The sequence below is a fragment of the Prosopis cineraria genome, unplaced genomic scaffold (assembly GCF_029017545.1).
Source record: "Prosopis cineraria cultivar Desert tree isolate PC_DT_omini unplaced genomic scaffold, ASM2901754v1 PC4, whole genome shotgun sequence".
Classification (NCBI taxonomy): Eukaryota; Viridiplantae; Streptophyta; class Magnoliopsida; order Fabales; family Fabaceae; genus Prosopis; species Prosopis cineraria.
The window spans coordinates 9,849,285-9,921,373 of NW_026555335.1; the positions used below are offsets into that span (position 1 = coordinate 9,849,285).

The 72,089-nt window shown below is 32.7% G+C and overlaps 8 protein-coding genes across 9 annotated transcripts in view; 5 read left to right on the forward strand and 3 right to left on the reverse strand.

Annotated features, from left to right (window-relative positions):
• The first annotated feature begins 4,483 nt into the window (after positions 1–4,483).
• On the forward strand, positions 4,484–7,899 carry LOC129309356 (eukaryotic initiation factor 4A-15-like). Its single transcript, XM_054950920.1, has 5 exons — positions 4,484–4,699; positions 5,148–5,217; positions 5,396–5,502; positions 6,003–6,433; positions 6,925–7,899. The coding sequence occupies exons 2-5, from the start codon at positions 5,150–5,152 to the stop codon at positions 7,558–7,560; spliced, it is 1,242 nt and encodes a 413-aa protein (XP_054806895.1). The 5' UTR covers positions 4,484–4,699; positions 5,148–5,149; the 3' UTR covers positions 7,561–7,899.
• Positions 7,900–9,508: 1,609 nt separating this feature from the next.
• LOC129309418 (diacylglycerol O-acyltransferase 1A-like) lies at positions 9,509–18,487 on the forward strand. Of its 2 annotated transcripts, none has more exons than XM_054950994.1 (16): positions 9,509–10,221; positions 10,310–10,390; positions 10,519–10,592; positions 10,713–10,788; positions 10,902–10,953; positions 11,810–11,910; positions 12,066–12,164; positions 13,199–13,300; positions 13,419–13,555; positions 13,947–14,028; positions 14,138–14,158; positions 14,882–14,944; positions 16,629–16,676; positions 17,463–17,525; positions 17,785–17,838; positions 18,049–18,487. In XM_054950994.1, the coding sequence occupies exons 1-16, from the start codon at positions 9,850–9,852 to the stop codon at positions 18,151–18,153; spliced, it is 1,530 nt and encodes a 509-aa protein (XP_054806969.1). In that variant the 5' UTR covers positions 9,509–9,849; the 3' UTR covers positions 18,154–18,487. The 2 variants fall into 2 exon arrangements, with proteins under 2 accessions (XP_054806969.1, XP_054806968.1); XM_054950993.1 differs by lacking the exon at positions 10,902–10,953 and adding an exon at positions 10,954–11,021 and having other exon boundaries at positions 11,787–11,910.
• Positions 18,488–19,167: 680 nt separating this feature from the next.
• On the reverse strand, positions 19,168–24,958 carry LOC129307882 (THO complex subunit 6). The gene is given in 15 exon segments (XM_054948821.1): positions 19,168–19,402; positions 19,546–19,662; positions 20,352–20,462; positions 20,984–21,096; positions 21,234–21,273; positions 21,825–21,905; positions 22,030–22,052; positions 22,055–22,082; positions 22,180–22,240; positions 23,372–23,376; positions 23,378–23,418; positions 24,001–24,077; positions 24,351–24,446; positions 24,538–24,569; positions 24,672–24,958. Coding segments are annotated over 15 exon segments (1,110 nt in total). The 5' UTR covers positions 24,867–24,958; the 3' UTR covers positions 19,168–19,312.
• A 15,034-nt stretch (positions 24,959–39,992) lies between these two features.
• On the reverse strand, positions 39,993–40,965 carry LOC129307987 (auxin-binding protein ABP19a-like). The gene has a single exon (XM_054948941.1). It carries the CDS (start codon positions 40,909–40,911, stop codon positions 40,282–40,284), a length of 630 nt encoding a protein of 209 aa, XP_054804916.1. The 5' UTR covers positions 40,912–40,965; the 3' UTR covers positions 39,993–40,281.
• A 1,172-nt stretch (positions 40,966–42,137) lies between these two features.
• Positions 42,138–43,203, reverse strand: LOC129307988 (auxin-binding protein ABP19a-like). Its single transcript, XM_054948942.1, has 2 exons — positions 42,656–43,203; positions 42,138–42,521 (listed from the first exon to the last, which is right to left on the reverse strand). Exons 1-2 carry the CDS (start codon positions 43,107–43,109, stop codon positions 42,451–42,453), a joined length of 525 nt encoding a protein of 174 aa, XP_054804917.1. The 5' UTR covers positions 43,110–43,203; the 3' UTR covers positions 42,138–42,450.
• Positions 43,204–51,112: 7,909 nt separating this feature from the next.
• On the forward strand, positions 51,113–51,849 carry LOC129308828 (auxin-binding protein ABP19b-like). The gene is made up of 2 exons (XM_054950217.1): positions 51,113–51,575; positions 51,677–51,849. The coding sequence occupies exons 1-2, from the start codon at positions 51,113–51,115 to the stop codon at positions 51,847–51,849; spliced, it is 636 nt and encodes a 211-aa protein (XP_054806192.1).
• Positions 51,850–55,189: 3,340 nt separating this feature from the next.
• On the forward strand, positions 55,190–55,813 carry LOC129308829 (probable glucan endo-1,3-beta-glucosidase BG4). The gene has a single exon (XM_054950219.1). The coding sequence runs from the start codon at positions 55,190–55,192 to the stop codon at positions 55,811–55,813; it is 624 nt and encodes a 207-aa protein (XP_054806194.1).
• Positions 55,814–58,936: 3,123 nt separating this feature from the next.
• The window catches only part of LOC129308830 (probable glucan endo-1,3-beta-glucosidase BG4), a 20,333-nt gene continuing 7,180 nt past the window's right edge, over positions 58,937–72,089 (forward strand). Inside the window, exons 1-2 of the mRNA XM_054950220.1 lie at positions 58,937–59,062; positions 59,434–59,543. Coding sequence (XP_054806195.1) covers positions 58,937–59,062; positions 59,434–59,543 — 236 coding nt within the window. The remainder of the gene's footprint in view (positions 59,063–59,433; positions 59,544–72,089) is intronic.

The following is a 72,089-nucleotide window of genomic DNA, read 5'->3' on the forward strand; positions in this document are numbered from 1 at the left end:
ATCATCAACAAATTTATACTCTAGAACATTTATTATACTACTAACAACCTCATAAACCATATTTATTCAACATAAATTCATTCCTCTTCCAGATCCTAAATTTTCTACCACCACAAAATCAGAAACCAAAGAGAAAAGATGACTAAGAAAATTTTTTTAGAACACTTATTTAGTCTTGAAAAGCTTAAAATCACACCCTAAATTAAAAATTCTTACCTTAAAAACTCAGATCTCCCGTACCGACAAAACTAGACGTTCTCTCTGCCTTAATTCGCGCACAGGGAAGAATGAAGAAACGAAGAAGTGAAGAAAGAAGGAAGGAGGTAGGTTTTTATAAAAAATTCAGTGGGTCCCATATTTTTTTTATTTCTTCTTTCCTCTCTCTTCTTCTCCTTTTTTTTAATATTTTATACGCATGATTGTTGTGCGGCGGCTGAAAGCAAATTTTGTTCTTCTTCTTCTTCCCCCTTTTTTTTTAATACCTTTTCCTTTTTTATTATAATAATAATTTAATAATATTTTTTAAAATTTTTTAATTAATTTTTTTAATTTTAATTTATAATTATATCCTAAGTTAGATTTAATAATCATCTCCTACTAATTTGCTTACCTCTAAATATTTTTCAAAATTTCTATTAACCCAAATTAACTATTAAAATTTAAATTGGAATGTTACACTTTTGAAGAAAGTTTAACATCTCAAAATATAAAGCATTTTGATAAGAATGAGGTTTTGTTAATGATTTTTTTAATATTACCTTTCTTATTATATCTTTATCTTTAATATTCTATCATAAATGGAGTATTAATTGGATAGTATTTTTAAAATTTTATATTTTTATCCTAAAATAATAAGGTTATAGAGTGTATTAATGAGTTTTGTTAGCATTTGTTTTGACCTCTATTATTAACTCCCATATTACTGACTAACATTACTAAACCTAGGATCAATAACCTTGATGAATTATTAAGACCAATCATTACACAAAACAAATAAGAATTAGAAATCCCAATTTTTTTTTTAAGAATCAATAAGAATATTCTCCAAATATCATGGTCATTATACTCTATGTGGAAACATGGAAAAATTCAACCCTACCTGAGCAAAGGGGATTGAACAAACCTTGAGGTAAGACTACACGTGTTTGTCACGGCTAAGGGTTCATTTGCATAATTAAATTGCATTTGACTTACTTGCCATTGTTAATAGGACCATTTGTCGCAACCAAGACACCTAAAATATCCTTACTGTGGCCAATGCCCTACTTCATCGCAACGACCACTAACGCTTCATACCTACCTCAATTAGGATTGTGTTATTAGTGTAATCATAACAAAAATCAATTATTCAACCTCACAAATCCATACCTAAACACTCAGACCCTAATTGAAGAAATTCAAGTTTCCACACCTATACAAGGAAGTAAGCAAGTTATTGACATTGTTCCTATCTTAATCCAATAGCACATGGGAATTTATGGATACTATTTCCTTGAAGAGAAATTAAGCCACATACATGAAAAATATGAAGAATATTCCTTGTGTCAGCAAGTATGCATGTTATCTTACATGGACTGGAGGCATTATATGAATACCTTTGTCCCTTGCTAAGGCGGCACATTCCCTTTTTCCTGCTCATGGATACTTGAAAGGTTCATATAAAACATAATGTGAGATATGAGAATCCCAATAACCAAATGACTTGGTCGTAACCTAAACATATAGCATATGGGTGCGAGTGCAATTTGTGCCACCATTTTGAATCACGTAGATAGTGTGTATCATCCATAATAATAGATTACATATATAAATATATGTTTATATGTGCGCTTCGAACATACCATCGCAAGGAGAAAATTTTAAGGTACATCAATCACTCTATAGATAAATAAATTATCAACTAACAAAGTTGTCCATGTCCGTGTGCATATGAAATGCTTATGTTCATACAAACACCTTATATCCATTTTCATGTTCTCTGATTGAACTCATGAGCTATTAAACCATATAAGCCTATTTTATGTGACTCAAACTAGTCTCACTTTTCAATTGTGAGAGGTTACCCTGCTAAAGGCTTCCACATTTATTTCTGAACAATTTGGTTTCTCTTACTTAAATTTTAGGGTGTCACAAGTTACTGGATTCACACTATCTAATTCAAAATTAGTGATACTAAGTATCATGCCCAACCCATGCCACACTTGTAGGTGGTAAGCAATACTAAGCACATTATTAATTATATTTGCCAATAATGTGCACAAACTTATTGGAGGCTATATCATATGAATTTTCTTTATGACTAGCCTTTAGCTATTTGGGGCGAACTCTCACCTATCACATGCATGCCCATATAACATTATGCAAATTACCTATGCATCATGTTATATAGGATACCACAACTTAAGAACCATGACTACTAATATTAAGCCTCATAATCATGTTTTAATTTTACTCATGGTAATAACTTATGCAGATTATACATGCTTAGCATATAATAGTTATCCCATCACTTCATGGCCAATCCAGGTCTAACCTATTAGCACAAGTTTTTTAGCATTATACCACATTTACATGTAAACATGCTTTAATCACAAATGCTATTCCAATACCATAATCTATAGCACATAATCATAACAAATTCATGCTACACACTTAATCACATTAATAAAATATCTAAAAGATAATATTTTTGGCCACAATTATATGCAATCATAAATTCTTAGTTACTAGAAATTATACACTCACGTCTCAGTTCATATAGAAATGTTTAATCACATTGACGATGTATGAAGTTCAAAAAATTTTCAATACATGAAGTACTGAACCTCTCAGCACAATTACTATGAATAACATCTTATCTTTTGAATTAACCAAATACAGTTCTTACCCTCACTTTCCTTAGCTTAGGCACACTAATTGTGTCTAGCATTTTTGAACACGCTAATGTCATCCTTAAACATATCACGTACCTCTTTCGCTTCAAAAACCTCGTAAAATAACATTAAGCCAAACATAGAGTTCTTGTCTCTAGGTTTTAACCTTGTATTCCACTTTGAGGGTTTCTCTATGTTATCATTCTAACTCCAAAACGAGATTATGGTTCAATTAAACATATAACAATGTTTTTCTAATAAATTTACTATGATAGAATACTACATTTAGTTACTATTATGCTGAAGCCTTTATCCTTCTGGAGAGTGAAAAGCTTGCCCTTGTAGAAGTTTTTCATCCATTTGATAAGCTATAGTTTATATCTAGACATAGTGGTTGGTGAGTCATCATTAATGACTAGTCGTCATTAACAAATCTTTAATCATGATTAAAGCTTAACCATTCATTATGCATAACTGAGCATATTTATCACTAAAACTAATATAATTTGATTCCTAATAAGCTAAATAATCACTGTTATTTACCCTTATAAGCCAAAGCTTAATTATTTAATATGATGGTTAACTCCTAACCCCTTTTTAATGACATTAAATGTTGCCAACCTCTACAATATATGTATAAGAACATTTAGTAATTTCTCAACAACCCATTTAACTTATCTTGGTGACCAAAGCTCCTCTACAAATGTGGTCACCAATTTCTAAAGGTTACAAATAAGAAAAGTAAGCAATAAGGCTTATCCATAGTTGTAGAGCTTCAAATCACCTCTATTGTTCACCAATATGAAACCTTAATAGAGGTTTTCTCTCATCCTAACTCTTAATTTCTCCCTTGAAATGAACTTGGATTGCATTATGTGAGTTTTGAACACTTTGACGCGCTTGCTGCTGTGAGAAGCATAATTCATCGTGGCGAGCAGCTCAAAATAGGTAACTTCACTAATTTCAAGGTTTTACACCCAATTTTTAACAGTCTTTTGAAACTTAATTCAAATCTTCTTAGGGGCTCAACATGCCTAAATGGCCTTTTAAGCCTAATAATTAACCCCTAATTTGTCCAATTAATTAATTAAACCCTCTACATAATTTATTTAAATTCTTAATTAAATTTTAGGATGACACATATGTTATTTTGTCTAAAATTGCCTTATAAATTGAGACGGGAAAGTAATCTTTCACAATTTTAATCCATATAATTTAGTTCCCCAAGAAAATCCATACAATTTATTTATTGCATTTTTTTTTGGTCTCCCACAAATATTCTTCTATTGAAAGCAATTATGTTTGAGAAAATTATTAAGTATTAAATGTGTACATTTTTTTCAGTTCAAACATTCGTTCATCCTGTTGCCTGGTTGAATACAAATTTGTCACTTGGGCCCAGCACGTCATACATCCACTGGCCGACTTTATTTGAGATGGGCCTTAATAAGGGTTATGGGCCCGTTTGGGCTTAAGTCGAGCTCCTGATGACTTGATATCCGGGTTCGTTCAATTTCGAGCTTACCGCAGAAACTGTAACTCGGGGCAAATTCAAATACACCGAAAAGAGCCTCTCACGAAGGGTATACAATGAATAAACCGTATAATACTTTGTGTACTTATGGGTTAACTTGCTTAACTGTTGTACTCTTGCTTTAGCAAATCGCTCTTCGTTCACCTTCCTCGACTCCGCGGCGTAGATCCGAGGAGTTTGAGAAACCCTAATTGCTTTCCTGAATCAATTCCGCTCTTCTATTAGCCACATAATACCACCGTCGTCCCCTCTTGGCTTTTCCGTTGATACAAAATCCCTCGTCATCCAAAAGGTCTTTATTATAATTCCGTCCTCAATAGTTGGATTGCTCCGTCATGGCGCAATTTGTTTAAATTTTTTCAAATTTTCCTTCCATCTTTATCTTATCTCTTTTAAGTTATTCTTGAGGTTTTAGCGGTTGGATCTGTTTTTTGATGCCCTATCATGTCGGGTACACTTCTCATAATTCCAAGTTATTGTTTGGATTATGGATGACTGAGTTCAAAAAATGATGTTTGTTCGTTGAGAAACGTGGCTATGTTTGTGAAATATTTTATTTTCAAATGTACCACGGTCAAATCCCCCCACCCTCAAAAACAATTCCTTTTCTTTTAGATGATTTTGTTGTTTTTGTTCCAACATTATTCTTATGTGAATTGGTTTCTTTTTTATCTACTCCCAGTTTACTTATTTCAATTACTGAATAAATTTCGGGTTTAACTGTTCTTTATTTCCTACAGTCATGGCTGGAGTAGCACCCGATAGCTCACAATTTGATGCTCGTCAATATGACTCCAAAATGAATGAGCTGTAAGAACTTTAACTTGTTCAAAATTTCAAATTAATAGGTTTCAGTAATGGCCTTCTTATTGGAATTATTGCTCTTGTTTCGTTGTTTCCCAATTGTCGTTTTCTTAGCACAATAATATTTTAGGCTTTTAGCTAGATGCTGAGTTTATTGCTTGGTTTGATGACTCAATGATTACAGGCTTACAACTGATGGGCAGGACTTCTTTACATCTTATGATGAAGTTTATGATAGTTTTGATGCTATGGGCTTGCAAGAGAATCTTCTCAGAGGCATTTATGCATATGGTAGGTTTTATCCCTTTGCACTTAATGTTAATTTTGTCCAAAAATAGCTTTTCTTGTAGTTCAGTTCCATGAACTTGATTATATAATGCTGTAAATGTCCATTGGATTTTCCCTTTGTAATTTACTGTGTAATTATGAAACTCTTTATTCGTGTCTTTTATGATGGGTTATTGCTTTTTCAAATATACGGAGGATATCACTATAACTATGGACATGGTGCTAATACGATTCTTTATTATCAATAAATCAATCAATCAACTAGTGTGGGTCCTGTGCATTTTGTATGTAATCTAAGAAATGAGCCACAAGGTTCATGATTTATGAATAGTAGAGCTTGTTAAATTTTTACATCCTACATAGAAGCATCATGAATGATGTGTATGTATTGCCACCTTTTTTTTGTTGTTGTAATTTTGGTTTTATAGTTGTGTGCGTGCATGTTTGTCACTGCTGCATAGTCAACTGCTTACATTATTAAATTAGTGTGGTTTTTACGATAGGATTTGAGAAGCCGTCAGCTATTCAGCAAAGGGGAATAGTTCCCTTCTGCAAGGGACTTGATGTTATTCAACAGGCTCAGTCTGGAACTGGAAAGACAGCAACATTCTGCTCTGGGATCTTGCAGCAGCTTGACTACAGTTTGATGGAATGCCAGGCCTTGGTATTAGCACCAACTCGAGAGCTTGCTCAGCAGATTGAGAAGGTTATGCGGGCGCTTGGAGATTATCTTGGTGTAAAGGTGCATGCCTGTGTGGGAGGAACTAGTGTTCGTGAAGACCAACGAATTCTATCTAGTGGTGTTCATGTTGTTGTTGGTACCCCTGGTCGTGTATTTGACATGCTGCGCAGGCAGTCACTTCGGCCAGATAACATCAGGATGTTTGTCTTGGATGAGGCAGATGAAATGCTTTCTCGAGGTTTCAAAGATCAGGTACTTCTATAATCAAAATTTCTTTCTCATTTTCAGACCCAAGTGATTCTTTTGTCATTTGTGATTTGTGCATACTTTTAAATATGACGTGTCTGCATGTTTTTGTATTTGCATATGCAAATTCATATGGGTTCATTCTTAGAAACCTTGTAAACGTGCTTCTGACTCAATCAAAAGTAACTCCTTGAGTTACTTTATAGGGCTTTAAGCAGGTTTGGGTGTTTACTTAAATTAGTTTTGTTTACTTTAGACTAATTCCTGTTTAAGATTTCTATGTGCTATGCCGATGAATTGTTCCTCAGTGTATATTTTATTCTCTTTATTTAAAATTTCTTTTGCTATATGAATGGCTTTTGTTTTTACATTATCTTGAAGATTATACATGCTCAATTGCTAGTCATAGTTGCCTCAGGGCAACTGCAGGAATTTTTGTGGGGTAGAAGTCCAATCTATTCGTATGACTGCATTAACCTTGTTGTTGTTGTGATCAGATATATGATATATTCCAGCTACTTCCGTCCCAGATTCAGGTGGGAGTGTTTTCTGCTACAATGCCTCCTGAGGCTCTTGAGATCACTAGGAAGTTTATGAACAAACCTGTTAGAATTCTTGTGAAACGTGATGAGCTAACCTTGGAGGGCATAAAACAGTTTCATGTTAATGTTGAGAGAGAGGAATGGAAGCTAGACACACTCTGTGATCTTTATGAAACATTGGCCATCACTCAGAGTGTCATTTTTGTGAACACCAGAAGGAAGGTTGATTGGCTCACCGACCAGATGCGAAGCCGGGACCACACGGTTTCAGCAACCCATGGAGACATGGACCAGAATACTAGAGATATCATTATGCGAGAATTCCGTTCTGGATCATCTCGTGTTTTAATAACAACTGATCTTTTGGCTCGTGGTATTGATGTCCAGCAAGTGTCATTGGTTATTAATTATGATCTTCCTACTCAGCCTGAGAACTATCTCCATCGTATTGGCCGGAGCGGAAGGTTCGGTAGGAAAGGTGTTGCAATCAATTTTGTGACAAGGGACGATGAAAGAATGCTGTTTGATATCCAGAGATTTTATAATGTGGTAATTGAGGAGCTGCCATCTAATGTTGCTGAACTTCTATGATGAGATTTTGCTGTCCATCATTAGTAGAGGAAAGATGCTATCGGAAAATTATCAGAGAAAAGTTGGATTCTCTTTGGTAAGTATCATGTAATCCTGTTTCCCCCCCCTTTTTCCAATTTTGTTAGATCTCCAGTTTTAAAGATTAAACCTTGTTTAATAGGCCTAGTAATTGATTTAACTTATATGTTGTCTAAGTGATAAGACATTGCTTGCACTGTGGAATCCCGTGGTTGCCGCAATTTGGCGTATGGCTATTGCGTCACATTTCTTGTAGCCAGTTTTTCTATTATTAATTTCTCGGATTCTAAAAATTTAGATGAATTTTGTTTCTATTATTAATTTTGATTTTAACTAGCATGCGATGCACGGGACATGGAAGTAATTAAACCTCCCAAAGCCCACTCTTTCTCAATTGCATATGAAAGCTAAGTGGAAAATATATTGTATCAGAATCTTTCTAGGTTTGTAAGATGTCAGAAAATTCACACAATTCATAAAGAACAAAGAAATTGATTTAATTTAGATGACATAAAGATCACTATAAATACAAAATTTGGCAAAGAAATGGTGACGGTCATAAAAAATCGCAAGCAATGAATTGCAATTTATCAGAACTCAGAAATTCCTCCCCTCAATCACACATAATAGCAGGTAGCACGCTCTACTTGCTTTTGTAAACTCCAGGGAGGCAGATTGCTGCATTTTTAACTTCTAAAAATTCAATGATTCAATCAATATCATCTGTTGCATGGTAGATTCGACTCTAGCTACCTTAATCATATCCAATCAAGAATGCTCACATGAAGTCCTCCAGCTTCTCCAGTGATTGATTGTTTATTGAATGTCATTTCTCCAATGATTGAGGGACGAGAGTCAACTTGGCAAGAAAATTATTTACAGATAAGAATTAATAATAAGTTTTATTCTAAAAAATAAGTTTATATTTTTTATTTTAACAATAATTCATTTTATATTGGTTCTTATTTGCAATTAGGTTTTTTTTCTAGTCTTGGATGTGATTTTTCCAATGATTTATTTCTCCAATTCTTGCATCTCCTTACTTTTACATACAGGCCTCTCCTTTTCCATTCTTTACAATTCCTCACCAATACTTATTTTGGAGTGTCATTTCTCAGTAGAACGTGCCCAGTTACTTTGGTTCTTATTTTGGAGCGCCTCAACTGTATAGTTCAATCTGATGATACAAAATCTTTCCCTTCTTCATGTAACACGAAATCCTAAAAGTTTAGTCCTGTAAATGATATAGGGTGTTATTCAGCTAATGTCATCGAAAAAAGTTAAGTATGGATTTGAAGAATTGTTACTACGGATGTTCTTTAATGGAATATGTTAATTATGATTATTTTCTGTAATTAATATTTTCGTAAAAAATAACTAAAATAAAAATGTGACACGGCCTTGTACGAGATGACGTCCGCGTGTGATGGAAACTGCCTTGCCATTCGGGCTTGGTATTGCATGGAGTATCTATATGAGAATCATAATAATAATAATTACTTCAATAAAATTCCGTTTGTTTTTTCCCCCCATAAAAGACAAAAGGTGATTTCAAACGAATGATAGAGGGAGAGCACGTTACGTGCATGTCTCGGAAAAAATTGCAAAACATGAATTTAATTAATAAGTTTGGTAAAAGAACCGGTAATATAACTGAAAATATTGTATAAAATTCACTTTCTTTTCGAGCCAATTAATGTCTATCAATTATAAAAATGTGAGTGCCATTCTAAAATGTAATTTAGTGAGTGATTTAAAAAATAAAAAAAACAAGGCTGGGGAGGGAGTCGGACAGAGTTGAAGTCGTGTCCTTTCAGCTTATACGTTAAGAAATGGCAGGCAGGGTTACATGTCAAGCAGAGGCGGTGCCTCCTCAGATCTCTCTGGTCAGGACAAGGAATCTTCCAACGGTCTCATTCTGCATGCACATACATTCCCCACTTTCCTTTCCTTCATTCATTCGTTTCCTTCTAATCAAACCCAAAACAATCTTCCAAAGGCGCTAGCTTCACCTGATCACTGTTCTATTCTATCACAATTTACATCACCACTCTTCTTATTCATATTTGTTCACTCTTTCATTCTCATCTTCTCAATTACGTCAAAGTACAATTCCCCTCTTCAATATTCTCTCTCCTGACATTCTTCAGATTCCTCTTCTCTGCATCCACTTTCAATTCTCATTATCAAGCTAATCATTAGGATTCTCATCGGAAATTTTATTTTATCTTATTTTGGTGTGATCGTGTGAGGGTCTGGTTTCTCTACTCCATGGCGGTTTCTCAGGTGCCTGAAAGTGTTGGCACCTCGGCTACAACTACTACTACTGCCTCCGTTCACAGCGATTTGGATCTCAACCTTGCCTCTCTTCGTCGAAGGCCCCTGTCAGAGTCTTCTGTTAGGCCTGAGGCTTCTGAAGCCGAGAGTTCTGCTCAAGATGTTCTCGGAGATTCTGACTCCAATTATTCCAAGTCCGGCACCGACGGTGGGAACCAGGAGTTGGAAGGTCCCAATGTGATTGATCAGAAGATTCCAGACCAGTTCCCGGATGTTTCCGAACTTAAATTTGCTTATCGTCCTTCAGTTCCAGCTCATCGCAGAATCAAGGAAAGCCCTCTCAGCTCCGACAAAATTTTCAGACAGGTTGTGGCAGTGAAATTCTTTCTAGTTTAACGTATTGGCTTTTTTTACTGGCTCAGCAGAACTTTACTTGATAATCTACGAATTGCAGAGTCACGCGGGCCTTTTCAACCTCTGTATTGTTGTGCTTGTTGCGGTAAACAGTCGGCTTATCATTGAGAATTTAATGAAGGTTTGCTTCTTCCATTTATTCAGTCTATTCATCATGAGCGATTTAAATTTCCCGTTCTGCTTAAGTCTGTTTGACAGCTCACTTTTGTCTCTCTTATTCATTCATTCATTTATTTATTGATGTTTCAGTACGGTTGGTTGATTAAGTATGGCTTTTGGTTTAGTTCAAAATCTTTGAGAGACTGGCCACTCTTCATGTGTTGGTAATGCCTTCAATTAATTCCTTGATGAATAAACTCTGTATTTTTGGACTTACGAGAATCCTTGCTTGGTTGGATTTGTCATCTGGTGTTATGTACCTTTACCAGCGCTTCCTTTTGCAGCCTTTCCCTTGCAGTATTTCCTCTTGCAGCCTTTGTAGTGGACAAATTGGCGCAAAAGAAGCATGTACCTGAACCAGTAAGTGATTTTTTCAAGATTTTTTTTTTTAAAGTATTACAAGAGATTTCGTTGTCCTCTGTCTTTCTTGTCTGTTTGGACTGATAAATGCTTTATGGTTTAATACTTTTCGGGAATGCAACTTTCCAACTTACTTGTTTGGGAACATTGACCGAAATATCTCAGGTTGTTGTTCTACTACATGTAACCATTACGTCAGCTGCAGTGTTATATCCGGTTTTAGTAATCCTAAGGTTGGTATAATTCTTCCCTGGAGACTAAAATTCATTTGGAGTTTCATATTATATCCTCTCTGTATGTTACTGGTAACACCGTTTATGTCCATCAAGGAAGATTTTGCTTCTAGGGTAGCACGAGTTTTAGTTGTTGTAAGGATTGCAAGTAAAGAACTCTGCCATAATCTAGTATAATCCTTGCAGTAATTAAGGAGGGGTTTTTAAAGCCCTTTGGCAAACCATAGTTTGATGTTTGGTTCATCTGGTGTTGCAGGTTAATTCAATGAGGAAAAAATTCAAACATCCCTGATGAGTGTCATGCAATACAAGCAAACTGGTCATTAATGACTAAACATTAAATCATGGCCATCTTCATTTGCATTTAATATATGTCAATGTAGTATGTCAGGGTAACGTTTGCAGGCCATTAACCAGCCATGAAATCATGCTAAGTCGTATGCGTCCATGAACTGAAGTTGTCTATTTTTGGTATTGCAGTTAGGAGTTTCTTTAGGTTTTGTCTAGTCTGAGTCCTTTTCATGGATGATGTGGATCGTGCGTTTACCCCTTTCAGCCTGTTGCATTTAGATTTTTACTCCTAGAAAAATTGAATCCTGCTTTATAGAAGAGATACCGTCTCCTCTGACCACCTCAACTAACAACGTTGGTGGAAGTGAATTTGTCTAATTGGTGAATAAAATAACTACTGTGATGGGAATGCCTGGCCATTTCCTAGATAGGGAGTGTGAAGATGTCTTAATGATCTGTGGTCTTTCTTTGCAGGTGTGATTCTGCTTTTTTATCAGGTGTTACATTGATGCTTTTGGCTTGCATTGTGTGGTTAAAACTGGTGTCTTATGCTCACACCAACTATGATATAAGAGCACTTGCCAGATCAATTGAAAAGGTTACCTACTTCCTCGTCCATTCTTTCTTACAACGGGCTAATAATACTATGAGATAATTTCTTCTGAGAATGATAAATTACTGTTTTTTGAACTTCCCCCCCACCCCAACCCCTTTCAATCATTGTACTCAATATTCTTCTTCTGTGTTATATAGGAAGAAGCACTACCTAATACTTTGAATATAGAGTGCCAAAGCAATGTGAGCTTGAAGAGCTTGACATACTTCATGATTGCTCCTACATTATGTTACCAGGTGGTGGCAGCACTTCTAAGCAATTTATCTATGTTTTTTTTTAATTCAAAATGTTCTACATCCTAAAGCATTTTTGCATGCTAATGGATAAAAGAGTATTTTATATTTATTTAAAGCTACCAAATTTTTGTTTGGGATGTTTCGTTAGAGTTGATGTCAGAAGTGATACACCAACGATCTATAATCTTGCCTAGGAAATTAGTTGATCTTATGGTCTATGCAAGACTAATCTTTGAGTGGACTGCAAGGCCATGTGGTTCTGGTCCCAAGGAATCTTTCTAGGGTTCAAACCTCGATTATTTTAGTTTGCTGCACAAGTACTTACCTAGCTGGAATTTACTGAAAGCCTCCTTCTTGTCTTCAATGAATGCTCACTTTGGGAAGTACTCTTATTGCTTCTCCTATATTTTATTTCCATGACCAATTTTTAACCATTTAACCTTCTTCTTCTTTTGACATGCCTTCAAAAAGCTGAATAGCTGGTATTGGCATTCATTGTGCTCGGAAATTGATAACAGGACTTTAAAATTTACACTCGAGCATCAGTTTTGCACCCTCCATTCATAGAAAACTCTGCTCACTTCCTTATTGAATTTGATTTCTTTCAAGCACATATGCTGTTGGTTACATTTCCCTCAATTATTACTTTGTTTTTGGTGCCCTTTAGAAACTATGGATTTTTTTTTTTGGCACCATTATTTTGTTTTTCGGTCATATATGAGAGCTGCAGTTTGTATGATGTTTATCATTCATCAACAGAAAACGAATCAAACTGTAGTATTTTTTTCTTCTAGCATTGAATTGCAGTCTTCATTACAGTAGCCAGTAGGTTATTGCAATTTATTTTGAGACTCGTCTTAGTTCTAAAGAGTAACATGTGCAAATCTACTTGACTTGCTTGTGCCTATCTAACTGCTGTTATAATTGGTTCGAATTTATCTAAATAATGTTTTCCTGAGCACAATTATGACATCTCTATCACTCACTTGTTTAATGCATTCTCTTTTTTGTCAACTTGATGCTTTCTGTTATAGCCAAGCTATCCCCGCACACCATATATTCGAAAAGGATGGGTGTTTCGTCAACTTATGAAGCTGATAATATTTACTGGAGTTATGGGATTTATAATAGAACAAGTAAGCATCAGTTATTCATGTGTTAAATGTTCTTGTCTACCTCTGATAATTTCCTCAAATTTTCCTTTTTGTATTTTTTGATATATTCTAATGTCTATATGATCATCTGTTTTTGCAGTATATTAATCCTATTGTCCAAAACTCAGAACATCCTTTGAAGGGAAACCTCCTTTATGCCCTTGAAAGAGTTCTAAAGCTTTCTGTTCCAAATTTATATGTGTGGCTCTGCATGTTCTACTGCTTTTTTCACCTCTGGTGTGCACTACGTCCTTCATCTATCTTTCAGCTTAGCGTGTCTATTTACAGACAAATAATTTCCACCTAACGATATACCTTCATGAGTAACTGCAGTGTTGATGGGGATTTCCAGTTGATTCTGATACATGTACTTGTGGTGATTATTGCAATCTAAGAGATATGCTTCTTAAGATGTATAATGAATTCTGTGGATTCTTTTGTTTCTCTACCCATGGCTCCGTTAACTAAATATTTGAAAATACGGAGTGACCAGGGAGCAAAGTATGGATGAGATTGTTCGTGGGGAATAGTTCATTTAAAGCTATTAAATCTGAAAGATCAGCTTTGATATTTTAGATATGATTTATTTTTGGGACGGTCTATGCTAAGAGGCACTACTTCAATGTAGGCTAAATATACTTGCTGAGCTTCTTCGGTTTGGTGACCGTGAGTTTTATAAAGATTGGTGGAATGCAAAAACTGTTGAAGAGGTAGTTGTTTGTCCTGGCATATTTCTGGGTTGTTTGTTTACCAGATTTTCATGAATTGAATTTCTGACCTTTTTTGTCCGTGGTGCATTTATGCTGCTGATGTCATCAGTACTGGAGAATGTGGAACATGGTATGTCTACTTGTTCAGACTTTATTTTGGTGACGGAATCGGATGAGTTGATTTTTTATTTTCACTTGGGTCATTTGCTTTGGTTCTCATTTTTTTTGTTCGGTTCCATTTCTATTTGTTTACTTACGTTGAACTTTGAAGTTTTCATGCAGCATAATTTGTTGGTTGATATTAGGTTTGATCTCGTTGAAACTCCTCAAATTTTTGAAAATCATTGTTTGAATTTTGTCTACTTTCATGGCAGTTCCTAGTGTAAACATAGTGGTCTTTAGGAGACAGAGCTTAATTGAGTCCTTAAATGTATTGATATATCCATTAGTCATTAAAAGTGTTTTGTTGTTTTGTAAGTTGGCAAAACTGTGAAAATTCTACTTCGCAATTAAACTTTTAAATATTTCCTATTTGTGTAAGACCCCAATGAAGAGAGAACTTACTACAGTATAAACTATATATGGACTGATTCTATGGCATACGGCAACTATAATGAAAGTGTTCCAGTTTGAATTTCATATAGCCTCCAAAAAAGTAAACTAGAATAGTGTGTGATGCTTGCCTATGAGGTATTTTGGAGCACCCAAATAACTGTCGGCAATATCTATGGTTGGCTTGAGTTTTACTACATCCTTAACAAATAGTTCTAGAACTTTGAGTAACATATGTGCGGTTTACAAGTATTCTTTTAATCTATCACTATATAACTGACTTTATTCTTTCCCATTACAGCCTGTGCACAAATGGATGGTCCGCCACTTATATTTTCCATGCTTAAGGAATGGTATACCCAAGGTACTTTGAGCAATAAAGAATCTGTCTCACTAACTGGAGTGTGAACGACTGGTGGTCAAGCACATTGCTTGTCTTATCATCTGACTGTGTTCATCACTTATATGGCTATCTTCTATCTTTAGCCTATCTCTTCTTTTGTTTTGGTGAGGGTGGTGAAACATTGAAGCCTACCGTTGCCTGTTTGTTTTGAGGAACTTCTTTCTTTTCCTTCCATTGCAACAATTAATTTGATTTATATTTCATTTGTTGAAAGAAAAGGATGGTGAACATTTTGAAAAAGGAAAATGTGTTGCATTGTACAATAACTTAATAGGAGGCACATTACATACTGATTGAATGATGCAAAACGAATCGAAAACAAGGCAGACTGCAAAGATATGACTTCTGATAAATGATAAATGACATGCATGGATATTTGCTATTGCCACCCGTTTTTACCACATGGCATTGGGAAAGCAAAGTCCAACTTCCGAATTATATTGTTTATTCGTATAAAATCCTGGTAGAGTATAAGTCTTACAGGGTTAGCTACAGGATCAGCAATAGCAAGAGGAAAATAAAGAATAAGCCAAGGTTCCTATGCAATCGAAGGCATAGGCTATCCAATAGAAATTCACTCAAAATCTTCTTACCTCCCTCTGGTCCTGTACCTTTGACTATATTCCCAAATCCTCTCTCTTTCTAACGGCCAGAGGTATGAAATTCCTCATTTTCTCTCTACAGTCTCACTTGGAACCCTTTTCTTCTTCCTACTTTTCCCAGTACACATCTGCAAATGCCAGTCTCTTTTCATCTTTAAACTCCTAGAATATGTCTGCAGTTGAGGGCTAAGCCCATCCCCATCAGAAGGAAGGTGGTATAATTTAAGGTTCTTGGGCTACTTTACAATTAGTACCTTCAATAATCAAGAGTTTCTTATAAAAGCAATTTCGGTTGCTGTTGACTTGTCATGTTGGCATCTCTCTGGAACTCACACTCAAGATAGGGGCTACCTTTATTAAAAAAATAAAAAAAAAACCCTCTGGAAGATAGGTTCAAATATTAAATTGCAATCTCTGCACTGTATGATAAAGGGTTTACAAACTTCTTAGTTGTGCAGCTCCTGAAATGTTATTTGCTTTGTTATATCACCTCATAGTAAGAAGCATCATTATGTCATATGATTATTAGAAAAGGTTTGAGTACTTATGCAGGGAGAACAAGGACTGGATTTACTCGGGAAAGCTTGGGAGCTAGCATGAGGACATGCAAAATGCAACATATTTCATAATCTTTATTCTTGTATATTTAGTTCTATATCTTAATTGATCCATTGAATTGTTCATAGCAAAACCAAATATGTTTTTTAAGTTCTTTGGTGGGGGTTTTAAATTGAGAGTCAATATTCAAAGTTAGCCTTTGTTTGTAGTTTCAAGTATTGACTCTTGCATGCTCAAACATGAATATGCATATGCTTGTAGACTCGTGTGATTAAACAAGCTTAGGAGAGGTATCGAGTTAATTTATAACTTATCTGTCTTTTCCTTTTCTGTTTTTGGATCTGTTATAAATATTGAACTGAGTTCTTTTTCTTTTGGCCTCAATGTGAGTTATTTCTTCTTGGCTGAAATTTGGATTTATAACGTTGACATGCTTTTTTCTGAGTTCTAGATTCCTTGTAACTTTTTGCTTCATTACTGTACAGGGTGTTGCTGTTTTAATCGCCTTCCTGGTATCTGCTGTGTTCCATGAGGTGTGTGGTTTATCCTCTATCAACCCATTTCCCTCTTATTACATTATAATGTATTTTGATAGTATGGTTGCTTTATAAAAAGTTGGCTAGAGCTTGTTTAACTTCATCCCAGATGTTCTTTGATCCATGTCCTTTGACAGGGTTTGGGGGAGAGGATTAAAAGTTAAAACTATAAATTTGCCAATGACTTTAGCCTGTTAGCCAGCATCACAGATCTAACCACAAATGTCAAAGGGCCTTAAGAGCTAAGCCAAGACTAAGCAAAACCAAGTACCTGACCTGTTGCTTGGCTTGTGTGTATCATATAGGTGTTAAACCTGTCCCGGTTGGATTCTGACATGGCATTATGCAATCTTCACTAATTTTATATTATATTATTAGTTTTACAAATTTGGGTTTAGAATGCATAAAAAAATATTCAAGAAGGGGTAAAGGGTCTGGTAAAATTTAATGTGGTCGACTGATATGATGGGCAGCTCAAAATTCCTGGTTCTGTTGAAGGAATCACACCTCAATCCTCATTGTGCATTCATGATATTGGCATGAACATTTTCTCAAGCTTTATTGAAACATGTGTAGAGTCACTTGTGATGTGAATCGTTGTCCGACTTGACTCGTTTTCGTGCACTTTTTATGGTCATATTTGATGAAGCCTGCCACTAGTTAATGACTTAATGTGGTTCCTATCAATTGAAGTACATGCACAAATCTGTTTAACTTGACAATTTTTCTTTTAAAGAAAGTTGACTTTAATTTTATTCATGCTTTCTGTTCATCTGAGTGCAGCTGTGCATTGCCGTTCCTTGCCACATTTTTAAGCTGTGGGCTTTTATTGGAATCATGTTTCAGGTATATAACCATCCTTTTTTTTTTTTGGGCCTTGACGCTGCTACCGTTAAATTTAAGTGCCTTCTTACAGTAATTCACAAGACCAAGAAAACCAGATTCTGTAATTGTTAGTTGTTTTGTTGAGTTTTAAATTCATTCTTAGTTATTTACTGCTGGTAACTCAAAATCTGTGAGTGGCAAAAAAAAAAATTCTGTGAATGCAGTTTCGGTTCACTTGAAATAATAATTATAATCATGATTGTGCTGCTGCTTTTTCTAGGTTCCGTTGGTCTTGATTACGAATTACCTTCAGAACAAATTCAGAAGCTCAATGGTATGCCCCTTTGATACCCCATGTGATCATTTCATTCTGTCAAATGTTACGTCATTATTTAGCTATGAGACTAGCTTAGGTGGTAAGAGTATATAAAATATAAATAGTAATCATTCAAACCCTCCTGATTTGATTTGACCCAAAAAAAAAAAAGAAAAAAAGAAAAGTGTTGCTTCATATTCTGGAAGTGATTTATTTTCTTCATGCCAGGTTGGGAATATGATTTTTTGGTTCATATTCAGTATTCTTGGCCAACCTATGTGCGTGTTGTTATACTACCATGACTTGATGAATAGGAAAAAGAAAATTGACTAAGCTGGCATTGCATCATCAACCATGCAAGTGGAAGAGTTTCTTCAGGCTGTTGTAGATATGTGGCTGCCTATTTTTTCTACGGGAAACGTTTTCTGCCTTGATACTGATAGTGGTTGCCATGGGCTGAGCGTCTCCAAGTGACATTTTCTTGATGTTGTTTCATGCTAATCCATGTACAATGATAGATGCCAATGTAGCAGTGAAACTGGCTTATGTTAGTAACTGATTACAAAATTGTAAATGGTCTAGGTTAGATACCCATGATCTGGAAATGCCTCCCGCAAGTGTTGCGTCCACGTTATGTTGAATAAAACTTTCTGGAATTTTGATACCAGAGCACTTCTCTATAATCGTGATACATGGAGGACATTGTTGCATGCACCATATTGATTTTGTTAATTGCCATCGCTCGCATCGTTGTGAAAGAGTCTTTTTTTTTTTTTTTGGGTGGGCGTGGGGGCAGTCGGCTTGCATTGATGCTATTTTCCCCGTTTCTTTGCATTACATTAACCTTACGAGAAGAAGCAAAGAGAGACTAAAAGGAATAGTTAAGAAAGTCATTAATCAAGATTTTTAGGCTAATTGCTTATTGGAAGAGTTTTGAATAAGCACATTGTACTATTCACATTGCCAATCCCTTCAGTGACGTGAGGCTTTTGTTTTCGTTCTTCACATCAGATGAAAATTGCATTCATAATTTCTTTGTTTTGAGCTCGTTATCTGGATTTCTTTTTTAGGAGGTATAGTTAGCTGGATTCTGTTTCTAAAATAATGTATCGGAATATTACCATGAATTTAAATTTTATTATTAATGTAAGAACTTGTTGATGAAATATTTGTAAATATTTTATAAACGTTCTTTAAATTTAGAGACATATCTTGACTTTAATAATTCTCAAAACCCTATCTTGACTTATAATAATTCTCAAAACCCAACTCATACAAACTTTTTCCTACCAACAAAAAAAGACGCATGTTAAAATATGCATTTTACCATTAACTAAATCCACAAAATTGAAGGCAAGAATAATTCATAACTTTCCATTAAACGTAAACTTCTCCGGTCCATAAAATGCGCAGTAAGGAAAACTTCTCCCATTAACGAAAGAACCGCAGCCTACAAATATTCTTCAAGACAAAATACACCAAATAACTCCAGTTAAAGACTTCGGCAACGAAACGTACACATGTGACTTCCAAACTGGGAGATAACATCCACAAGAGAACCATAACCTCCAGCTGCCATGATCTGAGACAAATAAAATGTACCGATTAAGATTAATCACGACAATATCTGACATGGATATAAGGAGAGCTTCAGCGACAAGTCAATAACCTCAAAATGTATAGTGACTGAAAATGTTAACAATAGAAGATTAATCGAGACAATACCCCCGATGGATGCAAGGAGATAGAGAAGGATGATGGAGAAGCGCACTGTATTTGTGAAAGGATCACACCGTTCATGTCAAATCGATTAAGTAGAGGATCCGCACCGATTGCCAATATCTGACATGGATGTGCAAAGATTAACAGAATAGAAGAGCTATTGATGCAGTGAGAACTTGTACATATTATCAGCACCAACAAGTCATTGTTTACCAGAAGTTAACAGCAAATGCAAAAGAAGTCACACACCACAACATACCCTAGTAAAGTGATAATATGTTGGATATAAAGCATTGAAAGCTTTCCCATACATATCATAACCAAGTAAACTACTATTTGATATTTGAAAGAAAATTCACCTCCAAGTCAGGCCAAAGATATTGAAAAAAAGCATATAAATTCAATTCTATCATCAGTTCCAATAAACTCATGTTAACAAGGTTGTCCAAGTGGACCAACTTTCTTCAGCATGGAATGCAGATGGCCGGCATAAATCGACGCTTGCTGACAAGAATAAGGTGGGATTTGGGCAAATATCCACATGGGTTGCCGCCTTTATCTCCTAGTCAAGAAAACATTTGGGTGCTTGTCAAGCAACCAGACATGTTGCTAACCATTCACCTCAGCTTTTAATATTCAACACTGAAGAAAGTTAACTCGTATGAGTAACTATGATAACAAGAGGTCAACATAGTTACTCGCTTCTAACCCCAAGTCAATACTCAATAATCCATTCTTTTTCTATTGTCAAGCTTCTAGATTGTTGTCAAATAAAACATCTCAAGAGATAAAAGCAATCATCTACTCACTTGATTGTTGTCAAATAACATGTCCTGTACAGAAGCACGCGTTGGAATCTTTGATATGCACGCTGAAGCAGGCAGGTTCCAGAGTGATATATTCCGACCATAGCTACAGGCCTGTAAATGGTGAAGATACTCTAGTCCCTCAAATTACTCCCAACAACAACAAACTAAGAAGGTATATTAACATTTAAATCCAGGAAACTGTTTTAAAATGCATGTGTGCATTACGTTAACTTTTATCATGCCAACAGAAAAATGACACCTAAAACGTAATCATTTTTAATATGATACGTTCTGCATGATGACAAAGAAAAAAATATATTACCGAAGAGAATTATTTTTCTAGAAGTTCTTACGTATGTGACGAATGTTTTATCATTAGAAATTATGGTTGTCCTAAGGATAAAAGCTTGATGGTTGAAGCTAATAATAAGCTATTCTAATTTCCAAAAATAAATTGACGAAAAAGTTGTGACATTTCATCTTCATGAGTAGCTACCATATTGTCTGAAGCCAGAACATGCATTTCTTTTACCAGAATAACACGTGGAAAATATATAAATATACATGTGGGGTCATATCTAGGGAGGGAGGGAGCATGGAGATAATTTATAAAATAATAGATACGTTCTTACCAACCAGCTCTCACTTGCATCTAATGCAACACAACTAATCCATGAAACGTATCCTTTTGACTTCAAATCTTTTGCAGGATCAAACACTTTGATACACTTTCCACTTTTGCAATCTAGTGAACATGGTACATGAGCCACAAAAGTAAAAGGAATGCTATAAGAAAACTGCACAAATACAATCAGTAAACATTGATTTATCATGTGACTTTATTAGTTGCAATTATTGACGCAAGGAAAAAAATAATAATACCCCAAATTCGTGCAGTCCCATCCTCTGAACCTGTTATAATCTGAAGATTGTTCAGAAGGAACTTATAGTTAGACATATCTAAGGCCGCAACTTTTGGTGAAATATATCACATTTACCATGTACCATAGATAACATTCAATGGAAAAGAGTATTATCACTGACAAATGAGATATTGGCAACAAAGAAGGGATATTCATTTGATAAGCTTGGGTTTACAAAACATCAGTCCATATAACTTTCTGGCAGAAAAGTATTTAAGACTTCAGATTCCTCAACTAAAATTAAGTCTCCTTATCAGCGTACTGACAACTAGAAAAGACACGTCTTCTCAAACCATCTATAAGCGCTTCAACAAAACAAATTCGTATTCTATTACCAATACTATTTCTTTTACTAAGTTCCTCTTTGATAGTCTTCTATATGGTACTTGCACCTGTCAGTCTGTTGCCATCTCATTTTATTAGTTCTATATAGATTCACAGAAAAGTATGAAAAAAGTGAACCCTTGAAACATCAAGCAAAATAACTCCCAAAATTAGTTGATGCAAAGAGAAATTATCACTGCAAGTAAAAAAGTTAAAATCTCTATACCTGATTGGCTGAGTTTCGGGCAACTAAACAATGCAAGTAGTCCAAGTGCCCCTTAAATACAGTTTTCATTTTACCAGTAGCCTACAAACGTCAACATATATCAATCTAGTATCAAGACAGCTACTATTATAAATCAAATATCAAGAAAAAATACAACAATTTTAGATTAATATATATTAAATATTCACCTTCAAAGAATACATACCACATCCCAACAATATGCGCAGAATCACCAGAAGCAGTGAAAACAGATCCTTCCTAAAATTAGACAAGAAAATAAACACTAAATAAGTGAAGAACAAACAAAATAATTCTACAAATTGTCAAAACAAGAAAAGAAAAGAAAAATACAAACCTTAGTATCAACAGCAATAGCATTATTCTCAGGAATAGGTGAAAGGGCACCCCAAGGACCTCTGAAAAGACAACAATAAAATGAAATTTGGTATGGGAGGAAGTAGAACAAGGATGGGAAACATATAGCAGTCCAGAACATAAATTGGGCAGATAGAAAATGTTAATCAATCAGATAACCAGAACCTAATACTATACAATAAAACATGAGTTATCTTGAAAAACAACTTTTTTTTTTGTCCCGAGAAAAAGATTTAAAAACAGCATTGAATTATATAGAAACAGAACAGTAGAAGGCAGTGACAGAAATTTAGATGAAGTAAGGAAAGGAGGGAGAGTAGAAACTCAGTAACACTATTAAGATCTCAATTAATGTATGAGAAGTAAAAACTAATACCAATCCTTATGTTAGAGACTATAATAAAAACTATACATGGCTCATGGGTCTTAAATCAATAGCTTAAACTTCTGAATTTAAATTTGACATGGTACCAAAGCCTCTAAATAGGTGACCGAAAGTTTGAATCTTGCCACCCCCATTTTCTTAATCAAATCAAGGTTCAACACAGGATATGGTATGCCCTAGTATGTCCATAGCTCAACCCCAAGGGACTTTCACATGCAGGGACATGTGAGATTATATAAAACCATTGACTTAAGATTTTGAGCTGAAATAATATTGACACCTTAAATTGCTAAAAGATCCAAAAAAAAAAAAGAAAGGGAGAGAGAGAATTACAAATTCCTGAACAACGTCAAATTACTCATGGATACCCAAATCACAGTTTTCTTTCAATTTATTCACATACATACACTCAGACTCAAATTTACTTTTATGTATCCTATTCCTATTCCATTTCCCTCTCCAAAGTTATTGTCTATAGCTGTGTTATAGATTTTAAGGCAAGTTATAGCCGTGTTATAGCTGTAAAATGACTACATGAAGAAGATTCTGTTCATAAGTAGTATACAAGAAAAATTAAAAAACTAACAAATTAATAAAATTAAGGACTCTACTATTGTAATCAAAATATATGTACCAATACATATATATAATAAAATTTATAGCAAACCATACTATGCAGTATTCACAAGCCATGAACAATATAACTTATTTTTCGAACTTTATGTAAGGGAAAATGTGTCTAGTTACTAATATAGATGATTTAATCATATATGTTCTGCAAACTTACTTGTGTTTGAGGATTCACCAGCTCAAGCAAAGGCTTGATACCACTTCCTGCAAAAATGTGGGATGCCATGCATAAGACATTAGAGAAGCTACATTGTAAAAGAAAATCACATACTGATGAAAGATGCCCACTGTGAGACGAGAAACAAGAAAATATATAAATAGATATTAAAAAAAAACATAAGATCAATGAAGATACTGATGGAAGAGGCAATACTGGCATCAAATCATGTAGTAAATGAACATATAGCTATGTAGCTTCATGAATGTCAAAATAAGAATGTACAATGAATCATTTTAAGGAAAGTTCACATGCTGAATTCTGTCCCTTCACATAGACAATGTGCGAGTCAAACCTAAGGCGGGGTAATTCTTAACCCGCACCTAGTTTAGCTTGAACTTATATCCAGTCTCCTCTGTTATTTATTTTGCTTCAAGCTTACCGAGAGATATAAGTGAATAGACCACGTGAACAACTTTATAAACCCTAATTTCAGAACCTTTTAAATTGTTTACCGAGGAGATACCAAAAAAGAAACCTTTAAAGGATAAAGGAAAGGAAACCAATAACTCTATAACCAACTGGTCAGGCTTCAGGCTAATTCAATTTGCAAGAGTAAGATTTATTACCAGCCAAAGATGAAGAATCGTTTAATCCTACAAGTTCCTTCCATCTCCATCCTCGAATCCGACCATCATCACCACAACTGCATGACAAAGCCACTGTCATGAGGCGTGCCAAATGGTAAACAATCTAATCTAGATTAATATACGAGAAGATTAATGTGTCAGTGAATGCATGTACAAGCATATCAACTTACATGAGTTACTAGTTCATTAACACACATTCATATCAATCTGGGGCCGGGGACTATGCCACCATATGGATAATATGGGAAGTGAAAAGTTATCATGGTGTGTAGGGGCCAGGGAATAAGTGAAGTGAAAAAGACTTAAAGAGAGATCGGATGAATCTAAACCTCAATAACAGAGCATCTTCATCGTCCCGGTAAAATTTGACATCATAAGCAGGTCCATCGTGCCCTTGAAAGAAGCAAGTTGGTTCAGCAAACAATCTAGGCCAATTGCATCATATGCCACAACAAACTTCACTATAAGAACTCAATTGTCGGTGTGTATTAAGCAATTAATGGGATTTATACTCACTTTTGTGTCTTTATGTTGGTAAGACCAAACGGCTGCAACATACGGGTTCCACAATTAAGGAGGGGAAGACAGACAAGAATTCAAAAGGAAAAACAAAAGAATTAGAAAATAGAGTGGAAGAGAGGCAGACTGACGAGGTTAGAGATGATTGAAGGAATAGAATAAGAGGCGATGGATCCGTCGCTTGACGCAACAACGAGGGTATCAGCGTTCGGGTTTCGGGTAGGAGCCCAGGCGGTTCTAAAAATGGTTCGGGTTTCAATCTCCCTCTCCTTCAATATGACTTCCCTGTAAGCATTTTCGTCCCAGTGGGTAGCGTCTCCTCTCATTGCTGCAGTTCGAGCTTAGAGAAGTAGCTCCAGCAGTTTCAGTAAACTGTGTTAACTGTAAAAGCCGCAACAATAGAGGCGACCCTGCCAAAAGGAAAATTAATAATTAATCCCTAAAGTTTATCAAAATTCCTCGTTGATCGGTGAAGTTAAAAAAAATAAATAAATAAAAGCCAAAGGCTAATCCACACACTAACACAATGTCCGAAAGATTTTTTAGGAGGCAATGGAATGCAGAGGGATGATTAAAAGACCTAATCTATCATTTGTGAGTTTTTTTTTTTAAAGAAAGATGGAATGGTAAGGAAGGATTTTTAAAACTTTTTTTTTCTATTTATAATCCAATTTTTTTTATCCCCTCAAATTGGAGGTCAAGAATAAAGTGACACAATATAATTATTTCATTTATAAATTCCTCTCTAACTTTTTTCTTAATAAAAAAATCTCATCTGTTATTTTTATTCTCCAACTATTTTCCTCGCCTTTTGTTAGGGTTGCACATGGGTAAGGTCGGGCCAGTATCATCACCTATCTAGTGCCTAACCTAATGTGCAATTGAGTATTAGATTGGCCTAATTGACCTAAAAATATTTTTATAAGTATCTTTTAAACAATATATAAAAAGTTTTTCTTGACAAAAAATATTATTATTATTATTTAAAAATATTCTTCATAAAACTTATATTAGAATCAAAAGCAATTTTTAAAAGTTCAAATGAACAACAAATGTGAATTATTTTTAAGTAATAATAAGTTAAATATAAATTTTAAATTTTGAAAGAGATTTAAAAAATTGTAATAATAAAAAATGTCTAAAAGATCATAAAAATAGAATAATTTATGATAAATTTAATAAAAAATAATGCCATTAGATAAATATTATTCACAAGAAATTTTAAAACTTAAAAAAAAACTTGCACATGTTCAGGCAAGGCAAGATTTGACCCTTGACAATGTTTGGTGTAACATCTTAGATTTCAATTTTAAGAATTTTCAGTATTTTTAGAAGGGCATTTTGGACAAATTAGGTGAATTACTAATTAATAATGTTTTTGGAGAACTAATATAGTCATTGGATCCTTGAATAGCCATGAAAGAGGATTAGGTCGGAGTTTGAGTGGGTTGTGGCATGAAGAAAGGTTCAATACATGTGTGGACTTTCTATGTTATGCATTGTGGCGCACGTGCAAAATCTACACTTATCAAATTGTGATATTGATTTGGGTGTTGTGGGGCTGTGATATTGATTGTTCTTTAGTAATTATTGAACCCATTGGCTTTTATAAGGTCTTAGGAAGTTAAATCAAGCTTCTAAACCTAGATTTATGGGTTATATGTGATTTGAAATTTTTGAGTAAGGTTTGGATGAACTTAAAGTAGAAATTGAGAGATTAAGAGCAATATGGATAATAAAGTGATGTTATTTGAATATTTAGGTGTTAAATGGAACTAATGGAGTCTGTTGAAGAATTGATGAGGTTAAATTAAAGTTTTAGATATAATGGGTACCTGAAATTGTGTTAAAAATGGGATAATTAGTACGTGAATTGATGATTAAAAATTTAAATCTTGTAGATCAATTGTTGATCAAGCATTATGGTGTTAGTGAACACATGTGGAGCCATTGTTTGACCATAGTAACCATTTTAGTGACAAAAGGGTTAAGGTAATCAGATTGTCTAAAATCTCTATTTGTGTGTTTTGGATGGTCGTGTGATTACTTTAAAGCTAATGCTCTTGTTTTGTACTAGTATAGTATTAATATAAAATAATTATAATTTAGAAATCTTATTTGAAGTGGAATGGAAATTGTGTTTTGAATATTGAGAATTTGGAAAACTAAACCTTATATTCAAATATAATTATTTGCAAAATTCTATAGTTTTAGTGGAAACTTACTTGTTACTGATATGTGTGGAAATGATTAAATTGTGAAAATTATATGTTATAGCTATATGGAATCACTGAGCATATGTTTGGCATGATTATTGTAAGAGGGTGACAGTTTATCTTAGTGTATTGTTGGGAGACATTGTTTGAAAATTCATATGATACACTGGCACTGTAGAGGTCTCGGTGCTTATTATTATATTATTCATAAGTCTCAGTACTATGTGAGATAGATTGTGCATTGACACTCCTAACATTCAAAAGCGAGAAAATCTGTGGTCCATAGTGGGCAAAGGCAATCTTGGCTGGGGTTGCCTCCTACGAATAGTGAGCTTGAGCTAATCCAATCACATGGATTTGGTTCTATTGAGTTGTTAGCTTACAAATTCAATCAGAAGATATAAAGATGGTATAAAGTGGTGTGTTAATCATACATATCATTTTATAACCATATGTATGTTTGTGTAGCTTGTTATGCATTTCATATGCCACTTCACATGTGCACTATTTATTCGCACACATGAGTTGTTTAGTTAGACTATTTGGTTAGTAAGTCCTCGACTTACCTCATGGTTACATTTTCATGTGAGAGCTCTAATAGAGGTAAAGGGAAGGAAGGTGTGACCTAACATAGAGGGGACTGGCCGGTGTTTTTATAGTCCTTTCTATTTCTTTTGGTTTTATAATGAATGAATTATGCATATGCCAACTTAGGAATCATACGTGATTTTAAGAAGCACTTGCATGAATTTTATTGTAAACTGTGGGTATCTTGGCTTGGGAGGTTGTATGTGTTTGCAATGGCCGTGAGAGGTTAAGATATTAGTGTAAGTATTATTTTATGAGGGATTATGTGTTGGATTAGCCATTTGGAGGATTATAATATGTTTATTATCACTTTTTGGATTTATACTAAATTGTGATTTGGATGGCCAATCTATGTTTGGAATGTTGTTGTGGTGGTTTAAATGTATGAATAAGTTGTTTGTGGTCCATTTGAGTCGGTTTAATAACCTAATGCCAAAATAAGTTGTAAGGTTTGGACACCCTTGAGTGTGTTATGATTTAAAATGAATCATTTTGGATTCAAGTGTCCAACTTTTTAATGGTTGGTTATTTGGGTATGGGATTAATAGTAATAGCCAGAGGGCTTGAAAAAGCTATGTGTGAATACTTAAAATGCTCAAATCGAACGTCAGATGGTGAAATTGCATTCTCAGGGAGTTGATTTAGAGTGTTGTTATGACAGTGGCCTACTGTTATGACAGTAAGTGCGAACCATAGCGCATGACAGTCACCCAATGGAGGGTAAGGCTTGTGCTGCGATGAATGGGCCAGTTTTTGGAAAATTTTTAGATCTTCCTGATTGCTTTCAAGTGCTGTTTGATTTCTATGCTTTCGTCATCATGTTTAAATTGTTTTAAACTTTAGTTTGAGTTCAAATATCATTTAAAAGGTTTCTTGGGATCTCAACTTTTTAATTAAATCCAAGTTATCATAACGGCGTTCCATGTCTAATGCTTTGTGTGTTTGGTAATGTTAAGGTAGGCATTACACCTAGCCCTATGTGCTCAAATGCTTCAAGTAGGGGGTTAACTAGGCATTCAAGCATAGTGCACAGCCTACCTCCCACCATATCTCTCTTGCTCTTGCCATTTCTCGCTCTCTCATGTCTTTCAACACTATGAATGTGTTGTGTTTTCCTCTTGTGCAACATGAATATTTGCTTGAATAGCTTTGTTACTCTTTCAATTTTTATTCTTAATTTTTGAGTATCTTGTTTGACAATTAATTTTAACAATTATTATTTTTTATTGCATGAATATTATAATTATTTAATAGGTATTATTATTATTTTTAAATTTAGTCATATGGGTAATATCAAAAGAAAAAAAAATTTAAACTGTTCTATTCCATTTATTTTATATAACTCTCAAATAATGGTCATGTAAAACCATTCCTTTCCATCATAAGGAAAATTTTGTTCTATTTCACTTTGCTCCACTACATTCTGTTCCATTCCTAAAGGAAAATAGTCAAATGGCAAGTGCCACTTGAGAAAGTAAATTCTCATTATTTAAATAAATAATTGAGAGTTTGAATTATAATTGTCATGTATGTAATAATTTAATTAGTAGGGGTCTACTTTTTATCCTCGATAACCAATACTTTAAAGAATGGAGTTTGCTCCATGTGCTTACTAAAAAAAAAAAAAAATCAAATGTAACATTCTCTTTGCCTAGATCAATAAGTGAAAAATTGATACACCTAAGAGATGACCGTTTATATTCATATAATTAGTGTTCATATACAAGACCATGGGAATCCACAGGCAAGTAAGACCATTGCCTAAGGCCCCCCAAAAAACCTAAATATTTTTAGTATAAGATTTGGAGGAGGAATACATATCTTTTCTCTTAAAACCACCCATACCAATTGTGGTTTTTCGATCGTGCGTGCATGATAATAAAATTGTTACTTACTTTAAACTTTTAATTCATTAAGGAAAAATTACACACTTGACCCAAAGTATATTATATTTTCAAGCCTAAATCTTCTCTATATTTTGATAAAGGTCCTATGGGCTTATATTGGGCTCAATCCACTAAGAGTGGATTATCCAACATCCCCACTCACACTTAGTAAAGAATATATATTAATCTTATTCCTTTCTCTTTCCTCTTTCATACTATATGCTTTGCTATGATCGTATAGGCTTAACGTCTTCATTTTCGGATGTTCATAATAGGAATCCTACTAAAGACCAGCATAAATAACCATATAATTTAATTTATTCTTAATTGAATTTGTGCTTTAATGTCCTAGATTTACTAATATACACTTTTCTCATGATGACTAATCTAATCCCTCTTAAGTTATCTAAGACTTAAATAGTCTTTCTTATATGCGTAGTATCCACACTTATAAATCAATAAATTGTTTCATAAGGGACATGTCTTGAATATGAGCATAGACGTGCATATTTAAGGTAATCTTCCTTTCACCCATATACCACTTTGATAGGAGATAATCGCTTCCCTAACATGATACCTTTAGGTCACATCAATCATGACCATAAGATGTATATTAAAGTAGCAGATACTATGACATATCTTCATGATAATGTCAAAGTCAAAAGACATCATTGAAATAATTTTTTCTTTTTAGGACTTATATAGCAATGAAGCAGGGATTTATTCACTTGCTTCCCATTGCAATTCTTAAGCATATGTGGTATGAAACACACGTTGTGGTATTACTCTTGCTTGTAAAAGCATATGTTATTTTCATTTATTATTAACACCATAGAAACTTAAGTTCGGATACTCACTATACCTAAACCTAAATTTTTCTATTCTATTGATCTCACATGATGTCAATTTAAAAGAATTTATTGTTTAGCCACAGGCATCATAAATATGGGGATTCATGACTCAATCTAAGTATACTTATGGATCTCATCTCGACTTTCTCTTTAATTGAGGCGACATATGATTTGTGTTTCTTCTCTATCATATCAACACTTCTGTTGCATTGCTGGTGAACACAAACATCTCGACTTTGATTTGAATGTCAAAGGCAGTTGCTTATGTGAGAGAGTCAACCTTATCAACCTATATGACATACTAGACATCGTATATTCTCGAGTGCACATATATGGAAGTAATGAAAAATTCTTATTAATATAAGCAAAATATTACATCAAGTTTATCTTTTTACAATCTAGATGTGTCAAGAGCCCGTACATGTTTCTCAAATATCTCCTTAGCTATGGGTTTTGTTAGGGGATCTGTTATCATACATTTCATGGAAATGTATTGAACAGTGATAACTATTTACGCTATATAATCACCTACAAAGTTGTATTTGACGTTTATATGTTTGGTTTTGTTGTAGTACTTAGGATCTTTGGTACAGGCTATGGTTGCAGTGCTGTCACAATGAATTAAAACTGAATTTGTACTTTCATTTCCAAATCCAAGATGTTCTAAAAATTATCTTTAGCCATATAGCCTCTTGCACTGCTACAGTGCATGCTACAAACTTGGCTTCCATAGAGTGTAGGGTAATGCATATCTACTTCTTGCTGCTCCAACAAATGGCTCTATTATTTAGCAAGAAAGTGTAACCTGAAGTTAATCTTTGTTCATCTTCATCTCTGTCTAAATCCACATCGGAGTATTCTATCAGGCGTAGATCACTCCCTTGGTAATATAGTGCATAGTCAATAATATCCTTTAAGTATCTTTAAAGCCTCTTTATAGCCTTTAATGTCCTTCACTGGGGTTGGATTGATAGCGACTTATAAGTCCTATGGCATAGTAGATGTCTGGTCTTGTACACATCATTATGTACATTAGACTTTGCATTAGCATATGGAACTCTTTCCATCTTTTTTTCAGTTATCTTAGTTTTAGGACCCATATCAAGACTAAGCTTTACACCTAAAGCTACTGAGGTATCTATGGGTTTATAATTTTTCATATTAAAATGCTCAAGAATTTTCCTTATATAATTCTTTTGTGAAAGAGAAGGGAGCTTCTTAAAGCAATTTCTTTGGATTTTAACTCCAAGAATGTATTTTGCTTCATCCATGTCCTTCATTTCAAAATTTAATGAAAGCCATTCTTTAGTAGCGATTATTAAATCTAGACTATTTTTGGCTAGTAAAATATCATCCACATAAAGAGATAATATTACGAAGTTCTCATTGAACCTCTTAATGTAAACATAGTGGTCTTCCTCAATCATTTGAAAGTCATATGAGGTTATTGCTTTGTGAAACCTCATATAGTCTATACATTGATTTATTTAATTTATATACTTTATCTTCTTTTCCTTTTTCAATGAAACCTAAAGGTTCTTGCATATAGATTTCTTCATTTAGATCATCGTTTAGAAAAGTAATTTTTACATTCATTTAGTGCAACCTAACTCTAGACTATTTACTATTACCTGAATCAATCTAATAGAATTGAAATGTATAACAGGAGAAAAAGTATCGTCATAATCTATTCCCTGTTGTTGTGTATACCCCTTCACTACTAAGCGGGCCTTATATTTATCAATTGATTAATTCACTTTTCTTTTGATTTTGAGAATCCACTTATTCCCAATAGCCTTTTAGCCACGTGATAAATCAACTAATTTTCATACTTAATTGATCCTCATGGAATCCATTTATTCTTTCATTGCTTTCTTCCAATTATCCTTAGCAAGTCCTAATAAAGCTTCATTTACAAAATGTGGCTCATCATCATCTTGAAGAATTATCATTAATACTTCACCTTTAATTTGGAAGCGTCTTTTTGGTACACTCTCTCTATTACTTTTTTAAAGTGAGGCTTCTTCTGAATTTTGATTCTTTTTGGGTCTTCTAGCAGACCTTTTAGAGTTCCCACTTAGATTAGCAATTTATGATGATTTAGCCCTATTTATTTGTTCTATATTATGTAGCTCTCGTGTCTCATAAAGAGATATAGTTTGGTCAATTTCTCCCCTGCTAGGAAACTCATTGTTTAAAAATATGGTATTCTTAGATTCAATTTTAGTTATAGTTCCATTATCGTTTTCACTAATGAAAACATAACCCTTTGATTACTTAGAGTATCTTATAAAGATAGATTTCTTTCCTCTTGGACCTAAGTTTTCATATTTATAGAAATCATTATGGATATATGTAGCTAACCCCCATGGTCTTAGGGTATTTAAATCTAGTATGCATTTTGTCTATAATTCATAGGATATGGAAGTAATTGATTTTGAGGGCACACGAATGAGTATAAAGGTTGTAGTTAGTAAAGCATCCCCCGAATACGAGATTGGAAGATTTGCTTCTGCCATCATTGACCTAACCATATCTAAAAGAGTTCTATTTCTTCTTTTAATAACTTTATTTTGTTGTGGAATGCCAGAAATAGTTAGTTGTCTAATTATTCCTTTTTCTTCACAGAGTTCTTTAAATTATCAGACAAGTATTCACATTCTTGATCAGTTCATAATGCTTTAATTTTACTATCTATTTGATTTTCAACCTTATTAATGTATTGTTTAAAGCACTTAAAAGCTTTATACTTTTGTGATATCAAAAAGACATAACCAAGACATGAAAAATCATCGATAAAGGTAATAAAATACCAAGCTCTATGTTATTCCTTTACACTCCTAGGACCACATATATCAGAATGGATTAATTGCAACGGATTTTTAGTCCTAATACCTTTACCAAAAGGTTTTCTTGTTGCTTTACCAGCTAGACAATTTTCACACAAGGACATTTTCATGTTTGTTATTAAACCTAGCATTCCTTCTTTAGCTAGTTTAATCATTCTATTCTAATTAATATGCCCTAGTCTAGCATGCTAGATATTCATATCAATGTTATTGGAAGATGTGGTAAAGCAATCATGAAAATAAATTTTGTCAACAATATTCATAATAAAGAACTTTTTTGAAAGAAAAGTACAACCATAAAAGGTTAAACTGTATGTAATGTCAGCAACCTTATCAAAAAAATTAACTACAAACCCAAATTCTAAAAGGCAAGTAATAAAAATTAAGTTTTGTCGGATGTCTGGTGCATGTAAAATATCATGAAAAATTAAGGTTTTGCCACCTTGCAAGATCAACTTGCAAGTTATAATGCCTTTCATCTCAATCCTTGTGTTGTTGCTAACATAAAGCCACTTGCTTTGATTTGGCAACCGACGATATTCTAGGAAAGATCTACAATCCTTGCTTACGTGGTCTATGGAACCTAAGTCTACAATCCAAGAAAAGAAAACAGTTTTCATTAGAAAAACATTAATAGAAATATAAGAAAAATATGAATTCACATAATCCACAAGTACTTGATTTGCTCAGGACAATCCTTTACAAACTGGCCCATTTTTTGATAGGCAAAACATGTGACCTTTTTAAGGTTAATTCTCTTTTTGCTGCTCTTCTTTCCCTTCTTCTTGAAAGATTATTTGTCTTTCTTTACCTTAGGGCCACTCTTGTTACCCTTCTTGGGCTTAGCATTTGAAGGACCACCTTTCTCGATAAGGTAAACCTGTCCAGGTGATTTGTAAGCCTCCAGATATTCAGCCTTTAGCTCCAGATGCTTAGCAACATTGTTAAAGTTAATGATGTTTTTATTATGGGTTAAGTTAGCCTTTGTATGCTCTCAGCTGGTTGGGAGTGATCTGATTACAACCTTTACTTGTTGTTTATCATATAGATCGTGCTGGCTTCCTTAAGTTCATGGATTGTGTTGGCTATCTCCCTAAGGTGCTATCACATAGGAGTATTCAACTTTAGCTTATATCAAACTTAATTGTCAGCCTTCTCAATTTAGTGATTGAGGTACTACCAAACTTCTCTTTTATGGCGTCCTACATGGCTTGAGTATTGGAGTACTTTTCAAATTCACACATCAGATTGTCTGTCATAACACTTAAAAGTGTTATTCGTGCGATATTATTTTTTCGTTTTCATGCCATAAATGCCTCTTGGTGTTTCCTATGTTGAGCTGAGTTTCTTACCTCAGGCTTGGCCATGACCATAGTTAGTGGCTTAACAACATCTTGTTCTTTCAAAATACATGGCACTTACGGTGCTATATATCCTAGTTATCCTTGTTTAACTTGTCGCCCTTATTCAACTCAACAATAATACTTTTTTTTGCCATTCTTAGTTCTAAGACGAAACTATCCCACATTAATAGTTTTCTATATTAAATAAAGAATAAAATACTTATGAAAAACATACAGCGTCTTATATTTTTATTATGTTTTATTAAAATGATAACAATACTATTAGGTCAACAATTTAGAGGCTACGTTTGTATCTCCTATTATATTGATTCTAATAAAATCACTATCATCTATGAAGAGTTTTACAAATATTTTTATAATTGTTATATAGCTCTTAAATGACTTATCATTTTAAAGCTCCCACTCAAACAAAGTATTTATAAAGTAATAAAAAATATTAAAAAATAACATGCTTCATATATATCATAAATCATCTAGGTCTTAAAACAATACAACATAACTAAAAGTAGATTATGGAAAAATAGAAAAATACTTAAGGTAAAGACCTAAAAAGACAACTCTTAATTATGTCTTTATATTTTTCTTGTACTTTCATCCCCTTAATGGCTTTATTCTATAGAAGATTTCTCGAGCACGACTTGTTTTGCTTGTTATGTTGCACAACTTTCTTGAGTTGTTTGAAATTTTTTTCTGTAACCAGGGCTTGTTCTTCTTTTGTTATGATATGCTCTTACCATTGGAGAAATTTGATATAGCTTTTTAATCTTTTAACTTCTCTCTTTGCAATATTTATGATCACTAAAGGTGTGAAAGGTTGTTCCACATCTTTATCTTTGTCTTGAAAATTTTTATCACCCTCTAATTCATATTTTGGTCCCTGCATCATGCACACCTCTTTAAGTCCTTCCAACACATTTTTGAGATAAATATTAGGATACTTTTTAGGATCAGAATCCTCACTTTGAGGTTTATACTCCTCCTCCTCTTCAAAGAGTTTTAGGTTGGAATTCTCACTAAGAGGCTCATAATCTAGCTCATTCAAATACTCAATGCTAACAAAATAATTTTATGAGTTATCAATGCTGTCAGAAGACTCTTGCTTCATATTTTCCTAAAAAACTAAAAAAATATGAAATTTTTAAAATGATTAAACTTCTAAAATGCATTGAATGATTCAAAAAATAAATTCCTATTTTGTCTCAAATATAAGTAAATAGCATATCACAGTGAAGATATCAAATTTAAGAATTTTTTTAAGACAAATCATGTCACAATCTGAATCCCTACATGCCTTCACGAGCCTCGAGAAGATATTTAGATTAAAAAATTTTAAAAAACAAAAAAAAATCCACTCTCAGAGGAGGTGCGTGCATGACACGCGGCGCCTTCTCGTGATTCGGTGATGACACACACCAGTTTATTGTGCTCTACACACTAGCAGCTTGATGGTAGGGTCCATCTCATGCAGTAGAGCCTTCATGTGGGTCCCACGTGCCATGTGTCCTAAATAAATAAATAAATAAATATACTTTAAAAAATTCAAATTATATATATTATTTATATTTTTAAGCTAGGTTGGGTTTCTATACTCGACCTATGGACCCAATATCATTTCTTTTTTTTTTTTTTGTGATTTAGGCTAAGCCCAATTAAACCTAAATTTTTTTTAATGGTCTAGGTTCACAGCCTAGAACCAAACCAGCATCTTTTTTTTTTAAGAAACGACACATCAAAACGACATGTCATTTGGAAGAGGATAGAAATGACGTGTTGTTTTTGTCTTCTTGAACCTCCTGCCAGGTTAGTTTGACTTAGTTCCTCTGGCTAGTTAGGTCTGTTGGACTCAAAACTTTTGGAGGCCATATCTCCTCCATTCGATCTCCGTTTTGCATGTTCTTGGTGTCATTTTCTTTATTTTTTTTTTGAGTTCTATATGTTTATGCAATCCATTTATCCAAAAAACTTCATTTTCAAATACTCAATATTTTGGTTTGTTTATGTTGTAACTTTCGGCACTTTAGATTGCATATAGAACATGTATAGCCTTATATGAAACACTTATATAAACCAAGAAACATATAAATATGTTTATTTAACGAGATTAATGATAAAAAATGGATAAAGGAAGATTATGTGAAAAGAGAAGTGAAAATAAAACTGGTAGATTTGCATGTATATGGATAAGCAAATTAGTATATGTTTTTCAAACACAGGAAACACAGCCCAAGAAAACTAGGCTCTAATACCAATATAAGATTTGGAGGAGGAATACATACTTTTTCTCTTAAAACCACCCATAACAGTTGTGGTTTTTCGGTCTTGCGTGCGTGATAGTAAAACTGTTCCCTCTTCTGAACTTTTAAATCATTAAGGAAAAATTGCACACTTATCCTAAAGTATATTGCATTTTCAAACCCAAATCTTTTTATATTTCAATAAAAATCTCATGGGCTCGTGTTGGGCCCAATTCACTAAGAGTGAATTACCCAACATTTAGTATGTATAGATTAAATAGATATATTTGTATCATTATGTAATAAATGCCAAGTGAAAAAAATAAAGCTCCAATTCTTTCTCCCATTGAAAAACTTTCCATATTCTTAAAATAATATTTAATTATTGGATTGGCCCCAACTTAGCCATTAATTATTATTTATTGTCTTTCTACAATTATTTATTCTCTTTCTACAATTTCTATTTTGACATCATCATGTCTAACTCTTTCTCACTTTTCATCTTCACTCTTCCATTTTTCCTCCTCTTTTCGTTTCTATTCTAAAGCCTTAAAAAAGCATTGGTCATCATACACCTCTTTTGTTGCAATCTTTGTTTATATTTTCAAATCCAACCAAAACATTGGAGCATACATCATTAAGTAGAGGCTTTGTGTTTTCGTCTATATACTACTCGCTATCTGATGTGTTTGTTCCTTTTTAATCCAAGCTTTGTTTTGTAAAATACAAACTACTTAATGTTTAATTTTTTTTATTATTTTGTGGCAAACAATGTCAAATAGAAAGCACAAGGATTGATAAATTATTATATATTAAGTCTCTTTACTTGTTTTGTCTTGAGCCTCAAAGTTCCTTGACATAGCCCTTTGTCCATAAAATGGGTTTAAAAGACAGTCCAATTAATATAATTACTTATTTCTTTGCGCATGCAATTGAAAGTCACAATTCAATCTTTATGTAGATCACTAATATCTTTAATCATATTAGTCATTTTGGTTACGTGGAGAAAAATCTTTTTGTATAAGCCTAGAAGCTTTAATGAAATTGTTATATATTTTGATTTCTTACATGGCATTGGACTCAATAATACTTTAAATCATTCAAGATTTTTATAATTTAGAGTGATCAATATAGAGGCAATAAGTTTATTGGAGAATTCATTGATCCAATATAAATCTCATTGTTATCACATAAGCAGCTTTTATAAGTGGTTTCACCTATTTAGTTAACTAGTTGATGGCTCAACATCAAGCTTAAGCTAACTAGGTAGGGGAGGCATTCATCTATTATTTGTAACATTGTTATTACCTTGACGAAAGCAACGTCTACATACATCGTGGTTGTTGATGGTAAGATAATTGTTGTTGAATTCTTTATGATTTAAATGACTCCTATCACATCATAGATCATCTACAAGTCCAAAACATCAATATTAACATGAATATAAAATTAAAAAATGAATAATGTATTTACAAAAAGTAATAAACATTCTTGCTTATTTTAAGTTTTACTCATCTGATTCTATTTATTGGACAAAGAGAAAAAAATTAGTTCTATTTATAAGACATTTATCAATTTTCAACACTCATTTTTACATTCTTTTCCTTTATTAAATGCTTTAAATAAAATATTGTAATGAGATTTAAGAATATTTATTAGAAGTAAAGGTGAAAACTTATTAAATTTTAAGATAAAGTTAATGAGATTTAAAGTTTTTCTCAATATTTGTGAAACATGTTGGAAGTGACTTATAAATAAGATCAAACAAAGTATATATTAATAAAGGTTAAGGTGTAATTTTGGTCTTAAACTATTCTCGGAGGAGCAATATTGTCTCTAAACTATTCATTATAGCAATGTTACCCCTAAAACAATCAAATCAGAGCAATGTTTCCCGTGCCGTTTAAACGTCTGTTATTGTAGATAGTAAGATCCACTTTTCATGAGTTAAGGTATTATTTTACCCCTAAAGTATTCTTAGAAGAGCAATGTTGCTCTCACCATTTAAAAATCATAAAATTAAATAAAAATAATATTATAATAATATTAAATAAAATAATATTAATTGCATATATAAATATAAAATTATAATAATATCAAATAAAAATAATATTAAATGTATATATAAAAATAAATATAAGAAAAAATATAAATTATAATTTTATAACTTGTCAAACATAAGTGAATCTTGGTTAAATTATATGAGTAGACTCAAAAGTATTTGCATATGTACCTATAACTATTGATGGGAGCTGTCATTAACTACTCGATTTGGACAAAAAAAATTGTTTTCATGATTAAGATGAATTGGATAAAAGTTAAGCCGGTATTAAGTCAGAAATTGAAGTTGAATTGTGAATCGAAGTGGTTTTCAAAAATTGAATGATTCTAAATATAATATTAAAAAAGCTTAAAAAATTTTAAAAATTCAAAAATTAGATCCTATTAAAAGCCAACTTTATTTTGAACAATTCACATGTATAAAATAATTTGAGACTATTTTTTTTTATAAAAATGCCAATAGCTATAGGTATAAATGTAAATACTTTTGACTCTACTTATGTCTAATTTAACCAAGATCCACTTATATTTTACAAGTTATAAAATTATAGTTTATATTTTTTCTTATATATATTTTATATATACATTTAATATTATTTTTATTTAATGTTATTATAATTTTTTTATATATACATTTAATATTATTTTATTTAATATTATTATAATTTTATTTTTATTTAATTTTATAATTTTTAAAGATGAAGGCAACATTGCCCCTCTGAGAATAGTTTAGGGGTGAAATTGCAAACTCATGAAAAATGGATCCACCAGCTACAGTACGAACGTTTAAATAGCGAGGGCAACATTATTCCGATTTGATTAGTTTAAGGGTAACATTGCTACGATGAATAGTTTAGGGGCAACATTGCTCCTTCAAAAATAATTTAAGGGTAAAATTGCACTTTAACTCTATTAATAATGCACAAAATTTACTCTAGAAAATGTTAAAAACGTATAGATAAATATACTATTCATATAAGTAATAAACAATCTTGTATTAGACCAATTGGTCTATAAATATGATCTTAATATTTGAGTTAGACCATAAGTAAATATTGGCCTATCTTTCCAAATTTCACACACATGATATAAGCTATAAATGTCAAAGATTTATTTTATTTTAACAATCTAGCTAATCTAATAAGATATGCAGTTACTTCACCCTAAGCTTCCAAAAGAAGCTTTTAGCATCTTCTCAAAAGTCAAAAGTATTGATTAAGGTGCTTGATGTTATCACTTGGTAATAAATTTTTCCCAAGCAGTGCCTGGTCCAAAATGTGGAAGTTAAGGTTTGAATTACTAAAGCTTGCAAATGCTTGAGCTAGAACCACATTAGACTACATAAGTTATATATTACTCAAACCTTAACGACATTGCTCAAGAAGAATCCAGTACAAGGCTGATTAATCTGAAATTAAAAACCAAAGTCAGGATGTTGAATGAGAATCCAATTAACAAAAGAGATACTCTCGACCTTTCTCTCATCAGGACAATAGTTGAACACATCCTTGACCACTGGAAACAAAACACACAAGAACCACATCAGACTGCCACTTTTATCACTTGTCCTACGATCACTTCTCAAGAAAAATCATCTGCTTACTATCCTGATTAATCTAAAATGAAAGTTAAATCTAACAAAAGAGACACTCTTGAGACTCCTACAAGGACAGCACTCTCCTAATAATACTCTTAATTTTTGCCTCCTAGAACACCCTTGAGCTTCTTCACCTGCTCAGGATCGAGGAAAGTGGTGCCCGATATAATTGGAGTGGGCAAGTCACTCTTGAACAATGCGAAATCAAGAATTTGGAGGCCAGGATTCGCACTACTGAATGACGCAATAGCCTGAGCCAAAGAGCCACCTGCATTGATCTGGAAGTGAAGCAAGCCTTGTGGAAACACCATAGCATCCCCCTTCTTGAGATTTCTGATAAAGACTGTGTTATCAGACGCAATGAAGCCGGCACAGATTGACCCTTGCACAACAACAAGTGCTTCCGAAGCTCCAGGATGTGTGTGCATTGGTATAACTCCATCCTTGTCCAAGTCTAAACGACCCAAGGAAATTCCAAGACCATTGAGGCCGGGAAATTGAGCATCGAACGCCGGTGTCACCGCGGCTTTTATAATGTTTGAGGTGTTACCTTTAACACCTAGGCCATGGAATACAAAATCATCCACAGTGGCCTTTGAAGGGCTCTTGCAAGAATATCCTGAAGGGTTGTTAGGAGCAGCATAATCTGCAACACAGAAATCTAGAACAGAAGCTTGAGAGTAGGAGGAGAGAACGCAAAAGATGAAGATAATGGGGAGAATCATCTTTATTTTAGCTGGATGTTGCTTAATTTCCTTTTGTTCCCTTAGGGTGTGTATGTGGTAAAGGGTGTGGATGATCTTATATAAGAAGGGACTGCGAGTTAATTTCTTTACCATTGCTTTTGAGTTACTGAAGAAGGTAAGATTTTTCATCTGCATGCATGATAAAGACAGATTTTGAATTGGGATGCCCGTGAATGTCAACTTTTTGGAAGTTTTCTCTGACAACAAGAAGAAGCCTATTTTTCCTTTAAAATCATTGGGATAGGAATCTTCTCTGGCATGTTCTACTGCCAAAAGTTGGACCTCGATTGTCTGCAATCAATCAATAATTGCACCGACCGTTTTAAATTGATTTCAGCCGTTGATTTAATCTTCTATTCGCAGCATGGCATCATATGTCCAGGTTTATACATGTTTATCTTATATCCTTCTTATCATCAATTTCCTCTGTATTCGACATGTTCATATCAAAACCATTCCTCCATGCATATTCGTTCCCATCAAGACCTTTGCCTCAGATGAAAGTTCACATTGGGGTGCTATTTCTTTCAGGCGGGGGGAAGACGACGACATGAGGCAGGCTGTGAATAAAGAGTATTATTTATTTATTTTGATATGCCGTGAAGAAAGAGATTGAATCAACAATTGAAGTCGAATGACTGTAGACAATCAGGTCCTAAATTTTTCTTCAAGTGTCTTGCCACACATTGTTGTGAAAACTTGATCATTGGAAACTAACATCTTGGAAGTTAACTTTTCACTTTTGCATGAATTGACAAGCACTGAAGTATCTATATTTATGCAGAACTAGGTAAAGAGACCATGTATACTGGTAAGATGGTGTGAGTTGTGTCTTCCCTGATCAATTCTGTCACCAGTTTCATCTAATGGCTTTTCATAGTCGTAGAAGGTTATGTCATTTTCCTACAGATAAAAGGTTATCCTAAGAAAATGCAGAATGAGATTAATTTTATTAGATATGTGTCTTTTAAATTGTATTTCGTCTTTAAGTTTAGAATGAGGGAAATGTCTAACCAACAAGGATGTCTAGATGTGCCTTTTGAACCATAAATTTGAAACGCAAGGATTTCATTTTGAAACTTCAAATAATGGGTTCATAACTTTTTATTGAGGCTGGTTCATGGTGGGATGAACATTAATTAAATCTTTCTGTTGCGAATTAACTCATTCTGGAACACAAAATCCATTCATAAACCCATAATTCATAGTATCATAACAATGAGCATTCATTAATTAAAAATGTCCGAGTTCAAGATACAGTAGATAATGTCCCATTTCAGACGCATTAAGACAATGACCACACATTTATTCCTCTGGCAGCATAATTTTCTGAACCTGGAAATCACTGACTTTTACAAATACTCGACAATTGGTAACAATAAACAAGAAGCACGTCAGACTACTCTTCTATTACTTGAGCTACCAACACTTCTCAACAAGAATACCTTTATTACAAACCCGACCAATCTAAAAATGAAAACCAAGGTGTGAAATCAATCTAACAGCAGACACACTCTCTTATGAGGACAGCAATCTCCCGTTATTTACTGTTAATTTTTGCCTCCAAGAACACCCTTGAGCTTCTTCACCTGAGCAACATCAAGAAAAGTGGTTAATGCTATCAGTGGAGTGGGCAAATCACTCTTGAACAGCGCGAAATCAAGAATTTGGAGGCCAGGATTTGCACTACTGAAGCTCACAAAAGCCACGGCCATAGTCTCACCAGCATTGATCTGGAAGTGAAGTAATCCTTGTGGAAACACCATAGTGTCTCCCTTCTGGAGGGTTTTAAGGTATACAGTGTTATCAGATGAAACAAAACCCGTAGTGATTGACCCTGTCAGAACAACAAGTGCTTCTGAGGCTCCAGGATGTGTGTGAATTGGTATAACTCCACCCTTGTCCAAGTCCAAACGAGCCAAGGAAAGTCCAAGGCCATTGAGACCGGGAAATTGAGCATCGAATGCTGGTGTCACTGCAGCTTTTATAATGTTTGAGGTGTTACCTGCAACGCCTAGGCCATGGAATACAAAATCATCCACTGTGACCTTTGAAGGCTTCTTGCAAGAATATCCTGCAGGGCTGTTGGGAGCTGCGTAATCTGCAACACAGAAATCTAGAACAGAAGCTTGGGAGGAGGAGAGGAGGCAAAAGATGAAGATAATGGGGAGAATCATTTTCACCTAGCAGTACTTCTGCTGAAGTTTTTTCTTAGGTTGTATCTGGTAAGAAGTTTGAAAGGCGAAATATATAAGGAAGGGCCGATGAACTTTTAACTATCAGTACTATGATATATAGATAAGATATTTCTTATGTCTGCATGGAAACGACAGAATTTGTGCTGCAATTCACGTGAATGTCAAGTTTGGAAGTTTTCTACATGATACCAACAAGAAGCCTCTTTTTATTCTGAATCACAAGGACAGGAATCTTCCCCCGTATGTTCTACTGCCAAAGATATCTTTCTTTGAGTGTCTAACACTCTTTGATTGGCAATGCAAAACATGGCAGTGGAGATTTATTGTATTATAAAAGAAACTTAGAAATCAAAACATAGATGCTTACACTTATGATCTTTCAATTTTGTACCTGATGTAACTCTCATTAGCTAATTAATAAGAATGCATTTCAAGATTCAACCCACCATATTCTTATAAATAGCACTGGGAATTATTTAAGCTAGCCATGTATACATATATATATTGAAAACTAAATAGAAATAGAAGAATTTTTGTATTTGTAGCATTACAACTTATTTTATCATACTCTTCCCCACTCTTTGATGCGTTCTCACTTTTTTTGAGTTTCCTCAGGTAATGTTTATTCTACTACATGCCCTTGGAATTCAACACATGAAGTTCCTTAAATATAATGTCTATCCTATTCTTGATTATAGAAATATAACATGTAAACCTTCTACAGTGAAATTCCTGAATAGGGATGGAGGATCAGTATTCACATGTATTCAGTAAATAAATTCCATAGGAAATGTCAAAGACCCCCCCGGGGGGGGGGGGGGAGAAAAACATGGATGGTGGTCCACAAAAGCACATGACGAGAGAATATGAAGGCATAAGAAGACGTTTTGAGACAGCTAGAAGGGCCATCTCTGCAAGTCAGACACACTACGCAGAATCCAAGGACATATATTTGTGGTGATCTCAAATTCCCTATACGTGAAGGAACTTAGGTTTTCACTGAAGATTAAAAAAAAAAAAAAAGAGCCAGCTTTTTCTGTCCCTTCATCAAGAAAATCTTTCCCAGATTATCTCTCTAAAATTGATGCGTGCAAAATTCTACTGAATGGTCGCACGCATTGACCCCCCCACAAGGATAAGATTCAGCACAGAAACCAACCATTCCCATAACAGCGTGAAGAAAGGGTCTGAATGAAGTCGTTATCATTGTCATATCCTGAATGTCGTTGCCCTCTGGCAGTGACAAAGAGACACGGGTTGGCGGATGCGAAACGTGTCAGATTGTAAGATATTATTGAACCCAAAATAGACGTTTGAAGAAAAAGGTGCAGATTGTGATTGAGATGCATTGAGCGGCCTGCTTGCAAGAGATGGCCTGGTCTCTGGAGTGTTTCTTTTGTTCGATTCATTTCCCACCTTAAATTGTAAGGATTGGATAGCTACTTTGAGAACACGACATTTTACTACGTTGGCAATAACAAGGTGGAATTTGGTCCGAGATGTACCTATGAACATTATATTGTTTTTAATAGCTTTGGATTAAAAAAAAATTATTCCTGTAAATAAACTAGGACAGAACCGAAAAATAAAAGATGTCTTAAATTATTATTAATGTTTTCGTTAGACTCATCCTGCATCATCATCATCATCATCATATAGAAGAAAGAGAAAACTTATATATTTAACCTTATATACTTACGGTTCTTATTTTCAATTAAATCAAAACATATGTATCTTTTATAAATTTTTTATTCTATAACGAATTCTTATTATTAATATTACTACCACAATAAGATTCATATGTCTTGATTTAAATGGATAAAAATATATTAAGTATATAATGCTAAGTATGTAAAGTCTTGCCCTATAAGAAATATCATTATGAAGATTATATAAATTATACATACCTATATATATATTATATATAGTTATAAATATTTTTAGACATTACACTTTAGATATTGTACAATAGTTAATACAATAAATATATATCATAATATAAAAATAAATCACTTTAAAAATGATCACTTTCCATTTCATTAGGTTCACCATACATATTGAAATCCGTTGCTATAAAATAAATCTCTTGTTTATGCTATAAAAGATATTATGATGTTATTAAATAATCAATTCATTTGTCACATATTTTATGTATTTCTTATGAAATTTTATTTGCTCGTGAAAATGTATATTATTTTTCTTACATTTAGATGCTTGAATGGTATTTATAAAAAAAATTATTTATAAATATTTAATTACTAAAAAAATATCACTGTATATATATGTGTGTAATATATAATACATAAAAATATAGTGAGCAAATTAATATGATACTTGCTTTTAAATATTAGGACAATTTAGTCATTCTACACAAAAAAAAAAATCTCAATTAGATCCTTCAAGCTGGAATGTGTTTTCATAGTTTTTCTAGCATTTAAACTCTCTTAAAATACGTATGATGAACCTTAAAATATGACTTATTGGCGAAATTTGACTTATTTTTCTAGCATTTAAACTCTCTTAAAATATGCAGAAAAATGGGGGAAAATTATTAGAAAATCCAATGAATTGTTTATTGAAAAAATAGTACTAAAAGAAAGTCACAAATAGCTCATGATTGACAGTATTTTTTTTTTTTTGGTCCAGAAGAGAAGTATTATTATTATTTTTTGTTACTCACAGATATTCTCCTAGGCAATTATGTTTGAATTATTATCAAGTGCTAAATATAAGCACATCTTCTAGTGGGATTCGAACCTTGGAGTATTATTTTATTGGAAAAATTAATGATTTGGTCATTGTAGTTTTCATTCACTTGTAACTTTATTCTTAAATTTTGACTCCATTATAATTCAGTCTTTATATTTTTAACATTTAAAATATTAGTCCCTATATTTTAAAAAATAAAATTAGAAATAATTTATCAAATTAGAATTTTTAATAATTTAAAATATTAGTCCCTAAATGTTAACATAATTTTATTTTAAATTTTATTTTCAAGATATTAGGATCAATATTCTAAATGATTAAAATTATAGAAACTAAGTTGTAACGAGTTAAAGTTAAGAGATTAAGTTACAATCGATTCAAAACTATAAAGATCAAGTTATAACAAGTCAAAATTTAAATGTTGAGTTATGTAACATACCAAATTTTAATCCTTGAATTACTAAGGAATTAATCAAATTTAATTATAATAATTGAGTAATTTGATATGATGTGTGGCCAGAGAGGTTTAATAAATGAAATCAATTGTGATTTTAGCCCTAATTACGGGTCTGAAGTGAAGATGAGCCACCTTAGGCATTAAAAAAAGGACAAAAATGTGAAGAATTATCTCTATATCACATGTTATAGCGTGCAGCACATCCACCGTGGTGCACAGACAACAACTAAGGAATGGCTTCTTTGTGCCATGTGCCATGGTGCGTACTATGTGTGTAGTGGTGCATGACCCTTTTTCTGTAGATGTTAAGTCACAATTCTAATGCAAAAAATAGAGAAAAGAAAGAGGGAGGGGAGAAATAAATAGGGCTCTACTAGGGCATGATACTAGACGGAATTTGAGTGAGTTTGAAGTTTCAAGTCACCTAAACTAAGATTCTTAAACCCTTTCCTTCCTTTCTCTTCCATTTTTTCAAAGATTTAAGTTAGGGTTTAATAATGGGGGGTGATTTTCAGTCCATATAAGTTATAGGTTTGAACCCATTACTTAAGTAGAGTCAATGAGAGTAGGTTAGGTTGTTTAAACCCTACATTAATAATTTTATAAGCTTTTGGTTGGTGAGATGAATTAATGTCTAAAAATGGACATTTAATTTGAATTTATGAAAGTGGTCGAGGCATTTATGGCAATGTGGATACTTAATAAAGCTATATAATGTTAAAGATAGTTAATAAATTTAATGGATAAACCTAAAAGAGAGAAGTAAGGATGTTGGGTTTTATAGAAGTGAAAGTGTGAGAGTTGAAATTGTGTGCTTGACAATGTTAATGAGTTTAGAAATTTATTTAATTACATTATAGATTAAGCATTTGGGCACCATATTTGCTTATAAATCAAGCTTGAAGCTAATTATTGAGGGATAAACATTTGACCTCTTAAAGGTTTGAGGTAACTGGGAGAATCCTACGTTGGATAGTTGTTTTAATTGAATGTTAATTGTGAAAATGTACATATTGACATGTATGATTTGATTATGAATGTGAAGCATGTCATGATCATTAATGATTGGTTGAATTGTAAATATGCAATGTTTTATTTGAGCTTGAAATATGTAATTGATGTCAAAATGATTTTCAAAACTATATATATATATATATATATATGTATATGTATATGTATATGTATATGTATATCTCTTAAGATGAGAAATGTGATGTATGGGATGTGATGAGTGATCTGTTGATAAAGAAAATTGATGATTTAGTAAAGTGAAGAATAGTTGTGAAAATATTATGGATGCTCACTTGGGTAGCGTATTATTGTAAGCCCAATGTGCTAATAATGAATGAATAAACTTGTAAAATGAGTGAGCATCATAAAATGCATGATCAGTTAGTGGGAGTTCGTCTAAGGAGAAAAGTAACTAAAATTTATATGATATTTTTGGCTGCCTTCTAGTGCATAAGGATATAGTCTTATCCTATAGTTTGTCAAGGGACTGTCTCATAATTTGTCAAGGGACTAAAACCTAGCTATCTCCACTAGTTTATTGAGGAGGTTAGCTTAGGGTATACGACACTTCAAAGATTCACGAGTGGGGGAAGCCATGGTCCAAGAGGGAGTCCTATGATCTTTGGCTAAGTCACACCTCACAATTGGTGAGCTTGGGTGGTCCAGTCATATGAACGGATCCCTATCTAATGTTACAGCCCACTATTTCAATCAGGGGAAATAAGAAGGGTTTGATCATGCATATGTGTTTATATGGCGTGTCACATGGTTATTTAAGTTTATGGAGTCATGATAATAAATTGGATCATTGTCATATGTCTGCATGTCTTATGGCAATATACTATGTGATTGAGATGAGATGAGTTAATTAAGAAATAATAATTTATGTTGCATGTGTTAGTGTATATTTTGAGAAAAATCATCTTCAATTTTATGTGTTTATTCAATTGATATACAAATGCATAGGGTGGGCTTACCCTTTTTCTTTAACATTTTACAAGCTTTAGCTTTAGTACTAAAAAGAAAAAAACTCATGAGGTGTGGGAATTTGAGTATTCCTATTATATGCCTCTTGAATTATTTTATTTTGTGTAATAGTTTAAATATTGCCAGTTAAGATGCATTTTTGTTTGCACTTGCACTATATAGTTTTTCGTGACATCTAGATGTATTTTAGGCTTTAGGATGCTGCTTATGATAAATTGTAAATGTGAATAGGACTAAAATACTATTACAAATATATGAATGTTCATTTGATTATAACAGTGCATATTTTGTTGAAATGCAATGTTAAAAGCTCCCTCTTATGTTTTTGGTATTAAAGGGGTTAAGGAGTGAAATTTTAATATAGTGGTGTTTTCATACATATGGTGTGTTATACAAGTAGTCCTATGTTCAATGAATATGGTCTAAGTGTTAGAAATAGCTTTTGGCACTTGTATGAGGTTTTGGACACCCTTTTGTTGTGAAAGTTGAGAAAAGTTATAAAAATGTGCTTAAGTATCCAACTTCTTAGTATGACCTTCTTTGGAAGGGAAACCCATACCAATAGCTAGGTTATGTTTTCATAGATACCCAGATCATCTCATTCAGACGCCGGACGAAGAAATGGGGCATGCCAAAAGTTGCCTGGATTTTGCTGCCAAATGACATCAGAATCACTATCATGAACTTACAACATGCAGTAGCATGTCTAACAGAGAGTGATGAGCCACTGCGCATGGTGCAGGAGCCACTGCACATTGCTCTGTTTCAGTAATTTGAGATTTTTTTAACTGTTTTCAACTTCTTTCACTCTTTTGAGATATTTCATATTTTTGTAACATGATTTTACTCTTATTAAAGGTTTAATGAATGGGTTTAACTCATTTTAAATTATGAAAAACTTGAGATTCCATTTTCTTAAATTATAAACTTGGTAATCTCTTTATGAGTTAATCTCTTGATTACCTCATTGATAGTTAATTGTGTTTAAATAAGTAGATTTTTCAAGTTACACAGAAGTCAAAATTACAAAAACCAAGTGTTTAATTTTTCCTATTTTATTTATAGCTTATAATCTTATATATTGATGTTGATTATTAATTGATTCGCCATAATTAATTGAGTCAGCCTAAATTGATGAAGGCTAGAACTCCAATGTTTTTAATTGACTTTGACCAAACGATCAATAACCGTCGTCCGTGCTTTGTTTCTATTGATTTATTTCTTTCTAAGTTTCCTTCCATTGATCTACAAAGATAATTTTGTTTTATAGCCTGAGATTCTCAAGGATATGATACCAAATGAACTTTGAAATTATTTAATTAATATGTCACGATAGTTAAATCACTATCATTGACGAGTCCTTTAAACCAAAAAAAGAACAAAAAAAAAAGAGTCAAACAACTGGTAAGGATTGAATTGATATGAAGATCTGATTTTATTAACAAAGAAAATAAATGAGCATAAGAGAAATTTAAAGTCTAGTCATAAAACTACCTATGTAAAGCTTAGGTATAACTAGCTTTAGTTCTCATCATACAGATGAGTATTGAGAGTTCATTGCCTCTAGATTATTTCAATTTATAGTTTTTCAAGAGGTATTTTTTAAATAATTTTTTTAAAATTGTCAGAAATTGTCATTATTTTATATTTTGTATCTGTTAAAATAATTTTTTTAAAAAAATAAAAGTAAAAAGCTATAAATCTGAATCATCTAAATCAAATTTGAAAGTGATGAGCTCTTAGTGCTCATTTGTATGATAAGCACTGGTTTTGAATATACGAGGTATAAGTGGGAAACTAGTTTCAGTGCTCATCACTGAAAGCGCATTATCTATGAACTATTCAAATCTAATTTTTATGGTCTACATTTACAATTTTTCAACAGGTGTTTTTTAAATAAAAAAATTATTTTATAAAAAACTAACAATTAGAAAATTGTCTTTATTTTAGATTTTGTATCCATAAAAATATTTTTTAAAAGAAAATAAAAATAAAGAGTTGTAAATTTAGACCATCTAGATTAGATTTCAACGGTTTAAAAGTGATGAACTCTCAATGTTTATATATTTGATGAGCACTAAGAAGAGGGAACCAGTTTTAGTGCTCATTATATGGATAAGCATTGAGAGCTCATCACTTCTAGACCATTCAAATTTAGTTTCCATAGTCTAATTTTACAGTTTTTCAACAAGTATTTTTAAATAAAAAATTATTTTTTTTTGAAAAATTGATAGTTAAGAAAATGTCTTTATTTTAGATTTTGTATCCATTAAAATAACATTTAAAAAAAAAGCAAAAAGCTATAAATTTGAAACATCCAAATTAGATCTAAACGATTTAGAAAGAACAAGCTCTCAGTGCTCATCTATATGATGAGCACTCAAACTGGTTACCTGAGAAGAGGTCATCAAGGTTGAAGTCAAAAGTTATATATATATATATATATATAAACAATCTGTATAAATAAATATTATATTTACCACCTGAATATTCTCATTCGACATTTCTTTTATCAATCAATTTTATTGGTGGAACATTAATTTTGTATACATTTTTATTTATTTTCTTTGGGGGGGGCGTGGAGGCCCTCCTTAATTTAAAAGGTGCAATCTATTAATTCAATGTATATATAATTGACCTTTTTTGGCCTGAAAATGTAAAATCAACAATGAATCTGTATCATTCATTAGGTCATATCTCACATTAATGGCCCAACAATCCTCCGTATTATATATATATATATATACAAGCGAACCAAACGCTTTGAGAATCACTCTTCACCAACAGATATCAAACAAAGTGACATTAAGCAAAAAATATGATTTCTCTCATTTTCTTCATTGTCTTCCTCTTCTCATCGTCACCCTCTTTCCAAGCTTCTGCTTTAGATTTCTGTGTTGCAGATAAAGCAGGTCCGATCGGTCCCAATGGATTTTCTTGCAAAGATCCCAAGAAAGTCACAGTGGATGACTTTGTTTTCTCTGGCTTACATGTTCCCGCCAACAGCACAAACTTGTTCAAGTTTGGATTCAAACCTGTGTTCGATGCTCAGCTTCCTGGCCTCAACAGTCTTGGATTCTCCATCGCTCGTGCAGACTTTGAGAAAGGTTCAGTTGTGCCGGTGCATTCACATCCTGGAGTTTCAGAAATCACTTTTCTATTGGAAGGAAAAGTAAACTTCGGGTTCATTTCATCAGACAACACAGTGTATCAGAAATCTCTCGTCAAAGGAGATGTTTTCGTTGTTCCTCCTGGTTTACTGCACTTTGCCTTCAATGAAGGTACGTACATAACATAACACTGATGAGTTTTTTTAGTGTTCATGATCATCATCATCTTCGTTGTTATTCATTAATTAATGCTATTAATTTATTCGTTTCAGGGGACACTTCAGGAACAGCAATTGTAGGGTTCAGTAGTTCAAGCCCTCCGGTTCAAGTTTTGGACCTCGCACTGTTCCAAAGTAAGTTGGCAACTCAAGTGGTAGCATCGACCACTTTGATTGATGTTAATGAAGTGAAGAGACTTAAGGGTGTTTTTGGAGGCTCGGGATGATAAAGTATGAGAAAATTATCGTTTTCAATAATTTGTCTTATCGTTGTAATAGTTACCTCAAAGCATATTTGGCAATGCAATTAATATAATGGAGAAAAAACGATTCGAGTATAAAAGAACATTTCTTTGATTGCGTACAAGATAATTGATTTATTTTAATTTCATAAGAGTAGATTTAATTAAAGGAGAATACCTCAAAAGAAAAATGAAATCAAAAATGCATGAGACGTGGTAAAAGATCGATCAGTCTTAAGTCTTATCGACATAAAATTTTTAATTTCATTAAAAATCTTAACAAAAAAAAAAGTTGAGTAAATCGAATATACTGACTTCATTTCAATATTATTGTTGAAATTATAGCAATATAATCTTCCATTTTTAAAATCTGTACATACCTTAGTCCATCAATTTCTCATTTTATTATGATATTCCATTAAAGAGGAAAGATACTTTTTATTAATTTAAATTCATATAAAATAATTTCAAATAATTAATTTGCCCTTAAACTTAAAATTTCTCATTCTAACCATGTTTCCCTTAAAACTCTAGACGACGCTGAAACCTCATTGAGTTCTTCTGTCTATACTACAAGGCCACTTTCTGGTTCTCATTAATAAATTCTGGGAAAACTCCGGAAGTGTGTTTTTGGTCACGGGAATAATTTATTTATAGTTTACTAATTTCATCTGATGTAATGTAATTTCAAATTTATAATTTTATTATTATATAGCGTATATAACTGAAATAACGAAACATAACATCAAGCTCTTTCCTTCTCTCTAGCAGCCATTTAAACAAACCTTTTTACGTCAATTAATAAAAAATTGACTTTAACCAACAACAAAAGTTAGTTTAGTCTTTGAATCAAATTCCATTATTAATGTGAAGACCCCATTGATTGATGATTTGATATGTAGATTGATTGTATAAGTATTATAAGGGCTCTTGACATGCTTTGGCCCTGATGACAGTGACGAGTTCTCAAAATCTAACTCATTTAAATTTTTATTTATATAAAAAAAAAAAAAATTGACTGAAATAAACAAGCTTTGGTCAACATGCCAATAATGGCTTCCTGCTAATTAATTGGACGACAGTGCCTACTCAATCTCCCGCACCCATCATCCTTCGGAGTTCCGCAGGAATGAGTCCCTTTCACTAATTAATGCATTCACACAAAGTCTCATCGGACCTTGCGATCTGCAATTCCCTGCTTATGAACTCTGGAATTCAGGCTCTACATCTCGAGGGCCAACTATATACTATACATACGTTCGTGTGTCCCAGGAAGCGCATCCTTTCACGTAAGTCTGTATCAAAGGTGTGTTTATCGGCTTTATATTAAAGGTTAAAAGATAAACATTAATCTGCATGAAATTTTGCAAAATATGATAAATCATAAGATGATTATAGTCATTATTAATTAATTTGATATGATATATAATTGGTTGGTCATAACCGTGTATTTCTATTAGATTAAGATATGTAACCAAAGTTAATTTATCTTTTAATATTTTTGGTACAATGAATATATATATATATATATATAATAACATGAAGTGACTCCAGCCAAGCTTGCAGCTTAATTATGGTTATGGATAAACCTCATGCATATGCTATAATTTTATGATAATTGAAAATATGAACATATATAGACGGTATTTCTATGAATCTATAACACAGCTTGCTAAGTAATTTCATGTCATCATCATTTGGCCAAGTAGGAAAATGCATTAGATTGACGATAGACATCATGTGACTGTACGTTGATAGTTTGATGTGATCTTCATGATAATATGATGAGAACATAGTCAAAGGTTTCAGGATAAACATAATCTACAAGAAGCAAAATCAGCTGCTGAAAATGGATCATAAGATGATTATAGTCATCATTAATTAGATATAGTTAATTGGTCAAAGTCATGTATATGGGATCATACTTGTCTTCTGCAGGTTCATGTCCTCTGGCCTCTCCAACGTAAAGTAGCCTGTGTCAGCACAAAATATTATACTCTACGCTGGTCTAGAGAAACTATAGGTCTTGCATTGTCAACTGGAGACAAACGAGATCCTTGTATATGTTAATTAAACATAGATATCTACAGATATAAACAAAGTCAACGCATTCTTTGATATTCTTTATATATGAGTATAATATATTCTCCTTTTTTTTAGAAAAAGATCAACTAAATATAATATATATTCTCGGTGGTTATATAGATGAATAGCATTTCACTTAACGAAATAAATTAAATTGGATTCATGAATGTGAGAAAATAGTAAAACATTATCTCTGTGATAAGTTGCGCCATGCATCAAGGGTATAAATAGGGTTATAAATGCCACTATCTCATTTTGTAGCTTAATACTAAGGAAGAGAAGGTTAAGGAATAATCTCAATTTTCTCCTCCTTCATAATTTATAGAAAATCAAGATCTAGAGCTGTAGCTTGAAATATATGTTCTACCTTTTTCTTTTTTGTTTTTTTTTTGGTGTAGAAACTCTCATCCGACCCATCTTGACCAATGGTTGAGGGTCCACTGCTCTTGTATATATAAATTAAACCTAATTGGTAGTAGTCTACCCTTTATATCCTCTGAATCTCAAAGGCAAAAAGAAAAGCTTCAATGAATGTTATGGTTTTCTTATTTATTTTGCATCTTTATTTTATCATTTTCTCAAAGATTTAAATACAAAATATCATTGTCAACGCCTAGCTAAATCAATGGCAGCATCACTTTCCTTGTTTGGAGGAAGATCTTAGATTTAACGTTGACATGTTTGTGTGCTTATATGAGTATATAAGTCTCCATGTTCTATGAGGAAGGATTAGGTTTAAGTATATAATTTTAAAAAAAAACACACAAAATATTATTCTGTAACTTTTACGAATACAAGACCGCACCCTAATTTTTTTTTTTTGTTGCCTTGTTTAGGGTTTTTGGACAGAATGATGAGACTTGTTCAAATCGCTATAGCCCTGTGCACATTAGCAGCGGGAATAGACGCAGCCGCTCCTATAGGTGTCAACTACGGAAGACTAGGAGACAACCTTCCCCCTCCGGCCGAGGTGGTGAAAATGTTCCAGCAAAACGGCATCACCAAGATGAGGCTATTCGACCCTGACGTTAATGTCCTTAACGCCCTCAGAAAGACCAACATTGGTCTCGCTCTAGGCATACGAAACCAGGATTTGCAGCTCCTGTCCACCAACGTGGACGCCGTCAACGGCTGGTTCGCCGCCAATGTCGAACCGTTCCTCAACGACGTCGCTTTCGAATACATCGTCGTCGGAAACGAGTTGGTTCCAGGGGAACTGGCCAACTTCATCCTTCCGGTGATGCAGAACTTTCAAGTCGTACTCGATGGTCGGAACTTGAGCAGCATCTCTATGACAACCTGTGTGGCTACGTCCGTCTTCGCAAATTCATATCCTCCTTCAGCATCTGTATTCGCAGACAATTCGAGAGAGGTCATGACAAGGATTCTAGGGTTCCTCGCAGCTCAACAAAATCCTCTTTTGATCAATCTCTATCCCTACTTTGCATATGCGTCTGATCCTGTGAATATACGCTTGGACTATGCTCAGTTCACAGCACCAGGCGTGGTGGTTCAGGACGGAGCTTTAGGATATACGAACATGCTTGATGCCATGATCGATGCGTTCTTCTGGGCGATGGAGAAAGTGGGAGTGAATAACGTTGGCGTGGTGGTGTCTGAGAGTGGATGGCCTTCTGGTGGAAATGGCGAGATCACGAATCCGACAATGGCTGCTACTTACAATAAGAACTTCGCTAAGCGGATCACAACACAGAATGGAACGCCAAAGAAACCAGACGCTGTGATTCCAGGTTTCATTTTTGCAATGTTCAATGAGAATCAAAAGCCTGCTGGCGTGGAGCAAAACTTTGGACTCTTCATTCCTACATCCAGGCAACCTGTTTATCCGGTTTTTCCTCTTTAAAGTGAAATTCTTGAAAATTTAAAAATGTAAATTTAAAAATGCTTGAAGCATATGATGCTTACAAGTGAAATTCATCAATAAAATATAAGTATCTAATTACTAAAAAAAATATAAGTATATTAAGTTGATTAATTTATACTTTTACATTTGAATATATTATTATAACGTTAAAAACATTATATTATAATTTTAGGAAATAAAAATTAATATTATGATTTTGTGAAACATTAAATATATTATTATAACGTTAAAATTATTATATTATAATTTACTCACCAAAAAAAGTTATTGTAATTTTACATGGACCATTGATAAGGTCATAAGAATTTATTTTTTTCAAGTTTTTAAAAGAAATTATTATTTTAATTATGGATTTAATAAATTGATTTTAATACTTCTAATTTCAACTGTCAGTTTTCAATTATTAATTTTAGGGTTAATGTGGAATTTGGATAGTTTAAGGGCGATTTAAACCATATACTCATAATTAATACTCCCTCCATTTAAAAATATAAGGCATTTTTTGAGAAGTTGGATATTCAAATGTGTAAGGCATTTTTAGTTTTTCGAGATATAATCATTATTTTTTTTCTAAAAGTGCACCTATTGATAGTGACTTTATATTTCTTATAGGGTGTTTAATAAGTGTAAATATAGAAAGATAAAGTTAATTTAAAATAGGTAACTACTTTACTAAGGATAAGATTCAGTTAAAAATACCTTACATTTTTGAACGGAGAGAATATATTTTAAACCTCGAACAATTAAAGTTAGAACAATCTTATCCCTACCATTAACTCGTAACTAGTTGCCATTATTTTAAGTATTGTAGGATACAAAATTTTTTTCTTTCTTTGCCTCCTAAGCTCACTCCTCCCTCCCCTCTCCTCTCTTCTCCCTCCTTCCCTCTTAGACTTCGATGCTATGTCCACCATGGCTGAAGAGACTTAAAACTCTCTCCTCTCTCCTCCTTTCATTGGACTCATAAGCTCCATGGTGATAACCATCAAAGCTTACTGCTTGCTAGTCTAACCTTCTACCTCATGCAACCTTTTTGTGAAATTGATGCCAATGCATTGTTCTCCTCCTCCTCCCCCCTCTTTCCCAGTCTCTCTCTCCTTATGCGGCAATGTTAGATCCTTGTCCACTAGAAAAACCTTCACCAAAGCCTCTACCTGATGTTATATAACAGGGACGTCACAACCTATACTACTTGAGATGATCGATGAGCTTCATCACTTCATTGAAATTTCATAGTTCCCCAACTGCATCACTCCTTATTCCTATGTTAGTTCTGCAACCTTTCTCTATAACTTCTACTCACCTCCTCATCCTCTAATTAAGTTCATCTCTTTCAAGTTCACCTTTAGAACCTTAAGCCCATCCATCTTCTTCTCTTCTTCAAAGATGTCACACATGTTTAGTAGAAAAGATAGTCAAAAAGGTAGCCAGCTTCTTCTTTGAACATGTCACAAATCCTTCTTCTTCTTTTCTTCGAATAGTTCAAGCCCTTCCATGCACTTGAGGATTGCATGGTCAGAAAGGCAACAATAAAGGCCTCAGCAGAGGTTGCTCTAGTGCAGAAGAATCTAGCATGGTCACATAAGGTGTTGTGCATGGATTTGATGATAAAGAATTGAGGGAAGAGAGAGATAAGGGGGAGAAAAGAGGGAGATAAATATGCCACCTAAAGGGGTGAGGGCCAAAGATAGAGGTAAAGAGGTAGAATTCATTGGCCTATAAAATTAATGTTTATTTCAAATTAATAGCAGAGACTAGATTGCTCAAACTTTAATTTTTTAAAATTTAAAATGTACTAATTATGATTATATGATTCAAATCATCCTTGGATTATAGTTCAAAGTTTAAATTGCATATTAACCCAATGTTATCAAATTTAGATATTAAGTGCCATTTTTAAAATGTTTATTGTAAAATTCTTATCTTTTTTTTTTTTACCAAATTATGAAATTCATATCTATTAAGAAATTACATAAATATTCTATCAAAGAAAGAAATTACATAAATATATATAGAATTCTCATCACTTAAACAAGTAATTGGAAATTCGAACTCATATATGTAACAACTTTAGTTTAACCAAAACATAGACAAATATAGTTTTTGCTTTTCATCATTAGCAGAGTCATCAAGGTAATCTAGGATAATTTTAATTTTTTTTAAAAAAATAATAATTAGCAATCATTATTATCATGTAAAGCTAAATTTACACACACACACACACATTACAATTATAAAAATGTTTTCTAACAAAAAAAATTGTGCAAGTGTGTTTAATCCACATGCAAGCACATATGCATGTGATAGAATCAACTATATACCTTACACTTGTACCTTTATTTTAATAGGTTTGGTTGATCAAAATATAGGAAAATAATTGTGAGATATCTTTTAATTTATGGGAGTTTGGCATGTACATGGAGTTTATCAGATTCAAGTATTGTTTTTGACCTAAATATGATCTAATTCAAGTTTAAATATCAAATATGCCAATAAAAAACTTCAACCAAATTATATTTAATTAGGTCGTATATATGGGTTCCAAGTCTTGAAACTTAATAGTGAGGGATAATGTCAAAACTCGTAGATGTGATTTTCATGCAAATAAGCAAGTGAGGATTCCAAACGTTCAGCCTTTAAATGACATTATTATGTCATCTATAACGATCATCTCATATGCCCAATTTATGAGCCTTTGTTGTTGCATAACATCTGTTAAACCTCAGAGGGTTCACATTTACAGCACAGGATCACAACTAATACAGACTATGGTTACCATAGCTTCTTAAGTTTCATGTAGTAAATAGCCATAAGTAAAAACTCATAACTATATATAAGGGAGTTTATCACATGACCAAGGGCAAAAATTCATGACCATGTTACCTTGTCAAAGTGCTCTTTTAGATCTCAAACAAGGTGATTGAGCATTCTGGTAATTTCCATTTGTAGGTTCCTTCAAAATAACATTTAGTAACTATGACACAACATTACAACATTATACTATTCCCATTAATTTTGGTATGAGGGATCTAGATATTCTTTTGTGCAAGATATGTCCACAAACTCTAATTTATGTTTTCCAATAAGTGCAATCCTTATCACATGGCTTCAAATAATGTAGTTCTTTCAGGTAGTGACAACATGAGAAATCAAGCCAAGTTTGTGGCTTGCATATCAGAAGGGATGAGGAAGAGAGGGTGTGGGAAATCTAAAATTTATGTTGATAAGGTTCTTTACGTCTCACCTATCATTGATAGACTTGAAAACAATGGTTGTAATAATAAACTAATATAAGTTTAAAAGTAGGAAATTATTGGCTAATCTTCTTATAGTGACTAACTTTTTATTATGGTTTGCATAAGATCCTTGTTGAGTAAAGGACGCAAATGTTTGTATCCCTATATGTTTAGATGTTGTCCCCAATAAATTCAAGGGATTTCAATGTGAAGAAATTATCGTGGTGAATCAGGAACAAATTCAAATTACCCTAATCTCTAATTAGTTCAATTTTTGTTAGATTCTGGCAAAAACTTTCCCTGTACTTTTCTTCATAATATTTTATTGTTTTAAGTGTAAATTCATGGTTACCTTCATTGTAGATTAAAAGTAATCCAAGCTTCAATGTAAAGGTGGGAGTAGGTGTCATGGCCGTGACTTTGAATGGCATAGTGAAAGACAATGCAAAGGAAAAACCTGAATCTAATACCATGTAAACTTCTAGGTCCTAAATCAATATGAGTGAAATAATATTGATCTTTACAAGATTCACATACATTTAGGCTATTCCCTCATATATAGTTATAGGCATGTTTAGCATATCCTTATATGATATAGTTTCGATTATACTAATATTACGATGCTACTTTATTTATATCTACATTTTAGTATAAGAAATATAGGAGATATAGCTTATCATTAGGAGAAATTTTTATATGAACCTAGTGCACTACATTATCATAGTCTATCTAATAAATTGCACTAATTTGATCAAATAAAATCTTATATATCATTATTTTTTTATGAATCTATTTTTATAATAGAATACTTATTTACTTTCTCACCTTTTCTCTCTCTACTATTATTAATATTAGAATTAATTTATATTTAACGCCATCTAAATGTCATATTTTTATTTGTTGGACCATGGATGATGTGGTGCACCAAGTCTATCAAAAAATTTCTCTATCAATTGTAACAATCGAAATTTTAAACTGGTTTTTCTTGAAAATATAATTCAACAATCAAACTTTAACCATTAAACACATACCATGGTAGGAAAGTGTCTACCATGATGATAAAGAGTAAAACTTATTTTTTTTCGAACAATACCATGATATTAATAGGTTTACCATGATACAAAAAAGCAAGAGTTATTATTTCAAAACTCTATTATGGTGGAAAAGAGTCTACCATAGTAATTAAGAGTTAAAATCTTTTTGATAGAAGCTTACCATGAGAGAAAGAACTTTTCTTATAATTAAAACATTTCTCAAATTAGACTACCATGATAAAAAAGATTAAACATAGTAAATATACCTACCATGGTAATTTAAGAAGTAAATAAATTAAACAAATAATACCAAATGGAAAACTAAGTTAAATAAGTTGTACCTAATGGGATCTCATTGAAAACAAGTATTTAAAATCTAATGAAATGTTAAAAAGGGGTAATTAAAAGTGAAGCATAGTTTCCAAGGTGCTAAATTATTCAAAAATAAATTAAAAAAGGGTAAAAGTGTTAAAAGGACTATTTCAAAAAATATATAGAATGAACAAGGGCATTTTTGTCTAAGGAGCAACATGTGTTGTGGTATGTGTCTCATGTGTGATATTCTCCCCTCTGTGCCATGCACCGTGGCCAATGACACTTGCACTTTGGTACATGACATAGAGAGGATATTCTCCCCTCTATACTGTGTGCCATGGCCAATAATACATGCACTATAACACACAATGCCTAACAATTGTAATGACAACACATATAGTAATCTTAAACTTTAAACGAGTATAACTTTTCATACACTTGTTTGATTCAAGTAATTCAAGTGTCCACATGAAACTTATTATAAAATCTAGCTAATTTAGGGGAAAAATTCCTACCAAAAAAGGAGAATTATAACATATCAAATTTTTAATGTTGGAATTTCATTTATTAATGAGGGAAATTAGGAATTCAAGTGTTAATTGAATTAAATGTATTTTTGAATCACTATGAGATGTATTAGGACCTTGGATAACCTTAGGACTGGATTAAGATAGGTATTATTAGGCTAACTGGGCCAAGGTAAGGGGCCCAAAACATGGGCGTGTCATCCATCATAGTGCATGCATGGTTAGTAGACAAGCATTTTTATTTTAAATCAAATGCAAACCCGCATTTAAAACAAGAGAGAAATAGAGAGAAGGAGTAAGACACAATAGAGGAGAGCATAGGTCTGTTAAGGTTTCACTCTTGGACTATTTTGGATGCCTTCTAAGCTAGTTTAACATCCGAATAAGCTTCCTAACTGTTTCTCCTTTCCTCTATGCAAAGTTTCTTAATGTTTGGGTGTTTGAAGAAGATGATTTGACTCTGCCATGGTAGAAATGATTAAAAATATACTTATAAGGCACTATTATATTAGAAAAGTATGAAACATGAGTTTAATAAAGTGAAAACCTCATAATTTTTAATGAGACCCTAAAAGAGCAAGTTCCAATTCAATTTAAGACCAATTATAATATAAATTAGAGTATAAAAGTACACGGAAGCATGAAAATTTCACCTTATAAATATAATTATTAAAAATAATATTAAAAATAATTTCCTTAAAAGACTTGTGAGCACTTACTTACTAATTAACCCACTAATACTCACAACTTATCTCACATTTTAGTATAATCCTATCATACTTCTCATTCAACAAGCATAAACATGAATTCATCTTTTACTCAATTAACTAACCATGGCTCTCATAAGCTTGTACTCAAAGAGTTAGTTAATTTAATCTATCAAAAATACATACTCACAACTAATATGTACTAACATTCATAGTTAGCAATGTATAAATATACAAAATATAAATCTTCTACACATACACACTAAGGCATTACAAACAATTATTAATTATGTTCCTTTACTTCCTTTTTCCTTTGCATCTATGAAGTGTCACCTATAAAAATATTAGCAACGAGGAGTGAGATAAACATCTCAGTGACTAAGAAATTCCTAACTTCTAACATATATTCAAACAACATTTAAGGTTGTGTAAGTATGATAAACCCATACCCCGAATAACAAAATCACATATAATACTACATATTTACATAAATACACATGCACGATCATCTATCACCTTATAACATTATTCCTTCTTACTGAGTCCATGGGCTACCAAGTAACAAGACTGAGTTTAGATATCCTGACTTACCCCAAGCTCTCCAATATTTGAGAGGTAACCTAGCCAAAGGTTACTACTCTCCAAACTTAGACCATAGACTCTCCTGCCTACAAGGTGTCATATATTTGCTAGTACACATACCTACTCCCAGAATGAGTATTATCAGCTAAGCCAAAACCACACCTAACCCTTATCAAAGTTGGTGCAATAACTAAACAACTCTGGGCACTACCTAGATATTGTCCATACCACATGGACTTAAATATACTCTCTCAAATTGCATGGTGAACTCCCACCTATCTATGTCACACATGTACATCACATTTATGATCATGTCAGTCTTATATTCTCAACATTTTTATCACATATGCAAATCACATATTCATCAAAAATTCATAATTTTACAATAACAACAATTTATGATTCCACAATAATTCATAATATATCACATTCAATACTCTAGTTTATCACTCAAGCTTGCAATACATAAATCACATACACATACATCTTTTACACATTCTCATATATATGCATGTATGTGTAGTTCATGCTTAAACTTTTTTCCTCAAGAACATCATTTATAAAAAATATACAATAAATGCTAGAATTAATATATAAGGGAATTTAGGTTCTTGATTACCTCCACCCCTTGAATCAATCAAAATGAAAGGTAAAGCATGCTTCCACAGGGTCTCCAATCATGCACAACATCCACAAAATATTAATCTACAATCAACATCATAGAGTTTATCATTACCAATCATAGCTATATGCCCAATGCTACTCATGACCTAACATAACACTCTAAACTCATTCTGCCAATTAATTTAGAGTTTTTATTAACTTTATTAAATTCATAGGACCCCCATGAGTCTAACTAAACCAACTCTAACTCTTCGTAATCCATTATTTAACCTAAGGATTATTCATTAGGTCTAGGATTTCAGGTTAAATCTCATATGAAAGATGAAATTAATAAATTTTACATAAAAAACTAATCAAAGATCTAACTATTAAAAATAATAAATTGAATGTCACGAACTTGCTAGAAAAATTTTAGCCAAATCCAACAGTAAATAAATTTAAAAACATCAATTTACTAAAACTACTACGTGAAGATGCAAAACAACTATTATGAATGATGAAGTTAGGAAACTAATCAATAATCCAACCATTGAAAAGGATAAGTTAGATGTTATGAACCTTATGACCAAATTTAAGCCTGATCCAACGGTGAAAAGTTCATGAAGGTTGATTTATCAAGAACGCTCTCTATATATGTAAAAATAATTTTCTCTCTACTTCTCTCTCGAATGGCTATAACTTAATCTTGAATATAATATGACCTAATATAATCCCTATCCCTCTCTCCTCTACTTAGTGAAACTCATAGTGGACTTTAATATTGGGCCTTTCTTCACATAAAAAGGCTACCTAAACTTATTAATTTTAATTTTTCCCAAAATGCAATTTAATTAGTAATTAAACCTTATAATTTCCTTAAATTAAATTTCTAAATAAAAACTTAATATTATATTTTTAAATTAAATTCCTAAATAAAAATAAGACATTACAAGACTTGTTCACCACTATTAACAAGTTCAAGGACATCCATCATAGCTAACGTAACAATACGCTGTAATAAGCCTCTCTATGTCATGCCTCGTGGTAAAAGCATCATCCACCATAATGAACTACAATGCATAGCATTGAGGGAAAACTTTCAATGCACCTTAAGCTTTTGCCTGATGTTCAATTAAGGTACTCTAGGTGTCCACAAAAGACTTAGATAGTAAGCTAACTAATAGCCAGTTTCAATACAAAATTTCAACTTAATAAAAAGTTGGACACTAAGAACTAAAATTACTCCTTTATTACACTTAAAACATTCCAAAGGATTTAAAACTCACACCAAGTGCCAAAAGCCTAAAACACCTACCTAGATCAAGTCCCTATGAATTAAGACTACTTGTTCAATGCACCCAATCACAAATGCACCACATGCATAGCATTTTGATTCCTCAACCCCAATTTCAACAAAAACTATGGGAAGGTCAATATAACATGAATTCATGATCTAATCACTTTATAATCATCAAAAGTAATATCAGCTAACTCCAAACCTACTTACACTAGTGTTTAGACCTTGCATCACTTAAACAACACATCCTAGGGGGCTAAGGCACTAAATACAAATATCAATTATAGTTAACATGAATTGGTGCAAGTAAACCAAAAAATATGACCTAAGTTGGAAATGTATCATCATTAATTATACATGTAAACAAAAAGGAAAAGGCATATTGTAGGAATCACATATTTCTATGCCTCAGGTGACCTCTCCTTAACTTTCCCAAAGCTAGAGCATTTAATATGGAGAATAAGGGTAAGTATAACTACTAAGTAACCAATGAAAAACTCTAAATCATACACATACAAGTTAAATTAATTAAGGCATGCAAAATGGGCAATTATAAAATAATTCAACATTATTATCACATAATACAATGCAATGCATGACCATCCATATCTCTAAATCTCCATTATTGATGACTAAATCCATATATTACACAATAATTAAGAGCTAAACCTATGTGATTAGGATAGTCCAAGCTTTCTAATCATGAAGGTGACCTAACTAAGGTTTTACTCTTATTTTCAAACCATGGATTCCCCTATCTCGAATATATAGGTGTCACAAGACCCTGTGACTAACTTCGCTAGTTGGGATTTAAAAGTAAATCATATTACCACCTTTACTTAGTGGAGTTTAAGGGTATAGCAATATACCAAACACTAAGGCCTCAGGGTATAAGTATGATCAATGTGGATACAAATCATTACTCCACTAAGGCAAACTCTCACCATCAATATAATCATGCAACTCATCATATAGCACAAATAAATTGCTCAAACATTCTTGTTTTGAATGTTATAAAAGTAAATTTTTTTCGAAACTACTTATTCCATCTTATATACCAAGTTGCACTTACATAAATCTTTCTAAAATTACAAAAAAAAAGCTAATCTATGTTTAAAAAGCATAATTCCTAAGTGCAAAATTAATCATACCCAATCTAATAAGAAATAGCACAAGTTAGAGATCTCAAGGTTACCTCAAACCTTAGAGAATTCAAAGGTTACCCCCTAACATGACTTGCTTCTTGAGTTAGGATCAAGCTCAAAACCCATATGATAACAATAATCTATAATTATCAAAACTAATATCACTAACTAGCAACTAAATTCATACTCCCAACTCCCAAAACTCTCACTTTAATAATCCATTTTTCCAACTGTAAGCTCAAAATTATAACAATAAGTTTATTAAGTCTGATTAATCTTATTTAGCTCTCATTAGCTTAAATATCAACAATTACAACACTTGAACAATCCAAATTTCTCCTTTAAATAGATAGGGTTCATCCAAAACCCTAGCCTAAAACTTATAACCTTGTAAAATCCTTAAAACTTGGTTTATATAAGTAAAATAACTCTTATTCATCCCATTAAAACTACTGGGTTAAGACCCATGGTCTAAAATAACATGCCCAACCATAAAACTCAGTTTTAAAATGTGTAAATGGAAGGAAGAGGGAAGAGGGAAGAGGAAGATATATCTAAGTAAAATCAAGCTTAAAACTCTTCCAAAATGCCAATTAAGGGTGAGTATCGGTCGGTTCGATCCTAAAACATACAAAATCAATCGATCAAATAACACTAAAAATGAAAACCGAATTGAACCGAACAAACCAATCAAACTGAACAAGGACCGAACTGAAATTTGATAATTCGGTTTGGTCAGTTAATTTGGTTTTTTAATTTTATATTGGGCTATTGAAATTGAGCCCATTTTTTTAAATATTAAAAAAACAACACTATAAAATTGGGCCTTTTTTGCTATTCATTTTTTTTAATATGAGCCTATTTTAATTACACCCATATGACATAAAATCCAAATATTATAGAGGCATGAATAATCAAATAAAAAATTTATAAAAAATAGGGTTAAGAGTGACTGACCGAAATAGGATTTTAAGTGATGTTATCATTTTTTATTCTTTATTAAAATAAAAAATAAAAATCAAATGAAATAATTTATAAATTAAATATAATTTATAAATTAATAAATTATATGTAATTCAATCAATTTGATTTATTCGATTTTAAATTTTAAGAACTAAATCAAACTGATTAACTAAAATATTTAAAATAAAAAAACTGAATCGAACCGAAAAATCAAATAGTTCGAATCAAATATACAAAATTCAATTCGATTCAGTTTGATTTTTGATTTTGATTCAATTTTACTCACCCCTAATGCTAATCGACTCATGCCGTAACTGACCCAAGTCTTTTCCTTTCACCTCTCTTTGAATCTCTTTCCTTTCTTCGTTCTTTTTTATAACTCGAATGTGAGCTACAATTTAAATTATCTGACTATTCTCCATAATGAGAATTCTTATTCACCATTATGAATGGCATGCATGAGTTAACCTAAAACTTTGCCCTTTTACTTAGACCTAGGTGGCCCAAAACCCATCTGAGTCCAATCTAAGCACTGTATCTAAAACCAAAAGGCCCATTAGCCTTCACAAATTGTTACTAAAATAATTAACATTCAATTTTACCTTTTTACTGTTAATTAATTAATTAAATTTAGAGATTAAAATCTAAGATATTATAACTTGAATGTATTTTATAACATGTTCCTACTCTACATACTTGTTTATGTTTTAACTAGCTAATAGGTAGTATAGTTTATTTGGTTATTGAAAATTTATCTCACTTTATGTTACATTTTATAGGTGACACAGCCGATAAAAGAAAAAGGAAAGACGACTAAGGGCAAAGAATATCATAGAATTCTACTTTTGTAATGCCTCGTAGACTTTTGATTTATGTGTAATTTGAATATATATACTATTATTTCCAATTAGGATGGATGATTATCTTAGTGTGCTTGCATGGACTACTTATGTAAGTATGTTATAATTTGGCCCAGAATGGTAATTTGATTTTATGACTATATAGTAGAGCTGAATTACCATTACAAGGATGTATTTTGTCATATTAAAGTTGATGTGATAATTTGTTAGTTTAGTTAATGGGCCATGAATTTATTGAGTAGATAGCCCCTTTTATTAGTGGATATTGAGGTCTAAGTAACCAAATGTTGTTTGAACTATGTTATTATACTTGTAAATGCTCTATTAAGTATGTGTTAACTATCAGACTTAATTCGTATAACATCTTGATTTTTTATTCCCTGATTTACTAAGCTTGATTATGATAATTAAGTAAGTGATGTGGTGTGTGGTCAGAGGAAAATAATAAGTATTTTTAGTTGGAATTTCAGGTATAATTTAGGCTCAAAGTGAAATTTGATCACTTGGGGACCAAAAAGTAGAACAAAACAAGTTAAAAACCTCTATCCCATATACCGCAGAGCGTGTGTGGTGAGCCGCAATGCATAAGGCCACAAGGCAAGAACTGTCTTCTCTATACCACATGCTGTAGTGCATGGGGACAGGCGTCACGATGCACAGTATGAATTCTACAAAAATAAATCACGAACTGATGTAAAAAATAGAAGGGAAGAAAAGGGAAACGGAGGAAACTCACATTTTCTCTACTAGGGCACGATCTAGGGGAGGATTTAAGAAGGTTTAAAGCTTCAAATCATCAAAGGTAAGATTTTTAAATCCTTTTTTCTCTTTCATTTTCTCAAGGATTTGAGTTAGGATTTGAAAGAAGATAATGATTTCGATCCATATAAATTATGAGTCCATACCCATTGACTCAAATAAAGTTAATGGGAATTGTTTAGATTATTTAAACCTAGTATTAATAATTTTAGTGGTTGTTGGATGGTGAGTTCTATTAATGTCTAAAAATGGACATTAAATCTATCACTATTATGGTTGTTAAGGTATTAATGGCAATGTGAGTATTCAGTAAAACTATATAATGTTAAAGATAGATAATAAACTCAATGGGTAGGCCCAAATATAAATAATGTAGGCATTGGGTAATCTAGAAAGGGAGGATTATAGTTGAAATGTGTGAGATTGGCAATGTTAATAAAAGTTAACTTGGTAAATTGTATATTGAACTCTTGGATGCCTATTTGGCTTGAAAATTCAAGCTTGAAAGCTATAACACTGAGGGGTAAAACTTTAACCTCTCAGGAGTTTGAGGTAATCAAGGGAACTCTGCTTTAGGTAGTTATGTGTTAATTATAATATGGTGTTAATTATGTGTTTAGTATGCAAAATTTGACTTGTATAAGTACATCATGCAATGAAACCTTGTGTTTATCTAATCATTTTGATATGCATTAAACATGCTAATGAGATTTGCAAATGACTTTTAAGTTGTATAAGTGATATTCGAGATGAATTGCATGTTTATAATGTGTTTTGAATGAGTAGTTAATAATAAACTTGATAAAAATGAGTAATTGAGATTGAAAAGGATGTGTTTATGTGATATAAGTGAAACTAAGGATTGATGCTCACTTGGATAGAGCGTGGTTGCAAGCCTAACGTGTTGACTCTAACAATGAATAAATGAAAATATAAAAATGAGTGAGCATCGTTGATAGCATGATTAGTGGGCGGGTGTTTGCCAAGGGATTGGGAGTAGAGAAAAAATTCATATGGCACTTAGGTTGCCCTTCAATGCATAGGGGATATAGTCTTGTCTCATAATTTATCGAGGGACTGTCTTATAGTTTGTCGAATGATTAGAACCTAACTTTCTCCACCGGTTCAACAAGAAAAATAACTTAAGGTATGAGACACCTCAAATATTTAAGAGTAGGGGAAGCCATAGTCTGAGAGTGAGTCATATGATCTTTGGCCAAGTTACACCTCACGATTGGTGAGCTTGGATAGTCTAATTACATGAACAAAGCCCTATTCATTGTTATTAGCCCATGATTTCAATCTGAAGAAATACAAAGGGCATAAGGTTGGTTGATCATTGCCTATGTAAGTGTATACGTCTCACATATTTTGAGTTATGGCAAGTCACGTGTTGTGGTGGGTCATGATCACATGTGTGAGTGTCTTGTAATTATGTACCTAGTATATGTGAAATGATGTGTTAACTAGATTAATGAATTATGATATGTGTTAAAACATGTTTTGAGTACTTGGTTTCATATGCATGGGTTTGACTTATGATTGATATATAACTACATAGGGTAGGTTTTATCTTGGTTACTGAGTAGTTAGACTCATTTCTTTCATTTAACACTTTACAAGCTCTAGCTCTGGTGCTGAGAGGGATAAAACTTAAGAGGCTAAGAATTAGTACATTCATATTATATGTCTCTAGTTTATATTTATTTTGTGTAATAGAATATGATTACCAATTATAGGTTGCATACCATCATACTTGCACTTTTTTATTGTTGCAATATTTAAGTTGTATTTTGGGCCCTGAGTTATTGTGTATGATATATAGTGTATATATATATATATATATATATATGTTGATAGGGCTAAAATACTAGTGCAAGTGTACGAATGATGTTTTACACATGTTAAAATGGTTTTTGATGCAATGCAATAGAAATTGCCTTCCTTTTTTATTTTTAATACAATGGGGTTGAAGAGTAATTTTGTGGTATATGAATATTTAAGTGCATGTGATGTGTTGTACTAATAGTTTCAAGTCTAATGGACATGGTCTAGGTGTTAGGAAATACTTTTAGCGCTTGTTTTGGGTTTTGGACACCCTTTATTGTAAAAAATTATGAAAAGTAATCAAAATGTGTTTAGGTGTTCAACTTCCTGGTGTGACTTATTTTGAAAGTAAAACTTGTGCCATTAGTTAATTTATGAAAAGAGCTTTTCATAAACACCTAGATCACGTGATTTAGATGTCAGACGAAGAATCGAGATACATCAAAAGTTTACTAATTTTGCTGTCAAATGATAGCATGATCTAGTGATATTTTTGTACAACACGCCATGGCACATGGTACTTGAGCCGTGGCACATGGCACAAAGAGAAAGATGTCGCGGCGCAGTGTGCATAAGCCACAGCACATTGCCCTATTTCACAGCAAATAAGTTGTTCTTTCAATTGTTTTTATTTTTTTCACTCCTCTAAGGTATCTCATGCTTTTGTAACTTATTTTTACTTTGATATATGAGATTATGATTTATTTAAACTCATTTTAATTAAGAAAACTTGGGATCCCTTAATTTTGAACTAAAACTTGGTAATCACCTTTATGGATTAATCTTTTGACTACCATTAATTTTATTAGTTAGTTGTGTTTAGTAAAGTGAGATATTACAATTCAAGCCTTGGAGAAGGCTAATGGCATTTAATTTAGATTTTGTGTAATTGGATGCGAAAAGTTGTGTGAAGTTCAATTTCCAAACGGGTGATCCTTTTGGGGTGAAACTGGTGTCATTAGCTAGATCTATAAATAATCTTTGTATAGATGCTTAAACCACTCCAATCATCTCCATGTGCTATCATGACAATGCATTGTGCCACAGTGAAAGCCTTGGCTCTCTGTGCCATGTATCACAATAAGTGAGCAATATGCCATGGCACATGTGCCCTAATTTAAGGTAAATTATTGTTTTGCCCTAATTCTTTTTGTTTCCCCATATTTTGGTCCTTATGCTTTGAAATGTGTTTTTTAGTTTTTAATAATGTTTTGAGCTCAATAAATATTTTATAAAAGGCCTTTAATGGGATCTTAATTTATAATGATTTTACAATTTTATTTTTATCCTCAATTTCTATTGTGACTTATTATGCGTATTGTTATTTTGGTAATGTCAAAGCGAATAATATAAAAAATGCACTATTCACCATGATGAATGCCACTTTAACTACACAATTCACATATTCTCACTTAAGCATAATACTTTAGGTCTAGACCCAAACCAAAACCTAATTTAGACCCAAAATAACACGCATACATAATCCCAAGCCTAATTTTAATCATAATTAAGTGCCTAAGTGATTAATTAACCTCAATAAACTTCATTCACACATGATTCCTCAATTAACACCTCAAACTCATAAAAATTCTAAATTAAATCCCCAATACACATATTCCCTTAAGTCCTCAAACTCAATCAAATACTTGAATAATTTTTATTTTCTCAATTAATTTTTAACTTAAAAATAGAATGTTACATCATTAGTACAGATATTTTTTATTATTAAAAATTAATTATATGTCAATTAATTTTTACATAAATTAGGACACTATTGTTCTATAAAATAGAAAAATTCATTCTTTTTTCATGACATATCAAATCATATGCTTATGTTATTTTAATCAGAATCTCATTTCCATTCCCCCTACAAAAGGAAAAAATTTCTCATAAAAATATTATACAAACCAATTGATTGAAAATCTCTTTCACAAGTTGATATATTGACATGTATTAATTGTTCAATATAGCACCACCCATTACATCATTCCTACTGATCTCGCAATGAGGGATCTTTAGATTCTTTGGTGCAAGATCTTCGTAAATCCTAATTTATGTTTTACAAGAGGTGCATGTTGAAAATAAAATCCAACATATAGGGCCACACATGTATATATTAAAAATGTGTGGCCATTATTTAATTAAGTCTAAATAAAGATAGTCTTAAGTGTGGAATTAGAACTAGAGGTCTTTCTAGAGTATGTTGCTCATATCTTGAGGATATCCTAGTATAGTGGAAGTATATAGTGTTCAATACAAGACTATTTTATGCTAAAGTGTATTTTCTGATCAAGAATAAAGTTATTATGTTCCATTCTATCACATCATATTGTAGTAATGATCTCACTAAAGTAAGGATGACTAGTTGGAAATAGACATGTATAGGTCATATTGCATGTA

What these genes read in the sequence shown, in the direction of transcription:
- LOC129309418 (XM_054950993.1), top strand. Translation starts at nt 9,850, where the DNA reads ATGGCGGTTTCTCAGGTGCCTGAAAGTGTTGGCACCTCGGCTACAACT. An exon ending in CCGGTTTTAGTAATCCTAAG is followed by an intron (nt 11,022 to 11,786) that starts GTTGGTATAATT and finishes CTTTCTTTGCAG; the next exon opens with GTGTGATTCTGCTTTTTTAT. An exon ending in TATCTGCTGTGTTCCATGAG is followed by an intron (nt 16,677 to 17,462) that starts GTGTGTGGTTTA and finishes ATCTGAGTGCAG; the next exon opens with CTGTGCATTGCCGTTCCTTG.
- LOC129308829 (XM_054950219.1), top strand. Translation starts at nt 55,190, where the DNA reads ATGCAGAACTTTCAAGTCGTACTCGATGGTCGGAACTTGAGCAGCATC.
- LOC129307987 (XM_054948941.1), bottom strand. Translation starts at nt 40,911, where the DNA reads ATGATTCTCCCCATTATCTTCATCTTTTGCGTTCTCTCCTCCTACTCT.
- LOC129308828 (XM_054950217.1), top strand. Translation starts at nt 51,113, where the DNA reads ATGATTTCTCTCATTTTCTTCATTGTCTTCCTCTTCTCATCGTCACCC. An exon ending in GCACTTTGCCTTCAATGAAG is followed by an intron (nt 51,576 to 51,676) that starts GTACGTACATAA and finishes TATTCGTTTCAG; the next exon opens with GGGACACTTCAGGAACAGCA.
- LOC129309356 (XM_054950920.1), top strand. Translation starts at nt 5,150, where the DNA reads ATGGCTGGAGTAGCACCCGATAGCTCACAATTTGATGCTCGTCAATAT. An exon ending in CAGAGGCATTTATGCATATG is followed by an intron (nt 5,503 to 6,002) that starts GTAGGTTTTATC and finishes TTTTTACGATAG; the next exon opens with GATTTGAGAAGCCGTCAGCT. An exon ending in CTCGAGGTTTCAAAGATCAG is followed by an intron (nt 6,434 to 6,924) that starts GTACTTCTATAA and finishes TGTTGTGATCAG; the next exon opens with ATATATGATATATTCCAGCT.
- LOC129307988 (XM_054948942.1), bottom strand. Translation starts at nt 43,109, where the DNA reads ATGATTCTCCCCATTATCTTCATCTTTTGCCTCCTCTCCTCCTCCCAA. An exon ending in TCACTTCCAGATCAATGCTG is followed by an intron (nt 42,522 to 42,655) that starts GTGAGACTATGG and finishes GATGTTGCTCAG; the next exon opens with GTGAAGAAGCTCAAGGGTGT.